This window comes from Chionomys nivalis, chromosome 23 (assembly GCF_950005125.1).
Source record: "Chionomys nivalis chromosome 23, mChiNiv1.1, whole genome shotgun sequence".
NCBI lineage: Eukaryota > Metazoa > Chordata > Mammalia > Rodentia > Cricetidae > Chionomys > Chionomys nivalis.
This window is the reverse complement of record NC_080108.1, coordinates 44,570,799-44,630,275: the sequence shown is the minus strand read 5'-3', so window position 1 is coordinate 44,630,275 and position 59,477 is coordinate 44,570,799. Positions and strand designations below refer to the sequence as shown.

The following is a 59,477-nucleotide window of genomic DNA, read 5'->3' as shown; positions in this document are numbered from 1 at the left end:
TCCAGCACCATACAAACCGTGTGTGGTAGAATCTGCCTGCGGTCCCAGCATTTAGGAGTCAGAGGCAGGAGGATCAGGACTCCGAGGCCAAACCCGGCTACATAGTAAATTTCAGCCCAGCCTTGATTTTAGCAGACTCTGTCTCAAAACATACAAACCAAACCAAGACAAACAAACAAACAAAAAAAAAGCAAAAATCAAGGCCACACGTAGAGTCTCACTCACTCACAGGAGACCTGGGAAATGGAGGTTGCGGCACTGTACAATGGGACTTGGCAGAGAAGATTGTGAAATGGGAATGCAATATAGCCAGTCTAGCAGGAGAGAAGATATTTTAGAGAGAGATGTTTGTGCTCTCCATTTGGCTATCAGACTTTTTGGAACAAAGAGCCCCCAAAGATTTAATATTTCCACAGATTCAATGCAATGCCCAGCAAAATCCCAGCAAAATTCTTCAATGACCTCGAAAGAACGGTTCTCAACTTCACATGGAAAAGCAAAAAACCCAAGATAGCTAAAACAATCTTGTACAATAAAAGAACATCTGGAGATATCACAATCCCTGACTTCAAACTCTACTACAGAGCTACAGTACTGAAAACAGCCTGGTATTGGCATAAGAACAGACAGGAGGACCAATGGAACCAAATAGAAGATCTGGATATCAATCCACACACCTTCGAACACCTAATCTTTGACAAGGAAGCAAACAATATCAAATGGAAAAAAAGAAAGTATATTTAGCAAGTGGTGCTGGCATAACTGGATATCAACATGTAGAAGAATGAAAATAGAACCATATCTATCACCATGCACAAAACTCAAGTCCACATGGATCAAAGACTTCAACATAAAGCCAGCCACACTAAACCTGATAGAAGAGAAAGTGGGAAATACATTGAATGCATTGGCACAGGGAACCACTTGCTAGTTATAACCCCAGCAACACAGACACTGAGAGAAACAATTAATAAATGGGACCTCCTGAAATTGAAAAGCTTCTGTAAAGCAAAGGACATGGTCAGCAAGACAAAACGACAGCCTACAGAATGAGAAAAGATCTTCACTAACCCCACATCAGACAGAGGTCTGATCTCCAAAATATACAAGGAGCTCTAGAAATTGGACATCAAAAGAACACATAATCCAATTAAAAAAAAAAAAAAAAAAAAAAAACGGAGTACAGACCTAAACAGAGAACTCTCAACAGAGGAATCTAAAATGGCTGAAAGACACTTAAGGAAAAGCTCAATGTCCTTAGTCATCCGAGAAATGCAAATCAAAACAACACTGAGATTCCATCTTACACCTGTATGAATCGCCAAGATTAAAAACACTGATGACAACTTATGCTGGAGAGGTTGTGGGGAAAAGGGAACACTTCTGCATTGCTGGTGGGAATGCAAGCTGGTACAACCCCTTTGGATGTCAGTGTTGGAATTTCTCAGAAAATTAGGAAACAACCTTCCTCAAGACCCAGCAATACCACTTTTGGGTATATATATCCAAAGATGCTCAATCGTGCAATAAGGACATGTGCTCAACTATGTTCATAGCAGCATTGTTTGTCATAGCCAGAACCTGGAAACAACCTAAATGGCCCTTGACTGAAGAATGGATAAGGAAAATGTGGCACATTTACACAATGGAGTACTACACAGCAGAAAAAAATAACAACATCTTGAATTTTGAATGAAAATGGATGGAGCTAGAAAATATTATTTTGAGTGATGTAACCCAGACACAGAAAGACAATTATCACATGTACTCACTCATAGGTGTTTTTTAAACATAAAGCATAGAAAGCCAGCCTACAAACCACAATCCCAGAGAACTAACAATGTGGACACTAAGAGAGACTTACATAGATGTAATCTACACGGGAAGTAGAAAATAGAAAAAGACAAGATCTCCTGAGTAAATTGGGAGCATGGGAACCTTGGGGAAGAGTTGAAGTGGGGAGGAGAGAGGTAGGGAGGGGAGCGTAGAAAAATGTAGAGCTCAATAAAAAAAAAAAGAATTAATGTTTCCAAAAGGCGTCCATGTTTGGGTAACCAAAAAGCTAAAGTCCAGATGACACCTATAGGATGAACTCACCACCCAGAAGATCCTCAGTTTTGACAACTTATTGGAACACCTTGTGGGCCAAACAAGGATGTGTCAATGATGGACTAAGCACCACACCTCAACCAGGACTGCTTACTCGTATACACCTCTTGCTCTCTAATTACACTAAACTTCTTATCAGGACCCTGAAGATGACTTGAGGGTCACTGAGCCTCTTTGTTTCTCTTCCCAGTGTAATCAAGTTATATTAAATCTCCCTCTTTCTTATGTCTTTATTTGGTATATGGAGCATATGTGCGGCCAAGCCTGGTCTGTTAGAGCTATTAGTGCTCAAACTATGATAACACAGATATTTGGAAAAGGTAAAATTCCCTTCCTTGTTCCAGGATAGATTTCTTGTTGGAGTTGGGATTCAGGGTCACTCACATTAGGCAGATGCTTTACCCCTGAGCCACATCCCAGCCCCTCACTGGGGGGTGGTAGCAGAGGCTCTACCACTGAGCCACTCCCGAGCCTCTCACTGGGGTCTCTAGGCAGGGGCTCCACCACTGAGCCACACCCCAGCCCCTCACTGGGGGATTCTAGGCAGGGACTCTACCCCTGAGCCACACCCCAGTCTCTCACTGAGGTATTCCAGACAGGTTCTCTACTGCTGATTCGTGGCCACAGCCCACCATTACATATTTCTTCCTTGATATTGTCTCTTACTGTCCCCTTGCTCCAGATGACTACCTGTTTGCTCAGGGTCCCTACCATGGGTTCATACGAACAGGGATGGCCAGCAATTCCTAGAAGACTGTGTTGAACTTGTGGTGGGAGGTAGGAGGAAGTGGAAATAATACTAAGAGGTTGAGCCTCCTCAACTTGTATCAGTCTTCCTTGAAATATCTGAGATGGGGGGACTATATATATATATATTCCAGAAAACTGAAACAGAGTGAAGAAAAATAAAAATCTCAGGTGTTTCAATTGTCACCTAAAAAAGGATGATAAATAGAGTATTCCCAGAAACAATACTTTTTTTCTAGGAATAATCCAAACAGAATGCCCCTCCCTCCTGGAGTATGCAAATGATATGTCAAAGGCAGACATTGAATAAATGAATGCAGATCAACAGGGACAGGCAGGGTAACCCTTTACAGTCAGGAAACACATTGGGGAGTCTCTCACAGGCCCCCATGTCAAACTGGTTCAGTCATTCTCTGTGACTATGGGAAAACACTCCTTCCCAGAGCAGTTAAAAGTCCCAATGCTTATTGTAAAGAAACATACTACTCTGGAAGATAGAATAGCTTTAAAAGATAAAGCAAAAATTTTAGGAAAAACCATAAAGCAATATTATAAAGATTAGATTTGAACAATAGAGACCTCTTGATTAGAAGAGACCATAGTTCATCAACTAGAGTGATTATTCAATCTAAACTAACTTATAAAGCTAACTCTTCATTTGATCAGAAAGTGACTTTAGAACTTTGCCAAGACAAAGTGAGACAGTCCTTCAAAAATCCTGCTTCATAGAAATGTTTGTCAGATATTTTAGGCTTATAGGCCAAAGTTGGGTGCCCCAATGTTGCAGAGGAACCTTGGGTGACTGCCCAGGTAACCAGCTGAAGGTTGTTTGCTTGTTCTACCACATGAGAAAATATTATTTGCAAAGACGAACATTCACCAGACATTGACTCTGCCACTGCACGGACTGAAACGTCTGGTGTTCGTCAGCAGCACACCTGTGCTCTCTCGCCTTCTGTGTGGGGCCTGGGTTGTCCAGTTGTGTGCATTCTCTGTATCATGCTCCATCCCCTCCTGTGCCAACTTTGTCTGCTGGTATCAATTTAATGTTTATGAATTATATCACCTGTGTCCCATGGTGTGACGGGTGAGATTTCATTCACTCATTCCATTCATTACTCATTCATTCAGCTGATAGAGCACATTCATGCCTCCGGGTCTCCAGCAAAGGCTGGCAGGGCAAATCTAATAGGCAATCACATCTTGGTGGGAAACAGATATGTCCATGGAGGCGGTGGTTTGAAATAATGACCTCCAAGGGGAATGGCACTATTAGGAGTGTGGCCTTGTTGGAGGAAATATGCCACTGTGGAGGTGGGCTGTGAGGTCTCATAAATACTAAAGCCATGCCCTCAAGTGCCTCAGTTCACTTCCTGTTGCCTACCAATCAATATTTATTAACTCTCAGCTCCAGTATCATGTCTGCCTGTGTGCCACCATGTCACACCTTGATGATGATGGACTAAACCTCGAAAACTGTAAGCTAACCCCATCAAATGTTTCCTTTATAAGAGGTGTTTTTAACAAAATATCGATCATTTGATTTTACCAATAAAGAGTTGTGAGGTGATGCTGGGGTGAAAGCTGCTGACTTCCTCCTCGCCTGGCATCCCAGAGGCCTTTGTTCTCTTACACCATCTCCAAACAACCTCCTTAAACTGAATGTCCCTCCCTTCTACTCCTGAGCACCTCTCTATCCATCCTCCTGCCTCCCTCTTACTCTGAGTTTTTTTTCTCTATGTTCACTCCCTGTCACCTGGCTGCTTACCCTTCCTCTTGACCTATGGTTGATTTTATTTTATTCCACTTGACACTACTCAAACAGAAGACTCTTGGAATAAGGTGTGTGTTATGGCTGAGCCACATCACAACTAGGAACAGATTTTTCCAGTAAATAATGCAATCTCAGGGTTCACGGTGTGATCGAATATCCTGCAACAGCTATGGCCACGGTGTCTCTTCACAGCAGTAGAAACCCTAACTAGGACAGAAGTGAGTCTTTGAGGTAATACATCCAAATCCAGCAAAGTCCCCGTCTCAAGTGTAACCTCTTGAAAGAGCCCAGAGAAGAACCAGAAGTGGAGTGATCCATATGCAGCCTTGCCGGTTTTAACCAGTTAAGAGACAAATAAGTTCTGATGTAGCCCACAGGAACCATGACTAACAGAAAAAAAAACTAGATGAGAATTTACTTTTCTAAGTGATGTTTCTACATACCGTACTGAAGGTTACATTTACATTCTAGTTCCTGGTTGATTAAGACAACCCTATAATATACTGCCTCTCTCTTCCTATCCCACCCAGCTTGCATCCAGAACCCTCCCCCCATCTGCCCGCCTTCCCTCTTTGGGCACATAATGCCACCCAGCTCAGCCTGCCTGGGCGCTGGGGTCGAATCCTCAGGGCAAGTGGGCCGGGCGGGAGTTCGTGTGTGTCAATAACCTGCCTGCACCAAGCAAGGTAGGCGCTTTGTTTACGAACTACCCAACCAGCACGGAGATCTGTTCTCGGCGCCAGGAGAGCCATCTTTGGGGTGAGTTTCTGACCCGTGGCAGCAGCCCCTGACAGGGAACTCAGAAGTTCCTCATCCCCCCCAATACTTCCAGGGCTCCCTGCAGGGGCTCTACTCCCCCATACTGCCTCTCTCTTCCTATCCCACCCAGCTTGCATCCAGAACCCTCCTCCCCTCTGCCCGCCTTCCCTCTTTGGGCTCATAAAGCCACCCAGCTCAGCCTGTCTAGGCGCTGGGGTCGAACCCTCAGGGCAAGCAGGAGGGCAGGAGTTCCTGTGTGTCAATAACCTGCCTGCACCAAACAAGGTAGGCACTTTGTTTACGAACTACCCAACCAGCACGGAGATCTGTTCTCGGAGCCAGGAGAACCATCTTTGGGCACGGAGATCTGATCTCGGCACCAGGAGAGCCATCACTGGAGCACCAGGAGAGCCATCACTGGGGAGTACCATCACTGGGAAGGTACATCAGTAGGCAAGGAGACCTGATCCTGTTAAAGAAGATCCATAGGGGAGCACTCAGAGGAAGAGATGGGCAGGCGACAATGCAAGAATTCACCCAACAATCTGAAAAACAATATGAAACCACCAGAACCCAGTGACCTCACAACAGGAAGTCATGAACACCTTAATCATGAAGAAGTAGAAAAAATTGACTTTATGAAAGTGATTGACGCCCTTAAACAGCATGTAAAAAATGCCCTTATAGAAATGGATGAGAAGTATAACAGAAAGTTTGAGGAATTGAGTAAATCAGTGAATGATACCCTAGGAAACCAAGGAAAAACAATCAAACAGATAATGGAAACAGTTCAAGACTTGAAAAATGAAATGGAGACAAAGAAGAAAACACAAACAGAGAGCCGGCTGGACATGGAAAATCTAGGTAAACGAATAGAGACTACAGAAACAAGCATAACCAACAGAATACAAGAGATAGAAGAAAGAATCTCAGATTCTGAAGATACCATAGAGAAAATAAACATGCTTATCAAAGAAAACAGCAAGGCCAACAAACTCTCATCACAAAACATTCAGGAAATATGGGACAAAATAAAAAAGACCAAACCTAAGAATAATAGGAGTAGAAGAAGGGGAAGAAGCGCAGCTCAACAGTCCAGAAAATATATTTAATAAAATTATAGAAGAAAACTTTCCCAACCTAAAGAAAGATATATCTATGAAGGATCAAGAAGCATACAGAACACCAAATAGGCTGGATCAAAAAAAAAAAATCCCCTCGCCATATAATAATCAAAACACAAAGCATACAGAATAAAGAAAGAATATTAAGAGCTGCAAAGGAAAAAGGCCAAGTTACTTATAAAGGTAAACCTATCAGACTTACACCTGACTTCTCTATGGAAACCATGAAAGCCAGAAGGTCCTGGATAGATGTATTGCAGAAACGAAGAGACCGTGGATGCAAACCCAGACTATTATACCCAGCCAAGCTTTTGTTCACTATAAATGGAGAAAACAAAATTTTCCAGGATAAAAACAAATTTCAACAATATGTAGCCACAAATCCAGCCTTACAGAAAGTAATAGAAGGAAAATCACTAGCCAAGGAATCCAACAATGACCACAATAATTCAGACATCTAGAGACCCTTCACCAGTGCAAGTCAAAGAGGGAAACACACTAGCTCTACTACTAAAAAAGTGACTGGACTGAGCTCTTAAGGTCCAAATGAGGAGCAGAAGGAGGGAGAACATGAGCAAGGAAACCAGGACCACGAGGGATGCACCCACCCACTGTGACAGTGGAACTGATTTATTGTGAGCCCACCAAGGCCAGCTGGTCTGGGACTGAATAAGCATGGGTTGAAACTGGACTCTCTGAGCATGGCAGACAACGAAGGCTGATGAGAAGCCAAGGACAATGGCACTAGGTTTCGATCCTAATACATGAACTGGCTTTGTGGGTGCTTAGCCTGTTTAGACGCTCACCTTCCTGGACATAGATAGAAGACCTTCGTCTTCCCGCAGGGCAGAGAATTTGGACTGCTCTTCAGTATGAAGAGGGAGGGGGAATGGTGTGGGGGGAGGAGAAGAGGAGTGGTGATAGAGGGAGGGGAGTGGGGGGAGGGGGCAATATTTGGGAGGTGGGGAGGAAAATGGGAAACGGGGAGCAGGTGGAAATTTTAAGTAAAAAAGAATAAAAATAATAATAAAAAAATAAAAAAGTGACCGGAGTTAACAACCACTGGTCATTAACATCACTTAATGTCAAAGGACTCAACTCACCTATAAAAAGGCACAGGCTAAGAGATTAGATACGAAAACAGGATCCAACATTCTGCTGTTTACAAGAAACACACCTCAACCACAAAGACAGGCACCTACTCAGAGTAAAGGGCTGGGATAAGGCTTATCAAGTAAATGGACCTAAGAAACAAGCAGGTGTGGCCATACTAATTTCTAACAAAGTTGACTTCAAACTTAAATCAATCAGAAGAGATGGAGAGGGACATTTTCTACTCATAACAGGAACAGCTCATCAGGATGAAGTCTCAATCCTGAATATCTATGCCCCTAATATAAAAGCACCCACTTATGTAAAAGAAACATTGCTAAAACTCAAGGCAGCCATCAAACCGCACACACTAATAGTAGGAGACTTCAACACTCCTCTCTCACCAATGGACAGGTCAATTAAACAGAAACCTAACAGAGAAATAAGAGAATTAATGGAGGTAATGAATCAAATGGACTTAACAGACATCTATAGAATATTCCACCCAAATAGGAGAGATTATACCTTCTTCTCTGCAGCTCATGGAACCTTCTCGAAAATTGACCGCATACTCGGTAACAAAGCAAACATCCAGAGTTACAAAAAAATATTAATAACCACCTGTATCTTATCAGATCACCATGGATTACAGTTGGAAGTCAACAACAATGCTACCCCCAGAAAGCCTACAAACTCATGGAAACTGAACACTCAACTACTGAACCATACCTGGATTAAGGAAGAAATAAAGAAAGAAATTAAAGTCTTCCTTGAATTCAATGAAAATAAAGAAACAACATACTCAAACTTATGGGACACTATGAAAGCAGTCCTAAGAGGAAAGTTCATAGCACTAAGTGCCCACTTAAAGAAAACAGAGAAAGCACACATTGGAGACTTAACAGCCCACCTGAAAGCTCTAGAAACAAAAGAAGCAGACTCACATAGGAGGAGTAGAAGACTGGAAATAATCAAATTAAGGGCTGAAATCAACAAAATAGAAACACAGAAAACAATTGAAAGAATCAATGAAACAAAAAGCTGGTTCCTGGAGAAAATCAACAAGATTGATAAACCCCTATCCAAACTAATCAAACGGCAGAGAGAGAATTTGCAAATTAATAAAATCAGAAATGAAAAGGGGGACATAACCACAGACACAGAGGAAATTCAGAGAATCATTAGATCTTACTACAAAAGCCTGTATGCCACAAAACTGGAAAATGTAAAAGAAATGGACACTTTTTTAGATAAATACCATATACCAAAGTTAAACCAGGACCAGGTGAACAACCTAAATAGACCTGTGAGTCGCGAAGAATTAGAAGCTGTTATCAAAAACCTCCCTTCCAAAAAAAGTCCCGGACCAGATGGTTTCAATGTGGAATTCTACCAGATCTTCCAAGAAGACCTAATACCTAAACTCCTAAATGTATTTCACAATATAGGAATAGAGGAGTCATTGCCAAATTCCTTTTATGAAGCTACAGTAACTCTGATACCAAAACCACACAAAGACTCAACCAAGAAAGAGAATTACAGGCCAATCTCACTCATGAACATCGACGCAAAAATCCTCAACAGAATACTGGCAAACCGAATCCAAGAACACATTAGAAAAATTATCCATTATGATCAAGTAGGCTTCATCCCAGAGATGCAGGGCTGGTTTAACATACACAAATCTATCAATGTAATCCATCATATAAATAAACTGAAAGAAAAAAACCATATGATCGTTTCTTTAGACGCTGAAAAAGCATTTGACAAAATTCAACATCCCTTTATGCTAAAAGTCTTGGAGAGATTAGGGATACAAGGGTCATACCTAAATATAATTAAAGTTATTTACATCAAGCCGACAGCTAACATCAAATTAAACGGAGACAAACTTAAAGCCATCCCACTAAAATCAGGTACATGCCAAGGGTGTCCACTCTCTCCATACCTCTTCAATATAGTTCTTGAAGTCTTAGCAATAGCAATAAGACAACATAAGGGGATCAAGGGGATTCAAATTGGAAAGGAAGAAGTTAAACTTGCATTATTTGCAGATGATATGAAAGTGTACATAAATGACCCCAAAAACTCCACCAAAGAACTCCTACAGCTGATAAACACCTTTAGCAATGTGGCAGGATACAAGATCAACTCCAAAAAATCAGTCGCCCTCTTATACACAAAGGATATGGAAGCAGAGAGGGAAATAAGAGAATCATCACCTTTCACAATAGCCTCAAACAGCATAAAATATCTTGGGATAACTCTAACCAAGGAAGTGAAAGATCTATTTGACAAGAACTTTAAGGCATTGAAGAAAGAAATTGAAGAGGATACCAGAAAATGGAGGAATCTCCCCTGCTCTTGGATTGGGAGGATCAACATAGTAAAAATGGCAATTCTACCAAAGGCAATCTATAGATTCAATGCAATCCCCATCAAGCTCCCATCAAAATTCTTCACAGATCTTGAGAGGACAACAATCAACTTTATATGGAAAAACAAAAAACCCAGGATAGCCAAAACAATCTTATACAATAAAGGAACCTCTGGAGGCATTACCATCCCTGACTTCAAACTCTATTACAGAGCTACAGTAATGAAAACAGCGTGGTACTGGCATAAAAACAGAGAAGTCGACCAATGGAATCGTATAGAAGACCCGGATTTTAACCCACAAACCTATGAACACCTCATTTTCGATAAAGGAGCTAAAAGTATACAATGGAAGAAAGAAAGCATCTTCAACAAATGGTGCTGGCACAACTGGATGTCAACCTGTAGAAGAATGAAAATAGACCCATATCTATCACCATGCACAAAACTCAAGTCCAAATGGATCAAAGACCTCGATATCAATCTGAACACACTCAACCTGATAGAAGAGAAATTGGGAAGTACCCTACAACACATGGGCACAGGAGATTGCTTCCTATGTATAACCCCAGCAGCACAGACATTAAGGGCAACATTGAATAAATGGGACCTCCTGAAACTGAGAAGCTTCTGTAAAGCAAAGGACACTGTCACTAAGACAAAAAGGCAGCCTACTGACTGGGAGAAGATCTTCACCAACCCCACAACAGACAAAGGTCTGATCTCCAAAATATATAAAGAACTCAAGAAACTAGACGTTAAAATGCTAAATAACCCTATTAAAAAAATGGGGCACTGATTTGAACAGAGAATTCTCAACAGAAGAAGTTCAAATGGCCAATAGACACTTAAGGTCTTGCTCAACCTCCTTAGCGATCAGAGAAAAGAAAATCTAAACAACTTTGAGATATCATCTTACACCTGTCAGAATGGCTAAAATCAAAAACACCAAGGATAGCCTTTGCTGGAGAGATTGTGGAGAAAGGAGTACTCTCATCCATTGCTGGTGGGAATGCAAACTTGTGCAACCACTTTGGAAATCAGTGTGGCGGTTTCTCAGGAAATTTGGGATCAACCTACCCCTGGACCCAGCAATACCACTCTTGGGAATATACCCAAGAGATGCCCTATCATATGACAAAAGCATTTGTTCAACTATGTTCATAGCAGCATTATTTGTAATAGGCAGAACCTGGAAGCAACCTAGATGTCCTTCAATGGAAGAATGGTTGAAGAAAGTATGGAATATATATATACATTAGAGTACTATTCTGCGGTAAAAAAACAACGACTTCTCGAATTTTGCATGCAAATGGATGGAAATAGAAAATACTATCCTGAGTGAGGTAACCCAGACCCAAAAAGAAGATCATGGGATGTACTCACTCGTAATTGGTTACTAGCCATGGATAGGGGCCACTGAGTCTATAATTTGTGATCCTAAAGAAGCTAAATAAGAGGGTGAGCCCAAGGAAAAACATATAGTTCTCCTCCTGGCTACGGGAAGTAGACAAGATTGTCGGGCAAAAAATTGGAATCTTGGGGGTGGGGTGGGATGGGGGTAAGGGGAGATGGGGAGAGAAAAGTATGAAGGAGAGGATGGGGGAACTTGGGGAAACGGGATGATTGGAGATAAAGGAAGGTTGGATAGGGGAGCAGGGAAGCACATATCTTAGTTAAGGGAGCCATCTATGGGTTGGCAAGAGACTTGAACCTGGCTACGTGGTGCCAGGGCAATGTCCCCAGTTATTTCCTTGGGCAGCTGAGGATAGGGAACCTGAAATGAACCTATCCTATAGCCATACTGATGAATATCTTGCATATCACCATAGAACCTTCATCTAGCAATGGATGGAGATAGAGACAGAGGCCCACACTGGAGCACCGGACTGAGCTCCCAAGGTCCTAATGAGGAGCAGAAGGAGGGAGAACATGAGCAAGTAAGGCAGGACCACGAGGGGTGCACCCACCCACTGAGACAGTGGGTCTGATCTATTGGGAGCTCACCAAGGCCAGCTGGACTGTGACTGAAAAAGCATGGGATAAAACCGGACTCTCTGAACATGGTGGACAATGAGAGCTGATGAGAGGCCAAGGACACGGCATGGGGTTTTGATCCTACTTCATGTCCTGGCTTTGTGGGAGCCTAGACAGTTTGGATGTTCACCTTCCTAGACCTGGATGGAGTGGGGAGGACCTTGGTCTTTCCACAGGGCAGGGAACCCTGACTGCTCTTGCGGCTGGAGAGGGAGGAGAAGAGAAGTGGGGGGAGGGGGAGAGGGGCGGGAGGAGGGGGAGGGAAATGGGAGGCGGGGAGGAGGCGGTAAATTTCTTTTTTCAATAAAAAAAAAAGACAACCCACATAACTAAGGCAGACTCCAATTCACTGTGTGGTCACAGATGACCGTGAACTCCACATCCTGTTTCTTCCACATCCCAAATGCTAGGATTACAGCTATGTACTAACACACGTGATGTATCCAGTGCTGGGAATTGAACCACGGTCATGCACTCTGTCAACTGAGGTCTATCCCCAGCTCCCATGGGTGCCATTTTCATGAAAGGTAATGGTGCCACAGGAAATGCAGTATCTGGGACAGAAATGTGATAGTTTCTACTTAAGCGACAGCGGTAAATGAATGTCAGCTGTCCCTCCTTCCATGTGACTGCTAAGCTGGGTTATCAACTTGTAACACATGGAAAAAGGAACCTCAGTTGAGAAATTGCCTTCATCAGATTAGCCTATGACTTATCTTACTGACTGTTGACCGATGTGAGAGGACTCAGCTCTTATAATGGTACCCCTCCCATTATAAGAAAGGTAGTTAAATGTGAGCACGAAAGTAAGTCCATAAGTAGAGTTTCTCCCTGGTTTCAGTTTCCAGCTCCTGATTTGAGTTCCTGCCATGGCTTCCCTTGGTGATGGACTGTGAGCTATAGGCTAAAATAAATGCAAGTTAATTTTGGTGAGTATTTTATCATATCAACTGGGAAGCAAATTAGGGCATGGGGTCATAAACACACCAAGGAAAGTGGAACCTGGACTCCTTTCTTTCCTTGCTCAGGTACCCAGAACAACTAAGCATTAGGTATGCCAACTCATGAACTCTGCTTTGAATCCCTGGTCCAGAGTTCTTGGTGTCCTTGAGCCTCAGATGCAGAAGCTTTTCATTGTATAGAACTATACCCATTCCAGAAAACAGCCCGCCAAGTACTTGGTTGCACGTTCTCCTAAGACTGTGGAAGGAACCAATCAGATGTCTGTATTGATACTTGGTTTTCTGTAGTGTGGCAAGGGCTCTCCTTCTTCCCTTACTTATCTGACCAATTTGTCTGGGATGCTGATAAAGAGGAATTGGCACACAAGGACCACAGGACATAGTGGACTGGCCCAACAACTGGCCTGGCTCTGAATATGGTACTGAAACATCACCCCCATGGTCTAGGTGAGCATTTCTCAACGTGTAGGCTGTGACTGCTTTGATTCAAAGGGCCCTTTCACAGGGATCACCTAAGACCATCAGAAAACAGAGATACGATTCGTGACAGCAGCAAAAGCATTTGTTCAACTATGTTCATAGCAGCATTATTTGTAATAGGCAGAACCTGGAAGCAACCTAGATGTCCTTCAGTGGAAGAATGGATGAAGAAAGTGTGGAATATATACACATTAGAGTACTACTCTGCGGTAAAAAACAATGACTTCTTGAATTTTGCATGCAAATGGATGGAAATAGAAAATACTATCCTGAGTGAGGTAACCCAGACCCAAAAGAAGATCATGGGATGTACTCACTCATAATTGGTTTCTAGCCATGGATAGGGGGCCACTGAGTCTATAATTTGTGGTCCTAAAGAAGCTAAACAAGAGGGCAAACCCAAGGAAAAACATATAGTTATCCTCCTGGCTATGGGAAATAGACAAGATTGCCGTGCAAAAAATTGGAATCTTGGGGGTGGGGTGGGATGGGGGTAAGGGGAGATGGAGATAGAAAAGTGTGAAGGAGAGGATGAGGGGAACTTGGGGGGAAACGGGATGATTGGGGATATAGGAAGTTTGGATAGGGGAGCAGGGAAACTCATATCTTAGTTAAGGGAGCCACCTAAGGGTTGGCAAGAGACTTGAACTTGGAGTGGCTACCAGATGCCCAGGGCAATGTCCCCAGTTAGTTCCTTGGGCACCTGAGGATAGGGAACCTGAAATGAACCTATCCTATAGCCATACTGATGAATATCTTGCATATCACCATAGAACCTTCATCTAGCGATGGATGGAGATAGAGACAGAGACCCACACTGGAGCACCAGACTGAGCTCCCAAGGTCCTAATGAGGAGCAGAAGGAGGGAGAACATGTACAACGAAGTCAGGACCACGAGGGGTGCACCCACCCACTGAGACAGTGGGGCCGATCTATTGGGAGCTCACCAAGGCCAGCTGGACTGTGACTGAAAAAGCATGGGATAAAACCGGACTCTCTGAACATGGTGGACAATGAGAGTTGACGAGAGGCCAAGGACAATGGCACGGGGTTTTGATCCTACTTCATGTTCTGGCTTTGTGGGAGCCTAGACAGTTTGGATGTTCACCTTCCTAGACCTGGATGGAGGGGGGAGGACCTTGGACTTTCCACAGGGCAGGGAACCCTGACTGCTCCTGGGTCTGGAGAGGGAGGAGAAGAGGAGTGGGGGGAGGGGGAGAGGGGCGGGAGGAGGGGGAGGGAAATGGGAGGCGGGGAGGAGGTGGAAAATTTTTTTTTTCAATAAAAAAAAAGATTCCTATGGAGAAGGCTGGGGCCGACTGTATTGATTCTCTTGTTTGTACTTTTTGTGTCTGGGTCACCAAGGAAAAACTTCTGTGCAAAGAAGTCTTGTTGCATTGTAGGCATGTCTCATCTTCATCACTATATATATTAAGTTTTCCTCAATTAAAAAAAAAAACATCTGCCTAGAGTCTTCCCAGTGAGGTGCTCCGTGGTAGAGCACCCATTTAGAATTTCCCCGCGAGAGGCTGGGATGTGGGCTCAATGATAGAGTCTGTGCCTAGAATCCTCTGGTGAGGAGCTGGAATGTGGTTCCGTGGTGTAAAGAGAGCTGTCTCAGGCTGGAGAATGATTTGTGACCGCAGTGTCAGCATTTCAAGGGCATGGACAGCAGGCTGCAGAGATGATGGGACACCAGATCAGACATGTAATAAACATCCCGGGGAAACAGGCTGGGGAAGTCAGGCAACCACAACGGTCAGCAGGAGCATATGACTGAAGGGTCCCCGGCAGACTGTCTCCAACCACCTATTCCCACAACAGATATTTTTAGTTTTATATCACAAGAGATGAGCAGTAGCGGAAGTATCAGAGAATGGTTCACATCCCACTGGGTTCAAGGATTCTCTATCCTTCTTTGAGAATTTACTCTCCTGTTCTCAGGGATGCGGCCTTTCTAACTCTCAGGCATTTGGCTGTTCTCCCACGCTTTCCCACAGGGCCAGGAGGCAGCTGAATAAGCGGCCTTCGAAGACCCTTTATGGCAAAATGCTTGAGTCTAAAGTCGGGACTGCAGGTTCCGGCCACCTTAAAGAGCACGTGATGAGCTGGGTGGTGGTGGTCCACGCCTTTAATCCTAGCACTCGGGAGGCAGAGGCAGGCAGAATTCTGAGTTCAAGGCCAGCCTGGTCTACAAGAGGTAGTTCCTGGATACCGAGGGCTATTACACACAGTGATACCCTGTCTCGAAAAACAAAACGAGAGAGAGAGTAAAAAGCACAGACGACAATTTACTGGGGTCTATTACAATAGCTTGGGTGTCGTCTAGATTTCGTCCACCTTTCTGAAGAAAAAAGAAAAGAAAATAGGAGATAGAAAAGAGCAAGATGGCGTACGCCTTTAATCTTAGCGTTCTGTAGGCAATAGTAGGTGGGGTTCTGAGTTCAAGGTCTGCCTGGTCTGACGAGGTCTACATTCCTTTAAAAAAGGAAGCAGCAGCAGCGGATAATAAATCGCAAAACTAGGAAATTAGACCGCAGTCACTTGTGATTTCAAGCATTGCGCCTGGTGACCTCGCGTTGCCAGGGCAACAGCAGTAGCTGCAGCTCAGTCCCCACGCTTGTCTGTGCACCTTCTGGAGCCCAGCGTTTTGGGAGCCGTAAACTGCAGGAAAGCCGTGTTCTCTAGTGTTGCTGGGAATTGTAGTCCGAGTTGCCGTAGAATTACAGGCGCTCGTCTGTAGCTGTTGCTTTCTGGTAGTCGTAGGCAAGGCAGTTCAAGGCCTTCTGGGAGCTGTAGTTTCAGGGCAGCTTCCGCTCCAGGCTTCCGCGTGGCAGACAGAGTGCAGAGCCCATTCCACCCAGGTTAGTGTTCCTCCTGCTCCCGATCGAGCGGGCTCGGGGTTGTAGTGCCACCGGAGAGTTGAAGGTCTCTCTAGGGATTTAGCACTCGCTTTTAAGATTGCCAGTTCATGTTCTGGCGAGGATCCCGCTCTAATCTGGTCTCTTGCCAGGCCTCCCTGTTCACCTAGTGGTGACAGACCACCTGTCTTCCCTTGCTCATAGTTAAATAGTTCTCTGCCCTTTACGAAACCCGGCCAACCGGAAGTACCCCTTGGGTTTTTTTTTTTTTGTTGTTGTTGTTTGTTTGTTTGTTTTTTTGCTTTTGTTTTTGGACGAGATTTCACCACGTTGCCCTGGGTGGCCTGGAACTCACTATGTAGACGAGGCTAGTTTGGAATTTGCAGAAATTCAAACGTCTCTTCCTCCTGAGTGCTGGGATTAAAGGCGTGCACCACCATGCCTGTCTGTACACAGTTTTCCTCCTCCTTCCGTGTATTAACATCAGCCGGGTTCACTCCATCAGCTCAGCTGGCTCCCTGTTTGCTTGTGCCCACACGCGACTCCTCACAACAGCAAGCTCTTCTAGATGACTGAGGACAGACTGACTTTGCACCCTATTCTGAATAAATACTGGGCAGAAGGTGGTGGGCACTCCCAGGAGATAGTGATGCCAGGCAGATGGGACCGATTTCAGGGGCACTTGAGGTCTGAAAGGTGCCCTGCTACAATCTTCAGTGGGCCATTTGGAGGTCCATCCCGGAGGCACCTGACGGTTCTCAGGCTTGCTGGGCAGGGCTTGAAGAAATGAAATGGTGAGACACTGATGGGGACATGATCCAGGCAAGAGGAAGGGAGAATCAAAAGCTGTAAAGGAAATATTGCGCGGAGCAATGCTCAGCCTGAGGGATGAGTGCGTCCAGAGAGGGGCTTGCGGGGCTCTGCAGTCAGGGAGAACTGTTGGGGGGGGGGGGTCCTAAGAGAGTTGAGAGTAAGGGGGAGGAACCACAGGGCAGCATCAGTCACAGAACAATGTGGAAAAGATAACTGGGCTGGATCTGCAAAACAGCAAGTGTAAAGGTGGGGAGGTCAAGGCAGAGAGACCAGTGACCCAAACAAGCATGCTGGCCATGGAATAGGTGGGGAGTATCTGGCGTCTCTGTCTGGTTTTGAAGCCACAAATAGGGACTGGCTGCACTCAGGCTTCTGAGCATGAGTTCTGAGGATGGATTAGGCACGTTTGGAAAGCAAGTCAAGACTGGACTTTGCATTTTGAGCCCCCCCATCAGGGTGAGTGATAGGGGGGTTCTAGACCCCAGAGCGACCGGTCTGAGCACCTGGAAGGGTGGCGCTTTGCCTCGCTGCACAACACTATATGGTGAAAGGAATAGGGGCTGTGGGGCTTGAGGGCTGAGTGGAAGTTAGTAAACCGGCCGTTGCGGAATCATTCTAACCATTGTGGTAAATCCCAGAGCAGCCGTACCTGCGGGGAATGACAAGAGGCCACTGGCTAGTCCAAGCTGGAGATGCGGTGGTCTGGCGGACAGGGCTGAGCTTGGAGAGTTTTTACTGGTAACCTAGACGTGGTGCAGGCAGCGTCTGTGTGCCTAGCGGAAGAGGGCACCATGCCTTTTAGGGGTGGTAGTCAAGATTGGGGCGTGTCCGTATCCTACCTCTCCGACTAAAATCCAAACATCTCTAGCCCTCTTTCCAAATAGCAGGCTCTTCCGGGTTCTTGTCAACCCTGGAAGTCAAGGTCAGTGACACCTACCTTGACTCCTCGATCAAGATAGTGACCTCAAAACTGTTCAAAAGGTTCTTAAAGGCACCCCCTTCTTACATGTCTTCCTCTCTGCCTGAAACCACGTTATAAGGTCCTTATTTTCTTGGTGCAGAAAGAAACTGCCCTTCCCTTGGGCTCCCCTGTGCAAGGGTCACTCTGGGTAGGACACCATTTCTGCAGCATTCCCACAACAGAGACTATTCATGTGACCCATTTCTCTCTCGTCTCAGCTCCAAAGTGCAGACATCCTGGACGACCAGCTTCCCTTCTCTCTCCATTAACCCAGCAGTGTGGATATCTCTTGTGACTCCTCTTCTCTCCCATCAGCCCTGCAATGTAGACGCACTAAATAATACCCTATTCTTTCCTCCACAGTGTGAATACCCCAAGCAACCCACTTCTCTTCCCCCATGCCAGCTCCAACGTGCTCCTCCTGCCATGCAGCCCGCGCTGCCCTCCGCCGCCCGCGCTCCGGGCAGGCTCTATGCGGCTCCTGCTTCTGTGCAGCCTTTGAGGCCGAGGTGCTGCACACCGTGATCGCCGGGCGCCTGCTGCCCCCGGGTGCCGTGGTGGCTGTGGGTGCCTCGGGTGGCAAGGATTCCACGGTACTGGCACACGTGCTGCGCGAGCTCGCGCCACGCCTGGGCATCACGCTGCACCTGGTGGCGGTGGACGAGGGCATTGGCGGCTACCGTGATGCAGCCCTGGAGGCCGTGAGCAGTCAGGCAGCGCGCTGGGAGCTGCCACTCACCATTGTGGCCTACGCAGACCTGTTCGGGGGCTGGACGATGGATGCCGTGGCCCGCAGCACTGCCGGCTCTGGCCGCAGTCGCTCCTGCTGCACCTTCTGTGGGGTGCTGCGGCGGCGCGCGCTGGAGGAGGGTGCACGCCTCGTGGGAGCTACACACATCGTGACTGGTGAGCGCAAGAAGGGTGTGGAGGGGAAGTATATCGTGTCAGGAAGTGGGGTGGCGTGGTGTCTCCACCGCCTGTTCTCTCTGGGTTCTGGGTGTCCCCACGCCTCCACTCTCCTTGTCCCCCAATTTATGGTCCCTTCTCCATAGTCTCATTACTGAGGATGTACAGGGTCCTCTCCTCAGTCTCCAGGTCCAGGGAATGAATCCCTTTGACCTCTCTGTTTCCTATCCAGCGGTTCTCGGCACCACCTCCCCGCCCCTTTCCTCTCTGTCCCCATCTTCACCCGAGCTCTCTCCCACAGGCCACAATGCCGACGATATGGCGGAGACAGTGCTCATGAACTTCCTGCGCGGTGATGCTGGGCGGCTGGCGCGGGGTGGAGTGCTGGGCTCTGCGGGCGAGGGGTGCGCACTCCCGCGGTGCCGGCCTCTGCAGTTTGCTTCGCAGAAGGAGGTGGTGCTGTACGCGCACTTCCGCCGCCTGTGCTACTTCTCCGAAGAGTGCGTATATGCACCCGAGGCTTTCCGCGGCCACGCTCGCGACCTGCTCAAGCGCCTGGAGGCAGCGCGGCCATCGGCAGTGCTAGACCTTGTGCACTCAGCAGAGCGCCTTGCTCTTGCCCCAGCAGCTCGGCCCCCTCCTCCAGGTACCTGCACCCGCTGCGGGGCACTGGCCAGCCATAAGCTCTGCCAGGCCTGTGCTCTCCTGGATGGCCTCAACCGAGGCCTGCCACGCCTGGCTATCGGCAAGGGCCGCCGCATGTTGCAAGCCGAGCCGCCATTGCCTGGGAACCCAAGCCAGGCCACCAGTGACCCTGCGGCCCCACAGGGATCCTGCAGCTGTGAGCAATCCAGAGATGGAGCCACCCTGTGCAGGGAAGGAGGAGACCAGGCAGGAGCCACCTGTGTCCTACAGAGTAACGTGAGCCCCTCGGAGTGACCTGAGTCCTGAACTCTACATTGTCTTGTGCCCTGAAAAGTGACTGTGCCCTGTAGTGCCCTGTTCCTGTGAAGTGGCCGCCCAGCCCTTCCAGAGCTTCCTATGTCCTATGGGACCTGAGCCCTGTGGAGTGATTGTGTCCCATGGAGGGGTGCACAGAAACCTGAACCTTGGAGACGGTGAGGGAGCCCTGGGCTTGGCTACCAGGCCTGAGGGAGAAGGGACCAATAACCGTGCATTCCTGCACACATAGCCCTGGCCTCACTTTGTCTGCCCAAGTCAGGTAAACAAAGTCAAACGAGTATTAGGAACATATCCACAATCGTCACCTTGCCCTTTCATCAAGGGAAAACTTGCTCCTGAGAGAGTTAGAGAAAGTTTATTCTGAACCAGAAAAGTGCTTCAGTTGCAGGGTATGTGGGTTCAAGTTGCCCCAGGGACACTGCTGCGGAAGCAGTTACACAACCATTTACAGCCCTAGAACAAAAGAAAGTCATTAATCCAGCCATTGGCCAGATGCACTGGTGTCGTAGGTTCCAGCAAGGCTTGGGAAATCCCTGCTGCGGGTCTCAGCTGCTATCTGATGACTTTCTTTGCCTGTGAGTCTTTGGGAGTCAATGGTCTGCTGAGTTGATACATTCCAAACCAAGTTTGTGTGGTTTTCACGTGACTGTTGGGTCAGTGTCCTGGCTGGTCATTTTTTGTTTGTTTGTTTGTTTTTGTTTTGTTTTGCTAACTTGCCCCAGGCTGGGATCATCTGAGAAAATGTCTCCATAAGGTTGACCTATATGCAAGCCTTTGGGGCATTTTCTTGATTGTTGATTAATGTGGAAGGGCTCAGCCCTCTGTGAGCAGTACATTCACCTCAGCTGGTGGTCCTGTATACTGTAAGAAAGTAGGCTGCTGGGTGGTGATGGTGCATACCTTTAATCCCAGCACTCTGGAGGCAGAGACAGGCTGTGCAAAGTCAGCCTGGTCTACAGAGCAAGTTCCAGGACAGCCAAGGCTACACTGAGAAACCCTGTCTTGAAAAACCAAAAAGAAAGAAAACGGACTGAGAAAGTCAGTAAGCAGTGTTCCTCCATGTCATCTGCCTCGGTTTCTGCCCTGACTTCCCTCAGTAATGGACCCTGAGAGATGTGAATTGAAATAAAATCTTTCCTCCCTAAGAGGCTTTTGGCCGTGGTGTTTCATCACAGCAACAGAGACCTAAAGGAGTCAGCGTGCGTGTCTTCAGCACACGTTGCTTTCCAGAAGCTTCGTTTTAAGCTTTGCTTTATGTTGCTTACAGGTACCTTCTCATTCTTCCCTATGCAACCTCAAGGCTTACATGGCCATCGGTCACTCAGAAGGCCACAGGGGCTGTGTCTGCCTCATCCACTCCCGGTAGCTGCTGTGGGTGAGGGGGCACCCCAAGCTTGGATTCTGGGAACAGAGCTTGTGCTAGGTCCGTGCCTTAACCTCTCTAACTGCCATTTCCTCCTGTGAAAATAGAACCCCTTCAGATCTCTGCAGAGATGAGAGTCCAGAGGTTAAAGTACTTGGCCAACTATGTCCAGCTTGGCGCTGCACAGTAAGGATTGGCCACCAGGGGGCTCCAGGGTTCTGTACGCTACCTTGTCTTATAGGCAATAGAGAGGCTGAAGAAACTTCCCCAAGAAGAGAGACTTGGTGCTGAGAGTCCTATCTCCAGGTGTGGCCTGGCTGAGTACTAGAGGCTTTTCCTGATCTTCCCCAAACCTTGGACAGAGAGCGCTCCGCTCCTTAACCTCTGTGGTCCTGTCCTCAGGGAAGTGACCTGCTTACTCCTTGAACTCCGTAGGTATCCATTTTCCTAATTAGGTTAGGTCTGAAAGGCAGAGAGGATGCCCTGCCTCCTTCGAGTTCCCTGAGGTTATTAAGCACCAAGTCAATTCATTCAGCGAACATTGGACATCCTTTGTTTGGTCCCGAGGTGCCAGGAAGCGGCAATGAGCAGAGGCATTTACAGCCTGTGAGAAAAGAACAGCATGCAAGTAAATACCGGGTGGCCATAAACCTCACTCTTTCCCTTTCCAATACTGGAGATTGAATCAAGGGTCTGACAAGCTGAGCCACACCCCGAGTCCCTCACTGGGGAAGCTAGGCAGGGGCTCTACCATGAACCACACCTAGGGATTCTAGACAGCCTCTCTGAGCCACATCTCCAGCACAAGAGAACATAGGAAGGGAGGAAGAAGCCAATGAAGGAACGTCCTCTGGGGAGGTGTCCTTTGAGCGGGAACCCAAATAAAACAAACTCTCAAAAGTTTCTTGGGGAAGAGCTCCCTCTGGAGGAGGGAGCTGTCAATTCAGCATCCAGGGAATGGGAATAACCTTGATCCCTCCCAGGAACCAGCAGGAGGTACATTAGCAAGCTCTGAGCTGAACTAGGAGTGTGCAGAGTCAAATACTTGGGTTTCATTCTAAGTGAAGGTCAATCTTTCGAGGCTTCTATTCTGGGAATCCATCCAAAGACCACTTTCTAAAAATTCCTTGGCTGCTGTAAAAAGAAACGACTATGGATAGGAAGCGGGTATTGAGGGACGGAGAGGCGGAGCTGAAGATTCTCCAGGCAGATTGTACTGTTCCCAGCTTGTGCGTTTGTGGGGCTGGCCTCGTGCCAAGAGGGCGTTCCTCCTTGTTAGTCCATTAATATGAGAGTAATATGTGTTTAATACTCATTTATGGTAAATGAATGTGCAACCCAGCCAAGTAACTTTCCCAGCGTCACATAGCAGTGACTCGGAGAAGGAGCAAGTGTTCTTGGTCCCTGTACTGGGAGCTTACACTGGAAGCCAGAGGACCTTCTTTCTGATGCACGCACAGCAGGGCACCCCCTCATTTCTGAAGCAGGAGCCTCCCTGCGACTTTGCCCTCCTCTCGGGCTTCTAGTGTGAGAAAGATGCCGTATTCAGATGTGGCCACAAGAGAGCGCTGTGACCACATCTGCGCACCCGGCGGCCTTGACTCCAAAAAGGCCGAGGCAGCGTCAGTCTCACGGAGGAGTTTGCACTAAAATGCTTAAGGTGTCTATACGGTGCTCAAACTCTGACCTGTGATGCAGCTAACTGCAGAAGCCGCTCGGGACAGAACCTAGAGGCCAGAGAAGGAAAAGAAAAGGGCCAGGAAGATAGAGGGAGGCCAGAGAAGGAGAGAGGTGGGAAGAAATGAAAAGAAGAGGGAAGAGGGAGGAGAGTACACGGCGCAATATACTGCAGCAGTCAGGTGCTGACCTGTGTCAACGGGGATGGTGTCCTGTCCATTTAAGCAGAAAAGGGGTGTACCTGGGGAGACAGCCCTGCCTCCGCGCAGAACCATGTAAAATAGGGCCGAGTGCTTTGCTGCCAGAGGGAATGGCTAGGCTGAAATCAGAGACTGGAGGACAGGCCAGAGGTGACAGAGGAGAGAGCATGAGGGGCAGGCAGGAGTTGCAAAAGCAAGCCCTGAAGCTCTCCCAGCAGGGCAAAGACAAGATCACGATTGCAGATGTTTCCTGACAGCTCCCAGCTCTGCCCAGCCTAGGATAGTGGGGAAATAACTGAGTCAGCTCGGCCCCTGCCCTCAGTGGGCCCCTGCCCTCAGTGCGCTCTCCCTCTGGTGGGGAAGCAAGTGCAGGCACCGACATGTCAGGACCAGAGGGCTAAATGCCACTGGTGTCACTGTGAGGGTTCAGGAGGACACGGGGAGCCTAGAAGTGGCGCACCCAGCTCGGTGTGGTGTGTCATAGAATGCGGAGGTGATGTTTAAGCCACGACCCAGGAGCTGAGTAAGACTGAGGCCAAGAAAGGATGAGAGAGGGAAACTGCCTGGTAGAAGGGTGGCAGACCTGATCCACAACTCGGGAGGCTCCTGCCCCTGTGAGGAGGCATTGTTCCAGGTACAGGAGGCAGGAGCAGACAGGGCTAGGCGGCAGTGTGGCTCAGCGGGTAGATTGCTTACTTAGCATGGACGGAGCCTCCATCTCCATCCCCAGCACTGTGTAAACCGGATGTGGTGGTCTACACAGCTGTGACCCCAGCACTGGGGCAGCAGAAGCAGGAGGATTGAGTTTAAGGCCATCCTCAGCTACATGGTAAGGTGGAGGCCAGTCTGGCTTGAGACCCTATTCCAAAACAAAAAGAGCTCTCCAGGAGAGAGGCCGGGGAGATCAAGGCTGGGGCCCCCACGTTGGCTGGGGATCTGAACTAGTCGGGGACTTGATGATGAGAACAGATACATAAAGAGCCTCTCACCAGGAGTGGAGACTCCTGATGACATTAAGTGTGCTTTAAGACTTTAAAAACACCCGTGTGAGTCCAAAGACTATACAAATAGGGGCTTGAGAGCTGGCTGACCCACTGAGAGCATATACTGCCCTTGCAGAGGACCCAAATTGGTTCTAAACTTCTACATCAGGTGGTTGACAACATCCTGTAACTAGCTCCAGGGCATTTGACACCCTCTTCGGCCTCTGAAGGTGCCTGTACTCGCATGCATACACATACACACACACAAATAAAATAAAATCTTTTAAAAGACCATATAAATACAAGAGGCACCCTCCTAATAAGCAGACCAAACATTTCCCACTCAGGTGGCTTTAGCAGATACTGGGGTCTTTGAGAGAACAGCAGCTTGCTGGGGCAGGAAAAAGAGTCAGGTAACCTGAGAAACACTATCACTTTAGGAAACAACCTCCTGTTGAGACACAAAGGACCCTAAACTCTTAGTTAATGTGGTGCTGGGTCTTCCTAATTCTAGTATTCCGTGCCCCGAGTTCAGGAACACTATCTCCTAGCAGGGACTGACCAGGAGACAGACTTTCCCAGCCAGTGTTCTGCAGCCTTTTCCCACTGTGTACTGTCTCGGAGCTGAGTAATGAGACAAATTTCAGGTCTAAAGAGAAGGAAATGATGGGTGTGGAAGTCCTAGAATTAGGTTCAGAGATAATCTCACTTCTTCAGCCTGTTCCATGATCCCATCCCATACACACCAGGCGCCAGATTAGGTCCTGGAGATCTCCCTGAGGTCGAAAGGCTCCAACCACGCTAAGAACATCAAAGAAGCATAGGGGCCTGAGACAGAGGACATGATGGAAAGGCGAGGTTGGAAGGATGAGTGAAATCTAGATGCTGAATGCTTAGGACATTTAGCATTGATCGCAGTTCCACTGAGGGCTTAGAGGGGTTTGACAATGTGCTATTTTGAGTTTGAAGATCATAGCTGCTACGTGAAAATGAACTTGGCCTGGGGTGGTGGGGGTCACGTGAGTGTGGAAAGTAGAGCAGTTTGTGTGAGAGGGGTGTGGCCTGGATGGCAGGGGCTGAGAGGAGGTCAGTGGGTGGGGTCTCTGCTCTCCATTCTGGAGGTAACATCAAGAGTATTGTTAATGAAGCAGGCAGTGTGGGCAGAAGCTGGGACCACTCCCAGATTTTGGCCTGAGCAGCTGACTGGTTTCTGATGGACCACAGAGCTTCAGTGGAAATAAGTGGGAGATAGTGTAGCTGCAGGGATTAGAGGAGGTCCACTGCCATCCAGGATGCCTGGTGTCAGCAGGCATTGGTGAGTATGGATGCTGACTTAGAAACATCATCTAGAGATGGGGCTGCAGAGATGGCTCAGTGATTAAGAGTGCATGCTACTCTTTCAGAGGACCAGAGTTGGGCTCCCAGCACCCACCTCAAGCAGCTTACAACTGTCTATAACTCCAGTTCCAGGAGATCTAATGCTCTTTTGGACTCCATAGATTCTTCGTCAGCCAGAGGGAGCCTGGGTAACCAGAGTCGTCACACATGAGGTTTTCTTCTTTCTTCTTCTCTTCTTCTTCTTCTTCTTCTTCTTCTTCTTCTTCTTCTTCTTCTTCTTCTTCTTCTTCTTCTTCTTCTTCTTCTCCTCCTCCTCCTCCTCCTCCTCCTCCTTCTCCTCCTCCTCTTCTTCTCCTCCTCCTCCTCCTCCTCCTCCTCCTCTTCTTCTTCTTCTCCTCCTCTTCCTCCTCCTCTTCCTCCTCCTCTTCTTCTCCTTCTCCTTCTTTTCCTTTTTTTATTGGTTTTTCAAAGCCGGGTTTCTCTGTAGCTTTGGAGCCTGTCCTGGAACTCTCTCTGTAGATCAGGCTGGCCTTGAACTCACAGAGGCCCCTCTGTCTCTGCCTCCCGAGTGCTGGGATTAAAGGTGTGTGCCACCACTGCCTGGCAGTCACATGAGTTCTAAAGCCAGACAGGGACATTGAGTCAGGAGGGCTGATATTCAGATCTGTCTCCTCACCTGTAAAGTATGTGTCAGCATGTGTAAGAAGAATTGAGACTTAACACAGAAAAAAGCCCATCCCTGAAGAAAAACAGGAATCACAGCTGCAATCCTAGCACTTGGGAGGTAGAGGCAGGAAGATCAGAAGTCCAAGCTATGCAGAGAGTTCAAAACCAGTCTTGAGACCCTGTCACAAATGAAGAAGCAGGAGCCTTGGGAAGCTAGGGGTGTCAAGATGTGTCCTTCAGAGACTGCCTATCCCAACACCATGCAACACAAGGTCAAGAACCCAGAGACAGAGATCCTACCAGCTTTAGAGGTCTTTAATCTTCCCATGGCCATAGACCCTCTCCCCTGATACCCTTTTCCATAGCTCAGCTGAGTCATAGGAAGTTCTGCAGGAAGGACTCCATTTCTGAGACATTCTCCCAGTGCATGCTGTGGATGGCTCACCCACGGCTGTTCTTCCACCCCTAAAACACTTGACCCTCCTAAGGCAGGTCTCACCACTAAGCTTTCCTGTCTTCACTTCTTCCTCACCCCCCAGTCTCTGACCATCTTTAGCTCCCCTGGCTCAGCATCCAAGGCTCAGCACCCATTTTGCGGTCCTTATTAGCCTCCTTGTTTTGACCACTTGCCAAATAGTGTCCCTGCAGAGCAATGCTTTCCACCTCATCTGAGTGTGTGCAGCCTGAAGATGAGCTGGGGGAAGGCTTTCAGGAAGAGGAGGAGGAGGAAGAAGAAAAAACCCAAGCCACTAGACAGGTGTGTCCTCCACTTCCTGTCATGTGGTGGCGCAAATGAATGTAGACAGATTATATAGATATATACAGCTTTAATAAGGAAATAGACTTACAGGACCACAGGTTCCCGCGGAGTACTGGAAAAGCGGAGCAAAAGAAAAGGGCTGCTGGGCTCACGCCCAGCAGATTTATCCGTAAACATTAGCCCGAGGCGAACACGCCCCCAATGGGTGGGGCTATGTCCCTACACTGTCACCTGACCCACAACCCACACACAACCTCAGCCTCACCCTTCCTCACCCTTCCCTCTTCCTCCCTGGACAATGGAAGAGGCGTCCTTCCTCTCATCTGGGGACTAATCTTACCACTTAGCCAGCTGTACCATCTACTTGAATATTTCCCAACTACAGTTGGGAAGAGCCCTTCATCTTGGTCCGGATCACCATGTGCAACCATGGACAAGAGAACTGACTTCATCTTGACTTCCTTGTTCAGTACAATGAAAGGTCAGAGTGACAATGGGGTGAGTTAATTTGCTCAACATGGCGTGAAATCCTATTGGTCACAGAAGCAGATGCACTGATGACGTTGGCAGCTGCCCTGGGTGACAGAAGAAAGATTCAGGACAGTTGTGGGTTTTTCATACTGCCTCATCTTCTCAGATAGGCAAACATGCCACTTCCTCTAGACCAACCCCAGTTTCCCAATCTGTAATCCCACATGAGATACTGTCTACAGACTTTTCATGACACACACACCTTTCCATTCTCTTCTAAACACACTGGTCCTCTGTGGTCTCACATCTGCCAGACCCTTCTACCCCAGAGAACCCTGCCTCCCTTTAGAAAGGATTTGTTTTTGTTAATTCTGATTATGTGTAGATGTGTTTGTGCATGTGCACACACGGAAAGTACCCTAAAAGGCCAGAAGAGAGAGGTGTTGGATTCCTTGGAGTTGGAACTGTGAGTCTAAAGTCCAGCACCAGGCCTCTGCAAGAACACTGCTCACTCTTAACCCCAAACCATCTCTCCAGCCCCTGCTTCTTTCATATAGTCTCTTAATGTTGTATGACACATAATTATTATTACATATTGCAGCCATTTACTTTTCCTTCCTTTCAGAATACAAGATAGGGATTTTTCTCTTATTTGGCCAATTTTGTTCATTGCTGTGTACCTGGTACCTGGAATCACGCTGGACAGTAGGTGCTTAGTAAATGTTAGTTGAAAGCATTGGGGCAGAGGAAAGGTGGGCAGGCTGGAGAATAGGAAGAGCAGGCGGAAAGAAGCCGCTTACATGCAGAGCAGAGCTAGAGGGCTGAGGATGTGGCTTGGTGGCCACAGTGCTTGTCCAGCATGTGCTTGTTCTGCATGCTTGCAGCCCTGAGCTCCATCCTCGCACCGGATAAGCCAGGCATGCTGGTGTGTGCCCGCAATCCCAGCATTCAGGAGGTGAAGGAAGAATGATCAGAATTTTCAAGGTCATCCTCTGCTACTTAGCAGTTTGAGGCCAACCCGGGATCCCTGAGACCCTGCCTCAAGATGAAAATAAAAACAACACAGCTGCGAAAGCTGGACCTGGTGGAGCACATTTGTAACTCCAGCATTGTGAGGCTGAAGCAGGAAGAGAGCGAGTTCAAGACTAACCTGAGTTAAGTAAAAGCCCAACTTTAAAAACCAGGAGTGAAACTGGCAAGGCAGCTCAGTGGATGAAGGTGCTCGCTGCCAAATCTGATGGCCTGAGTTCTGTCTTCGGGTCACCACGTGATGGAAGAAGAATACTAACTCCTGTAAGCTGTTCTCTGAGTCCCACATATGACCCCACACACACGCACGCGCACACACACACATTCACACACACATACACATATATATACACACACACATATATATACACACACATTCACACACACATATATACACACACACACACATTCACACACACATCCTTTTGCATCTCAAATAGAATACTGATCTAGATCTTACAAAGGTCTCTTGGTCACACAGCCAGAAACATCTCTGGATGCTGTCACCCAGAGAGACTATTTACACCCAAAGTATGGGCAAGAACTCAATAGGCTTTTACTTCTAGTAGAAGATTATTTCTCAGACAAAAACAAACAAAAAAACAACAGAAAAAAAATAAGCAAACATGGGCATTCCTGTCAAAGATGCTGAGGAAGAAAAGAGGTGGGAAAGTCCATTCCTGGAGGAAGCATAAGGCTGAAGCCACCCAGGAGCAAGAGAAGATTCGCAAAAGCAGTACAGAAAGAACAAAAGAAAGGGATCCCAGAGAAGGTTGGCAGATGTCATGGATTTACATAAAAATTAAAAATTATCTCAATTGTGATTTATTTGGTATGAAATATTCAGAGCAAAAGAATCAGTTCAATGTTGATAAAATTCTGGGGAAAGCAGATTTCAGGGGGCAGAGTCGGGAGATGAAAGCACACTCTCCCAGGGAGTTGACAGATGTGGCTCAAATAGAGAAGATGTCAACAACACCAATCAAACGAAACATAGACCTGGGAGTTCAAAGAGCAACGGGGACTCCACTGGGCTGAGGTGCACCTCAGTTTCTAAGTGAACTGCTGAATTCAGGCTGCAACTCATCAGGCAATACTAAGTCATTTGTCCAAAGTCCGTCTTTGGCATCCCAACATGGAGTCTTGTACTTAATTGAGGCCAACACAGACATTTTACATTTTACCATCATATTTCCTATCCCTAATTTGAACTTTTGATGGAGGACTTACAATTTTACATACAGATGTATTGAGTGTGCTGATACATGAAGGGTTCTGGCAGGACTGGCATGGGCATGGTGAAAACAAACTCAAGCATGGGAAGCATGGGGTTGATGGGTTTTGCCCGTTTACCCCTTTCCATCTCCCTTACTTGAAAAGCACTAGATTACAGTCCTAAAGCCAGCCCCCAAGGACCATTCCTCTATTTGGCCACTGTCTCAATCCTATGACAAAACACTAAGATGCAGCAATCAAAATTTATTATTTGGCTAACTTCCAATCTGGATTTACCAACTCATTCTAGCATGGACCTCCCCTGCCTTAAAAACCTACTCTTGCAAAAAGAAAAGAAACCGCTTGCTGCTGGGCTGCTGCTCGCTGTCCGTCTTTGCAGCTTCACCTGCCCACTGGCCCCTCCAGGGTAAGGAATTTTCTTTGTGCTGAGAATTTGGTGTCTGGGCGTGCCCTGTACAGATTTGAAGGGCTGCCCCCCTTACAGTACATGCCTGTAATCCCAGCACACAAGAGGCTGAAGGAAGTAGATGGTGCAATTTCCAGGGAAGCAAGAGCTAAATAGTTAATTTCCGGGTTAGACTGGGCTGTGGGTCATGACTCTGTCGCAAAAGTAACAAACAAAATCTACAACTGCAAAGTAGAAAAAGAAAAAGAAGAGGGACAATGAGAAGACATTTCATTTATTTTTTTGTAAGTCTCTGTTTTGTCATGGTTAGTATGGCCTTATAGATAAATGTGGAAAGAGAGTGGTGTGTCTCACACCTAGACATTCTAGCCTGCATACAAAAGTTTGAGAAACTACAGGAAATGTTTAGCTGAATCACATACATGCTCAAATATAAAGGGTCAAACCTATGTACAATACATCTTCTCAAGTGGGATTCTTCTATTTTTGTAATCATTTTGTTGTTTAACATTGTAATGTCACTCTGGAACCTTTTAGGAAATTGCACAATAATGTACCAATGAATACACATTAGCAACAGAAAGGTGACCTCACTCAGTGGCTGCTTACTATCTGCTCTGTCAGTCAGCTGCTTCAGGTCTATGCACTCTAAGTTCTTCAAAGCAGGTCAACACACAGGTGATGGCAGACACAACATCTGACTTTCACATATTGATGTCTGGATACTAAAATATACGTTTGATAATCTTTTTAATTTATGTAAACATGTATGAGCTTGCATGTGTGAGGCCAGAAGAGGGCATCAGATCCCCTGGAGCAGGAGTTACTGATGATTGTAAGCTACAGTGTGGGTGCTAAGAAACAAACTCAGGTCCTCTGCAAGAGCAGCAAGTGCTCTTAACCCCTGAGCTGTCTCTCCATCTCCTATATACGGGTTCTTGTCAAAGTGTTTGGTAAATTGTTTTGTAATCCAGTACCTTGTTCCTTCTAACATCAGCCACCCCTTTCCCTTCAGAGCCACAAAATCGGCTATATGGCTGAGAACAAGAAATTCCTCTGTGAGTAAAACTTTCAATAATTGTTTGTCTTTGACTTTTCAGATATAAATAGCTTTTCAGATCAGTGAGGAGTTGGATCCCACTTGCTACCTGGACAAATAGCGCTTTGAATTTTCAAAGCAGCCTTAAAGGCCTTTAGGGGAATCTGTTTCTATTTGTCGATACTACTTCAATAAGGGCCCTTTGTAACCTTTCGACAAATCTATCATAGCATCACAAAAATATATGCACCCAATCACCAGGAAGTAATGGATGTAAGCATGGGGAACTGTGGATGAAATTTATTGCAAATACTGTCCCGGGCAGCTTATTTCTCAACAAATATCAAGCTCATCTATCAGAAATGGAAAACACACAAAATCCATCTTGTAAGCAGCAGTCACAAGTTCCATAATTTTTCTTCTCTACATTTACTCTTAATACTTTAATAAATATTATTGAAATATTAAAAATATGAAACATTGATTTAATAGGGAAGATAAACCAACATACTCCTGGGAATTCCAGCAGTGGAGACAGAATGAGGCCTCCATCTCATTTGCAGAACTGAATGAATCTTTTTTGAATGCTTTCCCTGGGGTGTCGTGGATGAAATCAGAACCTTATGCATGCTAGTTAATTTGGCCTTCTTTATTAATCCTACAAAAATTTGCTTGGTTCACAAACAAACACAAATCTCCAGTTGTTATAAAATTGTCCCAAATACAGACACAACCAATAGATAACTAAAGACTGAATAGGATTCTGAACTAGTTGATTAGAAAATTGTTGTTTAGGTACTGCCTGTGTTCAGTCCCACTTGCTTCTGGGACCCCAGACCTCACAAAGCAATGTATTGTCATAACACTCTTGAGGGTCAGTAAGAATGACAGCCCCTCTTTCTGAGACGTCTCCACAGGTGCTGACTGCACAGGTCTTGTTCTCTCAGTTACCTGACTTCTCCCTGCCCCTCTGTATGGTGGAATTTCCGACAATGCCTTTCACAGGCTGACCTCCTTTGTCACACATCCTTTGCTCCGTGAGGGACAAAAATGGGGAAAACTGAGGACAAAGAAACCTGTATCCTGTAGTTAGATGTGCAAATAAAATTGGTGCCTTCCATTTCTTCCTTCTTTGCTTCATTTTGCTAACATTTACATAGAATATGACATTCAATTTAACAAGAAATCACATAGAATCACTTTATCTAACTCTTCATTTTATTGTAGGAAAAGAGAGTAGTGTGACCAGTGTTTGAATGCTTGATCTTTAATGTTCTATTTCTCTGCCTCCATATATACATGGCTAATGAATAAAATGTTTTTTACATCTTCTTATGTGAACCCTGAGTAAAATTATAGAAATATAATAGCCTCTTCTTTTATGAAAAAATGTTTATAATTGCTAAAATTTTGAAAAACATTGTCACATGAAAAGTTGTCGTGGAGCCCGGGTTGAAAGAAGGAGAATGGACTTCTGAGATGTAAGAAAGAAATGAGGGATAATACAACTCCCTAAAAGATCTTGGTGTTAAAAGAATTTGCAAAAAGAGAATGTATGAGAAAGAATATTAGGGATTCTAAGGTGTCATGAGATAAAGTGGAAAGTACTTTGAAGATTTTCCAACATTAGAATATTATTTTATATGTAGAAAAAATGATAGACATTCCTAATTTGAAACTTGAGAATGCAGAGCACAGTGAAATCTTGTTCAACAATAAATGATTTAAGCAAAGGTTAAGCAATCTTGTGCTTGGCTAACTAAATAAATACGTAAATAAATGATTAGGCTTAAAGTCACCATAGAGCACACTTTCATTGATCATAGCAGAAAAAAAAGGTGTGGACTGCCTAATAGTGTACTTTGATAAATTATGAAAGGAATCAAGAATAAAATGCACAAGTCTTTAAAATTCTTTTTCTTATACCAAGACCCATCTGGTGCCCTTAGATTGGTAAATGATGGTTGATTATATGAAGAACATCGATTGAACAGAAAAGAAGGCAGTTACCATACACACAAACTTGCAATATCTCCGACTGAAAAGCTGGGCTTTCAATAAATGGTTTACTAACGGTCACATATTAAGAGGATTTCTGTCATAAATGAACTTAGTACTTGGCCTGAGGTCAGAACTTGGATTCCAGTTCTGGACCATGCCTGCTCTGTGATCCAGTAAAGTCAATGAAGCTCCTAACTATTACCTTCTTATTTGTGTTTTGCAACATGGCTGCAGACACCTGACACACTGGTTGCAAAGATGAAGTGATTGAGTGTGTATGCAACAGTTGCCATGTGCAGACACCCACAGAAAATCTTGTGGGAGACAGCAACCCTTCGAGCTAATATTATTTCTCCTTCATTCATCCTTTATTTATCCTAGTGACTCCAGAAATAAAAAGTGTTTTTATCTTTCATCAGCTCTGCTGTCCTCTGATGTCAGTCTGTTTGAATGCAAAGACAGTGAATTATTGATTCACAAGTAACCAACAGTCTGACAATGGGAAAAATCACTTATCTATGAGTCTTTGTTTTCCCGTGTTTGGGAGATTTTTTTTTGAGTAGTAAATGATGTATGAGTTTCTATTAGATCTCAAGATTATTTCTCTCCTTTCAGATTTTTTCCTTGAATGTTTTAGGCTAATAGTAACAATTGCTAAATGCAAAAGGGACTCCAGATTCTCAAGCAGCCTGTTTATCTTGGTCAATATTTGGTGTTTGTTTAATTAAATAGCTTGCTTTAGGTGATCAAATCCAGTAAAATCTTATATTTAAGATTAATGAGGTCATAAACAAGAAAATACAGCAGGATAAGAAGCTGGATAAGTACTGGGAGTTCTTATGAGTCAGGCTAGACCTAATTAATCAAAATGTATTTGAGCAAAAAGTATTTTATGATTTAAGCCTTTCTTCTGAATATAGATTTTTTGTTAAAAATGTTAGTTGAGAATATATTTCCCTGCGTATGATGACATTTTTGTCTTCATAGTAAAATCTGATATGAGGCTTCTAATACTTAGTGAATTCCTACTCATTAATTTTCACTCATGTTCAATAATATTCTAAATAAGTGTTTGATAAGCCTAAACTTGCAAAATTTCACTTTTTCTTTAAAATGCTTAGTTTCAGCACTTTTGCATACATTTAAGCAAGGCAGGGTCAAGGGTGTAAGCTTACAACTAAATTTTACAATCAGTTTTGGAAGACATTGATTTCCCTCTTGAGTTAACTCGGGATTTTTTGAAAATACGTGTTGCTGTAGGAGACTGGAAATTTATTTTAAGAATCTTCATTTAAATCACTGTCCATGCACAGAATAGACAAAGAAATGCATAAAAACTTCATTCCTCATTCTTCCTTTCTCTCCATTCTACCTACATAATAACAATGCTACTTATATTTAATATTTGGGAAAAAATTTAAAAAGAATGAAGTTCAATGTAGTAGGTCCCAAAGGCACAAATGCTAAAATCATTTTCAATATTTAATACCTTTAATTCTCAGTATTTAATACCTTTTAACTCTTTGTGAGGGAGCTTACTTACAATTTGCAAATTACAAATTTAAATTTACAAATGTTTTGATCCCTGTATGGCCTATTGTGCTTTCCTAAAATAACTCCCCAAGAACAGCACATTGGGTTCAGCTAATCACAGAAGCACAAATCATAACATATGATCATTTTTAAAACTATTTATTATGGAAGTTCTTATTGTTCTGCTATAGATAAAAATATGTAATTTAAAACTCGCTATGCTGTTACTTACAGGAAGATCTATCATAAGCTTTATATTTCTTGATAATTTCATACTTTTATTAGGACACCCAGTAGTTTCTGGCATAATTTGTCTTCATGTAGTTTGTAGTGTACATGAATGCAACAAGGAACTCTTAAGTTTTATACTTTATACTGAAAACAGATCCCTGTTTGCCATCTCATCTCTTTCCAAGTGATTACAGGAACATGACGAGAAATGTCAAGTGGAATCCAGCATCTTAACACTCTTTCCCATGTAAAGAGATCATTGAAAATTTCTTTGTTATTGTAATGGATTAATAAAAATTTTACAGGATCCCTGACAGCAGGTCCCCAAGCAGTGATAGCAGGCCATGTGGTGGCAGGCAGAGGGCCCTGAGAGCAGCCAGTGCCAGGCAGGGATGGCTGCAGGTCCCTGAGCTGTGGCTGGTCCTGGGCAGGGAGACATGCAGAGGCAAGCAACACGAGACCATGTCGCAGGTCTCCGAAGGTGGGTGGTCCAGGGCTGCGAGCCACGTGGCGGTGGCGGGCAAGAGACAGATGGATAGGCATGCCATGCAAAGTAGACTGGATATTTATTTAGTGGTTATGGAAGAGAGTGGAGAAGGGGAAAAAAGAAAAGAAATGGAAAAAAAGAGAAAGAAGAATCTAAGGGACCCTGGGCCCCCAGTCGAATTCACTGCACAGAATGTACAGTGCTAGCGTGGACAGACTGACCCCCCAGGTCAGTCCAAACACAATTTTAGCTGAGGGAAGCATCCATAGCAAAATGGGGAAAACTCACCAATTGAAGCCCGTATTGTGAGTAGAAATTGCACTCAGGCATACAAAACACATGGTTGCTTTGGCTAAAATACTTAGTTCTAGATCCCAACTCCGGGAGAGGGGCTGGGTTGAGAGAGCCATCTGAGTCTTGTGGCACCAACGTAATGGATTATTAAAAATTGCGTCAGAATCCCCAGCAGGTAGGGGCCAAGTGGGTCCTGAGGGCAGCCAGTTCCAGGCAGGGATGGTGCAGGATACCACAGGGCAGGTTTCCGAAGGTCCCGGGTGGCATCCCTGGTGGCAAGCCATGTGATGGTGGCAGAGCAAGAGACAGATGGATAAGCACGCCATATAGAGTAGGCTGGATATTTATTTAGTGGTTATGGAAGGGAGGGGAGAAAGGGAGAAGAACAGAGAGGAAGGGGGGTGGAGACCAAAGCTGCGTCTCCGTGAGGGAGACAAAAGAGAGAGAGAGACTAAGGCTACAAGCAAGAATGAAGACCTGCCTGACTCAGTGGATGGGGGAGTGAGTGGGCGTCACTTGTCTCTTAAAGAGACAGATCATTACAGTTATTATTAGTGTTTACTTTGGACTTTAAACAAACAGAATATCAAATCCTTATGCACTGGTTCTTCTATTGGTTGCATGGCACTTGAAATTCTTTTTTTTTTTTTTTTTTTTTTTTTTTTTTCGAGACAGGGGTTTCTCTGTGGCTTTGGAGCCTGTCCTGGAACTAGCTCTGTAGACCAGGCTGGTCTCGAACTCACAGAGATCCACCTGCCTCTGCCTCCCGAGTGCTGGGATTAAAGGCGTGCACCACCATCGCCCGGCTTTGAAATTCTTTTATGGCCTATAAAATGCTTCTTTACATCAAGGAATCCAGATGGGATGTAGATCCAAGGGCTGTGAGGAGAACTGAGAGCTAAGCACTGCCTGCACGGACCAGGAGTTCAAATCTGCATGGAGGAATGCTGAATGTTCAGTCTCTATAGATTTTCATTTTTGAACAAGTTGTTTTTCACTGAACTACTATATTAAATATTAAAAAACTTCTGCAAGGTAATTTTTAAAATTTGCTGTGCATTAAAAAAATTAATAATTAAAAAAATTATTTTAGCTTTTTACATTGTACCAGGGGTGTGGTGAGGTGACTTCTCTGGAGTACTCAGTTATTGCTTCAAATGAAAGTAGAGTTTCAAGTAGAAGAGAGTCTTTATTTGGCCAAAAAGAAAGAAACTAAGAGGGAAGAGAAGGAAAGAGGGAGGGATAGTGGGTGAAAGGAAGCATGGGACTAAAGAAAGAAAAAGGAAGGAAGCAAGAAGGAAAAACTGAGGCTCATGAAGGTAATGAGAAAATAAGTTTAGTTATGATTCACTCTAATGCATAAGACACAGCCATGTCTTTCCTAATGGTCATTAAGGTACGTGTTCTGGGTGAGGACTGTTGAGGAATGTAGGATGAACCTCCTGGGCTTTCAATGATACAGAGATTAGACTGTTGAATATGCTCTTTATTTAGCAAATTTAGGTAAAATTGTGCAGATAAAACAAAACCAGAGGGCAAATAGAGAATGTGGCATCTGAGCATCTAAGACATCTCTCCATCCACCAAACACTAGATCTAGAGCTTGGCAGTCTTAGTAGCATGGGCAAATAGAGGACATCTTGCTGGAAGCAAAGACCTGTATTTTGAGACCTGTATTTTGTTTATGCTATCTTAAGTTCACAAGTTAAGTAAGATATTCACCTTTGCAGGGCAAGCCGACCTAGGAAATTAACCTGGTATCTTATCTCCTACTGAGACCTGCAGGCCCCAGGCTTTAGAAGCAATTAGCATTTCCTTTGTTAATTAATAGTCACAGACCTCAGTATTTCCTTATCAGCTAGGGTCTCCAGACCTGACATTGCAGCTAGATCAATGACATTCCAGCAGACCTGACTTTCCAGAATCCTGCCCTCCCCCCTGCCCTTTTGCTATAAAATGCTCCTGAGAAAAAATAAAGTTTGCAGTTTGATCAGAAAAATCCTGTCTCTTGCCCCATCATTCCTACCCTCCAGGGCAAATTCGGTTCTGTTCCTGTCCTGCTGGTTGGGACAACATCTCAGCCTGATAAAAGACAAACTGCAATCATTACGGAAAGGTCCATAGTTAACTACAATGAATATATCAATAATAAGAAAAATAATTTGATAAATTTGCATAATTGTTTTAGGTTGGGCTATGCGAGCAGAAAAATCAAGTGAAAACCTCAATCACACTTGGTGAAGTTTTTTTTTTTTTAAAGTGATTTGAATACTATTTAATTAAATTGCATAATTACAATAGCAAGTTTTACTGGCGTAAACAGGTTTGGGCGCAAAGCCAGCTGTTGCAAGGAGGCACTGGGCTCAGCTGCTGGGAGCAGACGTGGGGAAGTTTTTGGATCGCCGCCTGCCTCATCCAAATGCTTCTCCAGCTGGAGGTATCAGTCACGGGGAGTGGGGGATGTTGGTAGATCTGTCTGGCAAGGTGGTCATTGCAGCCAAGATGAAGGTTAATTTCTCCAGGGCCTCCCTGTACCTGGGGAATCCTCCTCCCAGTTCCTCCTTTGCTTACTGAGACAACACCCGCCCCATGTGCCCTCTGCCCAGCAATGCCTGCTACACTGAAGACGGCTTATGGCTCCCAGGAAGCAGTCTGCAAGGGTCTTTCCATTGAGCTCTACAGCCTCAGTGACAAATGACAGCTCAATGCAGCTGTCTCTCACACCAATGGGTATCTCTCCCCGAGGACCCCCACTCATATCGTTCCAGGTATATTCAGTAAGGAGTTGGAAATGGAGTCAGTGAGCTATCTACTAGTCTGTCAGTTTTACTATCTAGATGTCCAGGTTCTGCCCAGCACACACACTTTCCCTAAAATGCTGCTGTGGGCTCACCTGGGTTCTTTTTTTTTTAATTAATTTATTTATTTATTAAAGATTTCTGCCTTCTCCCCGCCACCGCCTCCCATTTCCCTCCCCGTCCCCCATCAAGTCCCCCTCCCTCGGCATCCCTAAGAGTAATTCGGGTTCCCTGCCCTGTGGGAAGTCCAAGGACCACCCATTTCCATCCAGGTCTAGTAAGGTGAGCATCCAAACTGTCTAGGCTCCCACAAAGCCAGTACATGCAGTGCAGTAGGATCAAAAAACCATTGCCATTGTTCTTGAGTTCTCAGTAGTCCTCATAGGGACAGTGTTCTTAAGCATGAGGTCTGCTCACAGCTTCTCAGCCCCTCCCCCTTACCAGTGATGCTCAATATGAAACTTTCCCCATTCGGTATCTGCAGAGATGAATGAAGCTAACCTCAGCACAAGACTAATTGCCACCCACCCAGCAAGTCACAAGGCAAGATGGAACTACAGGAGCATCTGTGCACATATCTCAGCTCCACCTTCTCACTGGAGGGAAATCCATCATTCCCAGGAACAGCATCAGTGGGCCTTTCCACTGATACTCTATCCACTCCAGCACAGCAACTGCAAAGTTTGTGACAACGCAGATGGATCACGAAGAGAAAATGTGCACAATGTACAATAAAACAAAAATAATTATATTACTGAGAATTCTTAAATATAATTATTTCAAAATGGCAATGGGTTTTCACAGGCACACATCAAAATAATAAAGTGTTTGCAATGGGTAATTGCTCATAAACATAAATTAGAGGGGCACTGGGCAGCTCAAGTGTAGCTGACTCAGATTTATGAAGTTTCTCCTACAGTGCAAACAAGCATTGAAACGGCTTATCATTCTGGCTATTATAAGGCTTAGAACCCAATGCGAATGAGACACAAAGAATAACTCAGAAGGTAAAACAAATTTAAAATAAAAGATGTGTGCTTACTGTCTGTCTTAAATTCTTTTCCCATGACTGTATTAAAATTCCCTGACTAAAGCAATTGAAGAGAGAAGGGGCTAATTTCTCAGAGAGCTCACACTGTGACTTACCTCTGTGATGAAGTCAGGACAGTCATGCTGAAGGAGTTGCATGATGTCTTCAGCAGGCAGAAGAGAGCAGGGAATGCTTACTTGATTCCTAGCATTAAATTTACTTTCTCCACCTATGCAGGTCACAATTCCCTGTCCAGGGAACAGTCTCACCCACATCAGGATGTATATAATTTTATCAGTTAACATAATTAACAGAATCAAGATCATGCTCCCACAGGTGTGTTGGGGGCTAATTCAGTTTACACCCCCCAGATGATGGAGGCAGGTCATTGGTTAAATAATAAAGAAACTGCTTGGCTCTCATAGGTTAGAGCATAGGTGGGTGGAATAAACAGAACAGAATGCTGGGAGAAAGAGGAAGTGAACATAGATGCAGGGCAGCTCCTCTCAGAGACAGATGCCATGCAGCTGCTCCCCAGGGCAGATGTGATGAAGCTTCGACCGAGGATGGACATAGGCTAGAATCTTCCCGGTAAGTGCACCTTGGGGTGCTACACACAATATTAGAAATGGGCTAGTCCAGGTGCGAGAGTTAGCAGAAGAGCCTAGATATAATGGGCCAAGCAGTGTTTAAAAGAATACAGTTTATGTGTTGTTATTTCAGGGCATAAGCTAGCCAGGTGACTAGGAGCTGGGGTGGCAGGAACACAGCCCGCAGCTCCCACTACACCCAGATGCATACCTTCAGGCGTTCAGAGAAGTCCCGTGTTCATTCCTGGCTACCCAAACTCAAAATGACCACTAGGAAACTATATTATTTAAATCACTACTTGACCTATTAGCTCTTGCCTCTTATTGGCTAGCTCTTACATCTTAACCTAACCCATTTCTGTTACTCTGTGTGTCACCTATCTTCTAACCTAGCTGTATTCTCTTAAGCCATTGGCCTGATAGCAGTTTCTTTATTCAGTAACCAATAAGAGTAACACATGTACAAAAGGACTTTCCATACAATTTTCCCTTTTCTGTTTAAATAAAAAGGAAGGTTTTAACTTTAATATAGTAAAATTATATATAACAAAATCGGTATCAAGCAAGAATTAAAGTTATAATATTTATATATACTTTATATTTTATCATAACTAAGGAAAACTATAACTATCTACTCTTCAACTCCATCAAAGACTCCAGAAGGATGTAATATTACCTAAGTGAACAGGAAGTGCATTGTAAGTAACTTTCAAAACTCTAGAATTGACAAAGACATCTCACTTCCTGGACAGTCACCCAAAGTTCTTCTGTATCATTGAAGCATCCATTTTCAGCCTACAGGCCCATAGTATCCGGCAGACTTTTCCACAAAAGATGAAATTTTAAAGACAGTTCTGACAAAAGGCAGTTTGTCAGTCACTTTCTTCTGTATCCTGCACAATGCCTGGCAGTCTCTTTCATGAAGCAGGAACCCTGAAGGATTGTCTCACTTTTAGACAAGTTCAACAGTCATTTTTCTGTAGGTTCTGCATGTCCAGTTCACACATGATAACATCAAGCACTCCAGGCAAGTGCAGTTTCTTTCCAAAATGGCTAAACACCTCCACAAGGAGCCTCTTCGATGCCCATCTTTCTCTTGTAGCAATTGCTGCTCCCAGGAGCAGATGAGTCTCATTGTCATGGAAAGTCCTCAGGTACCAAAACATTTTAAAAGTCATGTTCTGAAGGTCTCTGAAAGATCTGAAAATACCTATCTATCTGAAATATATCTCTATATATCTAGAAAACTTAACTAACATGACTACAAACTTGACTGTTATAGATGATTATCTATTAACTTGCATTTCTTAATTATACATTACATTTTAAAACGATCTGTGCAAACACAATACCTTAATCAAGAGCAGAAACACATATACACAGCATAACAAAATTGACCTTAATTTTTTTCAGTAGCCCAAGATCCACACCAATGCAAATCTGTATAGCATACAGGCCTTTATCCCAGGTGAGTCTAGATCCTGGCAACCTGAAAAATACTGCAAATCACCATATTGTTCTTCATAAAGAAATGAGTTGGCTATAAATGGTAGAACTTATTTATTAAATAATAGCTACAGTTCATTACAATTATCAATCCCAGACATGCAAAATTCTGTTCTCTTTAGTGATTCTCTTTGGTTTTATATTCTACTGGCTTCAATTCCCAAATTAACATTGTTAGTAATGACTGTAAGAATATTTAGAGACGAATTACAATAATAATTCAGTTTATTATGAATAAACTTATAAAACGAATAAAACTCCGTTTCTTTCTTGGGATTTTTAGTGATCCTCTTTGGTTTTATATTTTACTGGCTTCAATTTCCAAATTATCATTGCTAGTACTGACTGTAAGAATATCTAGAGATGAATTACACTAATAATCCAGTTTATTAATAAACTAATAAACCTCAGTTTCTTTCTTGGGAATTTTAGTTATCCCCTTTGGTTTTAATATTTTACTGGCTTCAATTTCCAAATTAACATTGCTAGTAATGACTGTAAGAATATCTAGAGTTGAATTACACTAATAATACAGTTTATTAATAAACTAATGAAACTCAGTTTCTTTCTTGGGGATTCTTAAGTGTGAATATTTGCTTAGAACTCTGACAAGAACAGGTAGATTTTGGTCAAAGAGATCAGTGACCCTTGAAAAGGGATTCTTAGATTAGAAAATATACACCAGATTTCTCCAAGAACCTGTTAAGGGCACAAACATGCTAGGGCTTTCCCAAGTGGATGTCAGCCATCGAGGAATTGTGATGCGTGAAATGTGACAAGATTGACCCACTCATCCCCGAACCACTTGACTTGATCTCATTGATGGGTTTTCCTGCACTAGGAGGCAAAGTCACTTCGCTGCTGACGACCCTCCTTCTCTGTGCTCCTAACTTCAGTTTCTGCTCATATCAGTTCAGCACATCTCTCAGGTGCCACCTTCCTGCTTGCTAATGGATATAAATCCCTGTCATGAAACCAGCTAAGAAAAAAATTGGGAAATCAGCTCTCTCAATGTAAGAAAGAAAATGGCCAACAGTTAAACAAAACGCCTGCTATTTGGGGGCCTTTTTTAGAGCATCTGCTCCCCTTTAAACCACAGCTCGAGCTCATGTAAATTTTTAAAATCAACTGTTGTAGCATTAGATAAATGGAGTTTGTCATTTATCAACAAAGAAATCCTTTTAACACAAGGTTTCACCAAACTTTACTGTGATGGTGTTGTTGTTTGAGTCTTTCTCTTTCTCATCTTCTTTTTCCTTCTTATCATCCTCCTTCCCATCTTCCTTCGCCTCTTTTTCTTATTGCTCCTCTTTCTTTCCATTTGTCTCTTTCTCCTCTTCCCCCTGATCATTCCTTTCCTACACTTCTTGATCCTTCCTCCTTCTCCTGCTCCTGTTCTTCTTCCATATATTTTCTGAGAAAAGGTTTATCATATTATCATATAGCACAGTCTGGCTTAGAACTCAATATATTGCCCAGAATTGCCTCAAACTCAGAGCAATCATCCTGTCTCAGCCATGTACCCACAAGTGCTAGGATTACAGCTGTGACTCATCACATTCCAGATATTTTTTTTTTAATTCATTTCATCTCCCTTTCAAAATCTCTGTAATTTTGTTACAATTGGTCATATATTTGTTTGGGAAACCCTTTGTTAATGGGTACACTGAAAGATACTTTCTGTATTAATTCACGGTACATATTTTTTATTTATTCACCAGAAATTTTCTCTTTTATATGTAAGTAGATTTTAAAATACTCTGTTTTGGAGAGAAAGAACAAAAGCTATCCACACATTAAAAATTTTACTTTGATGGAAGGATGTTGACAATGCATTATTCTTCTTGCTATATGTTTCATGAAAAGCAACCTATAATTTAAAACGCAAACACGGAAGTATGTTGCAAAATTCTATAAAATTATACATAAGTACTGCAGCTCACATTTTCCCCAAATCAGTAAGTTTTATTTTAACAAGCAAGTTTGAAACCTGTGATTCAAAATGGTGTTTTCATGTTTCATTCATTCTCACAATGGCTACTTTGATGAATTATAGATGTCAGTTTTCTTAAAAGTCTCACAAGCTTCTTTCAGCTGGCAAGAATGCACACCTCCTCCCACAGTTCTGGCAGACTTGCTCTGAAAACCCCGGGTCAGACTGCCATGCCTGCAGACTGAACAGTAAGCTCTACTGAGTCAAAGTGCAGTGTCAAGTTCCAGCTGGGGATGCCAAATGCATGCAGTTCTCTGTGTTAGGTCATTTGCAAGTTTGGTCTTTTCAGCAAATGTGTTTGGATGCAATGGTATAAACTTCTCAAGAGATATCTCCCTCTATCCCCTAATTGCTGTTGTTGTAGCATTAGATAACTGAAGCTTTGTCATTTATCAACAAAGGAATCAGGCAGCAGAAACTTATCTGCTCTTGCCTCTGCCTGTTAACTAAACCACTTTCTATAGCACTGCCTTAATCGCTCCTGAAAACAAGATGTGTGGAAAAATTTACGGAGGAGCTTTCTCAGAAACATCCTTGTATTTTCTCTTTCATTGACTGAGAGCCCTAAAGGTAAGTGAAATCTATCTGTCTGCCTGTTCTGTGGCTGCAACCCACACTGCTTATGACAGCAGAGAGTTCTGTAGCCATCAAATTTCTTCCTAAGAAAGGTGCACGAATGCACAGGCAACACATTTGCTCACAGGTCTCCACTAAACTGTGAGGTTTATAGTCCAGGCGCAAGGAAACTGAGCAGCCACCACTGGTTGCCAAACTACCAAGAGCACAAGGAGAGCTTCATTAGGGTTCGGGTGTGGAGAAGCCTAAATAAAAGAAGGAAGAGGGAAATTAAAGCCTGAATAATTAAATAAAATGAATGGTCATGAAAATGGCAGCGACAAAAATCCAAGAAGGTCCCTGAATCTGAATTGATCAGGGATCAAAGTCAAGTTGAATTGTATAGGAACACCATTGTCTTAGTTAGGGATTCAATTGTTATGATAAAACACTGACCAAATATAGACTATAAACTATAATCTATCTCCAGCGGAGGAGAGGATTTATTTTATCTTATACTTTAGAGCCCATCATTGAGGAAAGCTAAGGCAGAAATTCAAGGCAGAAGCTAATGTAAAAGCCATGGAAGAAAACTGCTTACTAATTTGTTCCTCATATCTGGTTCAACCTGCTTTCTTATAGAACCCAGGACCAGCAGACCAGGAATGGTACGATTCCCTGTGTTATGGGTCCACCAATAGTAATCATTAATCAAGAAAATTCTCCACAGACTTGCCAACAAGTTCATCTGGTGGGGGCATTTTCTCAGTTGAGAGTCCTTGTTCTCAGGTAGCTCTAGTGTTTATCAGCGTGACATTAAAAACTAACCAGCACAGACGGAACTGTGTTCTCTCTGTGTGTGTATGTATGTGTGTGACCCTGGTATGGCTGACCAACTCTTTGTGTTTGTCTATCTGTTTATGAGAGAGAGAGAGAGAGAGAGAGAGAGAGAGAGAGAGAGAGAGAGAGAGAGAGAACAAACTGATTTAATTCTACTTTCAAAAGGGAATCCATAATTCTTAAGCTTAAAAGTTGTTTGCATCCTAGTTCTGAAACCTTAGTGCTAGACTTTTTTTTTTTTTAACCGATTAAGTCAATTTATTAAAACAGTTGACAGGCATCTGCAATGGTGACTTCAACCTCCACGCCCAGCTCAATACTGATGGACCTAAGCTGCTTTACTATCTCAGAGGGGCTGTGCAAGTCAATGAGGCGCTTGCGGATTCTCATTTGGAAACGATCTCACGTCTTGGAGCCTTCACCACAAGGTGTTTTTCTCATAGTGAGCCTCAGGGTCTTGGTGGGCATGCGCACAGGCCCCTTCACTTTCAGGTTCTCCTTGGCGCCTCTGATCAGGTTGGCACACACCTTCTCCAGCGACTTCATGTTGCGGCTCATGAGCGTGATTCGGATGCAGTGGATCACCACCTCGGACTCCACGGGCGTCTTCCCGGTGTCTTTGAAAGCCATGGTTGCGGTGCAGGCTTCCTGACCGACTTGTTCCTCGGCGGGGAGCGAACAGCGGTGATTCAGGACGGGAGCAGACCGAGCGGAGCTCCACGGCACGGCACACACCACCACGCCTCCAGTGCTAGACTTTCTTAGGCTCAGGAGACAGGGAACTGGGTGTAGCGGGTCAGTAGACAACACTGCAAATGGAAAAGTTGGAAAAGAAAATTAAACCAGGGAAAGTGGTCTGAATAATTGTCGACTCCAAGGAGGTGAGTTAAAATCTCGATATCAATGAGCTCCCATCTCACTCAGATATCAATGTTCTAACTGAGCATAAATAGCTCTCAGCAGCTGCTCTTGGATTTCTAACCAGCTCTCACCAACTGTGACTAGGAGTGTTGGCTGAGGGAAGTCATAGCCACAGGAGCTTGAGGGTCCTGGTCACATTGCACCACAGTCAGGAAGCAGAGAGACTAAAGCCACTGCTCAGCTCCCCTTCTCCATGTCTACAGTCCAGGGCCCTCTCAGACAACAGGACCAACCTCAATGGGCAGGGCTTCCAGATAAATTAAAGCAATCAAGATAATTTCCCACTGGCATACCCATTTCCCAAGTGATTCTAGACTCTGTCACGTTCATAATTAACACTAACCATCACAAGAGCCATTTCGTTTGCACATGAACGTCCCTCAGGTTTACAAACTTACTCCTTTACAAAGATGCGTGTTGTTTTCTACTGTTGGCCAGCCTCATCTTTGAAATAGTATTCCTCATGTGAAATTAAAATATCCTGAATCTCTAATGCCTTCACATATTCCTTTTTCCCTCTCAAATAATACCTCAGTATGCTTTTACTGCCAAATAGACTTCCTAGAGTCCTATGTCTTCTCTGAATTTTGTATTCTTGAAAATCACATATCCTCCAACCAATTCCAGCTCCAGTATCTTTAACTTTAGTATCTGGTTATCTTCATATGAGAGTTCTCACTGAGGATGGAACGAATGTCACACACCATCCCTAGCACATGCTGGGGATTTAGTAAATGATTTTGCACAGGGATGTCACCCTAAATTGTGGTATCAAACCTGTTGTTGTGTTCAACTTGCTAAAAAATAGCACAGCGTCTAGCAATGTTTTTGAGGGTTTTTGTTTGCTTGCTTATTCTGAGCCAAGGCCTTGTTGTGAAGGCTGCTGGATTTGAAGTTAGTCTGTATTCCAGCTTGGCTTCACACTTGCAGCACTCCTGAATGTTGGCATTAACTATACCTGGCTCTGCATTTGGAAAACACACTTATTTGTCCTACACATTACTTTATGTGTCCCACCATTCTCTCTCTAATCCCACGGCACTTATCTTCTCTAGCATATCAACTTATACTCAGGACAGAGAAAAAAGCAAATGCATTCACATAAATATGTTGAATGTGATGTTTTACTGAATGAGTTTTGGTGTGGTATCAGAATTTGAAAAGGTAAAATTCAAACTACAGGAGAGCAATGGATAGACTGTCAAGCACCGTAGTATTCTTTTCGCTTTATTAAATGCACTGTGGACACTGACTGACTTGCAGATGTTGGTTCTTTGGGACTGATGATATAGCTTACAGGGCTATAGAAAAGAGGAGAGGAGATTGTGAAAGTATACGGGAGAATAAATGATTCCAGCTTCATCAACTGAACATCTCCAAGTAAGGCTGGGTTTCCAGAAAGACTCTAAGGAACTATATAATTTAAAAATCGTTAATATCAAATAAAAATATTTTAAATTAAAAAGAAAGTTTTAAAATAAGTCGTTTCTAAACTGGCATGACTTGTTGAGGCTCAAAATATCTTAAATATATGATGCTGGTTTAACATCATTGCTCACTAAAGAGATTTGTATCACAACCTCAGCAAGTAATAATTATCTAATAAATTGTGAGATGATATGTAGGAAAACTTTTCTATCTGACCTGCCAGCTTCCGAATAACCACTTGAAGACTTCTGGTTAATTATAAAGGCTCAGTCACCAGCTTAGGCTTTTTTTGTAACTAGCTCTTATAACTTTAACCCATTTCTATTAATTTACTTCTTGCCTTGTGGCTATATTACTTTTACTCTGTATTTCTCATGATGCTTGTCTGCTTCTTCTGTGTCTGACTGGTGACGCTGCACATCTCCACCCTTCTTCCCATCATCCTCTCTGCCCTGAAAACCCTGCCTATTTATTGGCCGTTCAGCTTTTTATTAAACCTATCACAGTTATGTATCTTTACACAGGATAATGAAGTATGTCACAACAGTTCCCCCTTTTTCCTAAATAAAAAGATAAGGGTTTTACTCTAACATAATAAAACTATAAATGATAAAACAATTAGCAGGTAAGGATTAGATATACAATGCCTAGTCCATTTGTAGTTGACAATTTTAAGGAAAATACTCTATTATTTATCCTACCATGGTGAATTCAAAGTTACCTTTTATCATAAGTAAGAAAAATATGTCTAGTCTTTAACTCCATCGAAGAACTCAGAAGTGTATAATATTATCTACATAAACAAAGTGCATTGCAAGCAACTGAAAAAATATAGAAATGACAGAGAGTTCTGGCTACCTGCACTGTCAGCCAAAGTTCCTCTGTAACAGTTGGACATACATCTTTGGTCTATAGGCCTAGAACATCTGGAAGACTCTTCTATGTATCAGGATATTTGAAAAACTGTCTTACCTTATTTTGGCAAAGTTTGACAGTTTTTTATCTTTGTGTTTTGCTTGTCAGGTATGTATACCATATGTCAGCTGTCAGGAAAGAGCAGTTTCTTGACCAAATGGCTAATTTTGTCACAATGAAAGCAAACTCCACATGGAGTTATTTCTATGCCATTATCTTTTTTGAAGACCATTGCTGCTGCCAGGAGCAGACATGTCTCATTGTCAAGAAAAGCCCTTTGCTAACAAAACATTTTAAATGCCATATTCTGTAGGTCTTTGAAGTGCTTGAAGATTGATTATTTTTATAAACTATATCTCTGTTGAATCTTGAAAATATACCTAATGTGATTATAAGTTTTATTGTTATAAATGACTAACTACTAACCTGCATTTCCTTATTATCATAAATAATTTGTAAGAATAACTTCCAAGGACTAGAAATTTATATCACATTGTTAAATGAGCTGCATAAGTACAATACCTTAAGCAAGAATGAAACACATGTATAGTACAGTAGGTTCTTTTGCAAATATTTCAGCATATAGTGTGTGAATTCATGTGGTTCAGAGAAATGAAGACACAAAGACACATGTGTTGCAGAGGGCTTCGTCTTGGTGAACTGAACTGCCTTCCCTTTGCTTCCCAGCATCTTTATTTTTTTCCTATACTTTCACTTTAGCTTGAAGATTTCTGTATCTCAAAACAAACTGATAGACACTTCCAACAATACAATACCAGGTGCAAATACCTGTTTCATAATGTACCAAGGTCTTCTGGGTTTCTAATGAACCAAGTTTTACATAAACTTTGTATCCATGGGAAACTCTCAGTCAAGATTCACATAGAAAAACAAAAGGTATTTGTAACACAAAGGAAAACCTAGGGTCTGTGTGAAAACTCTGAATCCAGGTCAAGTATAACCCAGTGGGATTTCATGGCTAGTCATGGTTGCTTGCTATTCCTCTGGCTCCAGGCCATCCAGACATTCTACCACAAGGTTTTAACAAAAATAACCTTAAATTTATATCAATATAGAAAAATCCATACAATGTAAAATATTTAAGACTAGCTGTTACTTTTTTAGTTCAAGAGTAGGTTCAATAATCTATCTTTTGATCCTTTTGTTACTATATCCCCTCTTTTTCTTTGCATAATGAGATCTCTAAGTTAAATCTGCTTTGTTTAGCTTTTTTCGACCCTTACCAACAACAGCTTGTAATCATCTCCCCTAAATAATGACAAATATCCATAATCCCCTGAATGACCAAAAACCACCCACCACATCTTATGGGATTGTATGCATTGTGTTCTCTTGATGGCTTCCTGTTTTCTGTAGGACCCTGAGAATATTAGGATATTAGTCAGGTCCTGGATAGAATGGTCTATGAGGCTGCAGCTTTGGAGCTGTTCTGGATGCAGATTTCTGAGGAGACTGTAGCAGAGGCATTCTGTGGGGCTTAGTAACCTGACCCATCTGTTTTTATTGGTGTCTGGTTCCATTGTTCTGAAAACACATAAACTTTCAATGGTAACATACATATATATATTAACACAAGTATGGACTATGCATTATACATGAGTCAATTTAAGAAGTTTTTTGTTTTATGTTTAAACATGCAAAAATATACATCACCTGTCTTGAATTTATTTTAGATTTACTTCTTTATCTCTATAGCCAGGATTTTCAGGGGGTCTTCTCTGATCAAGACTGATCCTCTTTAAACTTAATGAATCCACAGCCTTTTTTTTTTCTTGTAGAAATGAAAACATAACCTCTTATCGAACACAACATATACATTGAATTTTATTTGGAAGTTAAGACAGTTAAAAAATAGTTTGGTATAAATTAGCACTTCGTAATCTGATGACTCTCAGAAGCTACTGTTTGTTCATCACCAATCAAAAAATTTAAAATCAACAAAACATCATATAGAATCCAAACTTTCTGAGCATTTTCCATCTTTATGTGCCTTAATTTTTTATATTATTTATTATTTAAAGACTTTATTTTATAATTTATAAATTATTATTATTATTATTATTATTATTATTTTTGGTTTTTCGAGACAGGGTTTCTCTGTAGCTTTGGAGCCTGTCCGTCCTGGAACTCCCTTTGTAGACCAGGCTGGTCTCGAACTCAGAGATCCGCCTGCCTCTGCCTCCCGAGTGCTGGGATTAAAGGCGTGCGCCACCACCGCCCGGCTTATAAATTAATTTTTATAACTGTCTATATCCACTTTCTTTTTGTTTCTAATTCTATGTACCTTTTAAAAAGAGGCTATAACCTGTGTGGAGGTTTTTTACATCTGGATCTGATTGATGAGCATCATTACTGTTCTCTGATTGCATGAGACAAATGAACTGCTAAGTCAGCTGCTAGGTGTGGCTCAGTTTAGGGCATGGTGCTGGTGCATGATGCTACCATCTGGCTCTAGGCTGCAGGTAGTCTCTATACACTGAGCCTATTTGAGAGACCTTGGTCACCAGGAAGCCATGTGTGACTCCATGTCCCACTTTGAGTGCTATATGTACATAAATTTTTCTGTCTGGCCAGTTAGCTCCTAAATAATCACATGGAAATTTCTTATTAATTAGGAAAGCTCAGCTGTTATCTTAGACTTGATTCTACCTGGCTCTTATAACTTAAATCAAACCACTCTATAAATTATTTTCTGCCTCATGGATATTACTCTGTACTGCCTATGCTGCTTTTCTGCCTCATCTGTGTCTGGTCGGCAACTCTGGACAACTCCACCCTTTTTCCCAGCATTCTCTCTGCCCCTAAAACTCTGTCTTTCTAGTAGCCATTCAGCATTTTATTAAACCTACCACAGTGACAAATCTTTACACAATATAAGCATTATCTCACAACAAAAATGCTATATGAAAGAAAAACTAAAAATTAATTACTAAAAATGATGACATTTGCAAAAATTAGTGATACCTGAAAAGTTTTATATATTTTGGTAGTATATGTTTATATATATGCATATATATATACACATATATATTTTATGATATATTTGAGAATATTGAACAAGTTCATAATACAGGTTTGAGGACCATCAATTTTACTACTATGAGTACCCATGAACAGTCATGTCTATCTATGCTAAAAGCATGTGCAGAAATGTTGCAATCATCTCAAATTAGTGTTATACCCTATGCAACCAAAGAGATGATAATTAATCGAGTGAGCTTACTTATGAAATAAACAGAACAGTGAAGCCAATAGAATTTGCAGTTCATGCAATTAAGTAAATGAATCCCAGGGACTGATGCTGGAAAGTAGTCAGATAGAATGCATGAAACTAAGAAAAGATCATGAGTATATTTTAAATTGTATCTGTACTGTGTTTTAAAATAGAAAAATAGGTTAATACTCAAGTCCAAATGGATCAAAGACCTCAACATAAAGCCAGCCACACTGAACCTTATAGAAGAGAAAGTAGGAAGCGCACTTGAACACATTGACACGGGAAACCACTTCCTAAATAGAACCCTAGCAGCACAGACACTGAAAGAAACAATAAATAAATGGGACCTTCTGAAACTGAAAAGCTTCTGTAAAGCAAAAGACACAGTCAACAAGACAAAATGATAGGCTACAGAATAGGAAAAGATCTTTACTAACCCCACATCAAACAGAGGTATGATCTCCAAAATATACAAAGAACTCAAGAAACTGTTCATGAAAAGAACAAATAATCCAATAAAAAATGGAGTACAGACCTAAACAGAGAACTCTCAACAGTGGAATCTAAAAAGGCTGAAAGACACTTAAGCAAATGCTCAACATCCTTAGTCATCAGAGAAATGCAAATCAAAACAACTCTGAGACTCCATCTTACACCTGTAAAAATGGCCAAGATCAAAAACACTAATGACAACTTATGCTGGAGAGGTTGTGGGAAAAAGGGAACAGTTCTGCAATGCTGGTGGGAATGCAAGCTGGTACAGCCTCTTTGGATGTCAGTGTGATGATTTCTCAGAAAATTAGGAAACAACCTTCCTCAAGACTCAGTAATATCACTTTTGGGTATATATCCAAAGCATGCTCAATCATGCCACAAGGGCATGTGCTCAACTATGTTCATAGCAGCATTGTTTGTCATAGCCAGAACCTGAAAACAACCTAAATGCCCCTCGACTGAAGAATGGATAAGGAAAATGTGGTACATTTACACACTTACACAGCAGAAAAAAATAACGACATCTTGAATTTTGCAGGCAAATAGATGGAACTAGACAAGATTATTTTGAGTGAGGTAACCCAGACCCAGAAAGACAATTATCACATGTACTCACTCATAGGTGGTTTTAAACATAAAACAAAACACAATAAATCCAGCTCACAAATCACAATCCCAGAGAACCTAGAAAAAAATGAGGACCCTAAGAGAGACATACATAGATCTAATCTACATGGGAAGTAGAAAAAGACAGGATCTCCTGATTGGGAGCATGGGGACCTTGGGAGAAGGTTGAAGGGGAGGGGAGAAACGGGGAGGGGAGCAGAGAAAAATGTAGAGCTCAATAAAAATAAAATAAAATAAATAGAGAAACAGGGACAGGGAAGATGACTGGATCAATAAAGTTGTGTTAATAATATTTTTTAATTTATTTAAAATAATAATTTTAAAATTAACTATTATTAAAATATAAGCAAGCACAAAGATCTGAATCCTGACCCAGAAACCCAGGAAAAAGCCAGGCATAGTGCCACACTCAACACCCCAGAGCCTGGGAGGTGGAAACAAGAGGATCCCTAGAATTCTTCGGCTCACCTGGCAAGCTGAGTCAGCAGGATCCAGCTTTAGTGAAAGACCTTGTCTCTAAGGCTAAATGGAGCGTGATTGAGGCAAACACACTGGAGGTGGGTTGGAGAGAGAGAGAGAAAGAAAGATAGAGAGACAGAGACAGAAAGAAAAAGAGCGAGGATTCCTGGCTGATGGAGCCAACACAGTGCTTCAATTTAGAATCTGTATAACCTGGGAGATGCTGTGAGGATGGCCCTGGACATATAGGGGAGCCTATATCACTAGGTAAAGTTTTCAAGAGAGCATACCTTCTCTCAATGTTACACTGATTCATAATCTACAAATTTTCCTGTGTAGTTTTATATAAGATACATTTAAATTAAGATAATAGAAAAAAGATAGTATTTTGACAAGAAAAAAATGAATAAAAGTGAAGAATTAATCCACTGTGGAGTACTACCAACGTAGAGACACTGCTTTGGCCGGACTACACATAAAAAGAGTAGAGGGCGTGGTAGTTCCCAGCTGGTCACACTGCAAGCAGCCCCCAGTGTCAGGAAGACTGACAGCCCAGGAACCTATTACTCACATATAAACACATATGATATTTGGTGTTTCAATATAATATTCATTTATTTTGATTCACATTAAGGTTATGAATAGATATGATTGAGATCAGGAAGGCTCTTCATACATTTCTTTGAGGATGTACAAGCATATGAAAGTGCAGAGCTTGCCACTCCAACTTAAGTGGCATTAACTGTAAAAACTGAAACAGGTAACCCTTTACATGGTCTGTCTATGTACTGTGTGTGAAAGAGGACAGGCTTTCACTTCAGTGGCTTGTGGAATTAATTCTCTGTGAAATTCTCCCTCCTTTGGTCCCACTGTAGACATCAACAATGGCCAAGGGTAGGGGGCTCCGCACTCAGTGGTCAGTGCCATTCAAGCAATACAACCTGATGCTGCTTTTGTTCCTGGAAAGCCTTTTGCGCCTACGCCATTTACAGCACAGCCACACCTGATCTGTGTGTTTCATATTAGAAGTTTATATTGAGATGAAAAACAAAGGATTCCATGTCCTCTATGCACAACACAGAGTGTGAACTGACAGGGAAGCTAATCCTACTGACAGACTGTATTCTTTTCTTTCTTTAGCTCATAATCTGGAAGACGTTTGGACCATCATTTTCTTTTTGTCACTTTTATAACCTTTTTGCTAAAGGTTATAACTTACAGTGTTTTAGACTATCCGCTATCCATCTACAAATGTGCACACATACCTCATGCTGGTCCCTAGAAATCCTTAGGTATACTTCAGGAAAAAATTAAAATCTTCATTTATTTGTGTAGAATAATGTAAAGAAATAGCAACAGGTCACAGAACAGTAAAACTGCCCTTGAATGAGCAGTCCCATGAGGTTTGCAAAACTGTCAGGGGGGGGGTGTGTTGGTAATTAGGTTTTCATGAGATTTGCAGTACAAGGAATAGCACTAAAATAGCAACAACAGTGGAATTGTTCACAGTCCGTCTTCCATTCATTGCCAAAAGGACCATCAAAGCAAGATGTTTCAAATAATTATTTTATTCTTTAATTTTGTCGTTAGATTTGACTAATTAAAATAGGCGCTAGAGAGATGGTTCATTGATTAACAGTACTGACTCCTCTTGCAGAGATCCCACACACATCACATAGAACACGACCACTTGTAACTCCAGCTCCAGAAGCTCTGATACGCTCTTCTAGCGTCTAAGAATATATGTATTCATATGACATACACGCACACATAGAAATACATACTCATAATTAAAATAATGAATATTTGGAATATATAGTATTTATAGTGCATTCATTACACATATAAGTGTATAAATGTGTCAATTCATATACCTAAAAATGTGTTTCAAGTGTGGAAAAAGTCTAAACCATGAGAAAGGAAACAAAGACAGGATAATATTAAGTGGTAAGAAAAGATAGGATGTAGATAAAAAGACATATGCATCATGAAAGAGTATATAATGAGACTTTTTTTTTCTAGCTTCAACTGTCATAGTTTGGTTTTTTTTTTTTTTTTTGGTTTTGTTTTCTGGTAAAGGATACGTGAATTCAACTATGTAACACAGTAAAAAGAACTTTTTTTGTTCTTTTTCAAAAGAACATTTTTGTTTTTCAAAATAATCCACAATATCCAACAAGTGTTATTTTTTTGAGCCAGTAACTCGGTGAGTTGGATTTTCATCTAAATCCCTCTGACCCTTATAGCAGCAAGAATCACATATAACTAGTCGATCAATACATTGTTCCCTTCAACCTACTCAGAAAAGGGAGTTTTTTTAAACTTTGTCTATGAGTAGAGTTTTTTTTTTTATCTTGGCTTTTCCTCTTTTTTTCTATTTAAAACCATATCTAATCACCCCACTACAGTATTATTTAATGTGTGGGGAAATAAAAAATATATCTGTGGGATATTCCTCCAGACCTGGACTCCCTTTGTCACACGAGAAGTGTAAAGATCTTCCCGCAGGGGGCACAGACTCGAGACTCCTGGGTGTGCCACAAGCAGCGGCATCGTGGCTTCTCCTGCAGCCTCATTCTCAGTCAGTGGTGACGTTAAGCTAAGTGTTCTAACTCAATACGTATTTATACTTGGATCCTCTTTTGCACACCTTAAACTTAGTCCATGGTTACTAACAAACACTGAATGGATGGCAAGGATCTGACTCACAGTGTGCACTGACTCAGGAACACCAGAGAACACTGGTGAAACCCAGGCTTCAACTCATTTGTCATGAATTCATAACTACAAAATGCACTAATTGTATAAACCTGTATCAACTTTTGTTCATCTAACTAAAACAATAAAAAGAATTTCTATTCTAGAAGGAAATAATCCAGGACTCGGCAAATATAAAGATAACACACAGAGGCTGGAGAGATGGATCAGGTGTTAAGATGTTCTTCCACAAGACCCAGATTTGATTTCCAACTCCCACATGGCTGTTCCCTGTATGCCTGTCGTACACAGAACCCATATATATAAAGTAAAAAAAAAATTGTTTTTTAAAAAAATAAAGCATTTCACTATAGATGCACGTAGTAAATTAATCTTCTATGGCCCCTCACTGGCCTACTTTGCTTTCTGTTGTTGTGATCAACACAGTGACCAAAAACAACACGGAAAGGAAAGGGGCTATTTGATCTTATAGCTAATAGTCCTTCTTAAAGGGAAATCATGGAAGAAACTCAAACCATGGACCAGGAGGCAGGAACGGAAACAGGGATCCTGGAAGGATGCTGCTTACTGACTTACAAGCCATGGTTTGCTAAGCCTGATATTTTATACCATCTAATGCCACCTACCCATGAGTGGCACCACTCTCAAGTGGGTGAGTCCTCCTACATCAATCATTAGTCAAGGACTAGCTATTGGGGTACCAGAAAGGTGCTATGCAAGCCACTAATGAAGGAATGAAATCAATCATCACACCCAGCTGTGATGCCTATGAGCCACAGCAATGCCCCACTTGAGAGTTGTAAGGGTGGCATTTATATCTTGGTGAAAACAAGAGTGTGTAATTGTGCTTAAGATCCACTCAACAGGAGGGAAATAGTGCCTGGTACTGGAAACCTAGACAACTCCCCAGGGTTAATGAAGTCATGGATCTCAGAGGAAAATCTACAAAACTATTTTTTAAACCAACATAATTACTGACTGCATTCCAAATATTTTCTTATACACAGAAGAAAGTGTAGTTCTCACCCACTCCACATCAAATAAACTTTTCTGTGCAACACACAGGACTGTTAGAGAAAACTGCAACCGATAAAGATACAAAAAACAAATGATTGCAAGGTGCACAACCCTAACTGGTATATATAAACTACACCCTTTTCACCTCTGTGTCAGGAAACATCACAGAAGAGAGAGTGAAAGTATTTTAAGAGCTAGGAGACCAAAAAGCTTGCTGTGAGGTTATGTTTCTTTGAAATGAGAGGGAAGATACAACCAGACCTTAAGAATTTGGCTTCCTAAACAAGACCTGAACAAGAATAACACCAGTTCATCTGTTAACATGAAAGGGTAAAATACCACAGTACCCCACATGAAAGGTAACACAGTACCCCACGCCTAAACAAAAAAAACTACTAGCAACTAAAGAATGTTGACAGTGGGTGACAGTTGTCCCCAAGAATGATTCCTAATTAGCTATCCAATACTATTTCTTCACCCTTGAAATTGTACACATACAAGTAACATGAAATAGACCAAGCAAGTTGTATTTATTATGTATATATTCATGTGTATGCTCACACATACATATGAAATAAAGAAAAATAGATCATGAATTAGAGAGGGAAGAGTTATGAGAGAGATTAAAGGCAGGAAATGAACAGAATAAATGACATAATTATATTTGAATTTCAAAAATAATTCAAAAGGAAGAAAAGATTCCCTCTTTCAAAATATGCCAAAGTTTCTATCAAATTGACCTGAATCTTCCAGCACCCTCATCTGTTAAACTCCTCAGACTGTCTAAGAAAGGGCAACCGTGCACATTTCATAATCGTGTCTTCAGAATGGATAATCTCAGGCTTTCAAAGCAAATGATATTGTGTACAGGCAGTGAAGGGAGAGATTGCTCCTGCTGATTTCGCTGGAGTTGTTCTCTTCTCCCACTTAAGTGAGAGGAGAACAGGACAGATTATTGTAAATCTAAATAAATTGTAAATAAATTGTAAATCACTAATCCTGCTGATTACTATACTTTTAAGGGAAATAGTGACAGTAAATCACAGTAATAGAGTTGTTTAAAGATTAAATGTGGACCAAAACATTTGCAGCAATAGCTTTCATTAGTATGAGTAGGCTTAGTTAACCCATGTTGAAGCAAGAGGCCCCAGGCCTTTAGAGAAAGACTTTTGTCAAAACAGTGAAAGAGTAATTTAGGGAAACTGAAGTCCTCTTCTATCCTCCAAAAAACACACATGGTCCACAGACAAGCAGAACAATGATTCACATAAAATAAAAGAAATAAATGTGGAAAATAAATTAGAAAAGAAAGCGGGCATTGGGTTTTCTAGAACTGGAGTTAGAGACAGTTATGAGTCACATGGAGGTTCTCAGAACCACCCTGGGTCTTCTGCAAGAGCAAAAGACTCTTAACCACAGAGTCATTTTTCCAGTTGTGGGAAAAATTTATTTTAGCTCCCAGCTTTAGAAATTTTAATGCAGCATCCGATGGTTCCCATGCACTGGCCTGAGGGGTCAAATATCATGACTGAGAGAGGCTGAAGAAGAGACTACTCACTTGAGGTGTTTAGGGAGCAAATAAGAGATTAAAAAAAATGACAGTAAGAAAACATCATTTTAAAGCCAAATTACCCACTTCCTGCAAAAGGCCCCACTCACTAAAATTTCATCACATTCTATGTAGCTGAGGTGTAAGCATTTATGGGAGTCTTCAGGAGACATTGCGGATTGGAGGTAAAATAAATACAAAGACCATTTATGTGTGTAAAGATAAGTATGTTCTTCCTAGGGTGCAGATATGCCAGACACAATGAGTATAAATATGGGCTGTTTCACATTACTTCATATGCTGCAGGTTCTAACCCTTCCCACTCAAGATCCTGATCAGCTTCCTTGTAAATGTCTGTGCTTTTAGTGTTAATGCCCTACAATGTGTAGAGCCTGGTGTGAAAACATAAGATTATTCCCCGTCTTGCATTAGACGTTACAGTTAAGAATATTTGCCTTACGTAGCACTAAATATTGTGTGAACTACACTGTTGGCTGTCCTCCTTCATTTCACTGTAGCTGTGAAAAAACCATGATCAAAATCTACTTATGGAGGATAGAGTTTGCTTAGTTTACAGAGTAAAGTCCATAATGGATCAAAGTCAGGCAGAGGCCATGGAGGAGTGCTGTTTAGTGTCTTGTTCAGCTACCTCCCCTTTACAGTCCATGCACACCTGCCCACGAATGGCACTGTCCACAGTGGGGGATCCTCCTCCATCAATTAACAATCAAGAAGTGTCATACAAACATGCCTATCAGCCGACATCATAAGGGCAATTTCTCTGTTGAAGTTCCCTCCTCCCAGGTATGTCAAGTTAATAACCGAGATCACTGATCACACTGACTAACTCTGAAAGTTATCTTTTCACATCCACTACCCTGCTCTCTCTTGTAAAGTGGCATTGCTATTCATGTTTAAATATGAAGACTGGAATTTCATGGGAATTACAAGAGTTAAATTCTGTTGCCACATGTCATAACCAGTGAGATTCAAAACAATAAAGGTAGCTTTTTTTCTGCCTTCTCGGGCTTAAAAACTGTATCTTAAAGATGTTTTTTCTTCTCTCTCTCTCTCTGTATCCTCCTTCTTTTGCTCCATTTGCAAGAATACTTGAGGGCA

General features: G+C 42.9%; 1 protein-coding gene and 1 pseudogene across 1 annotated transcript; one reads left to right on the top strand and one right to left on the bottom strand.

Annotated features, from left to right (window-relative positions):
* The first annotated feature begins 16,270 nt into the window (after positions 1-16,270).
* On the top strand, positions 16,271-21,101 carry LOC130865054 (cytoplasmic tRNA 2-thiolation protein 1-like). The gene is made up of 3 exons (XM_057755914.1): positions 16,271-16,325; positions 18,460-19,002; positions 19,304-21,101. The coding sequence occupies exons 2-3, from the start codon at positions 18,495-18,497 to the stop codon at positions 19,939-19,941; spliced, it is 1,146 nt and encodes a 381-aa protein (XP_057611897.1). The 5' UTR covers positions 16,271-16,325; positions 18,460-18,494; the 3' UTR covers positions 19,942-21,101.
* Positions 21,102-45,252: 24,151 nt separating this feature from the next.
* Positions 45,253-45,621, bottom strand: LOC130865159 (40S ribosomal protein S20-like; annotated as a pseudogene).
* Positions 45,622-59,477: the final 13,856 nt, after the last annotated feature.

Coding starts and splice junctions, on each gene's coding strand:
- LOC130865054 (XM_057755914.1), top strand. CDS start 18,495: ATGCCAGCTCCAACGTGCTCCTCCTGCCATGCAGCCCGCGCTGCCCTC. Junction 19,003..19,303: donor AGCTACACACATCGTGACTG/GTGAGCGCAAGA, acceptor TCTCTCCCACAG/GCCACAATGCCGACGATATG.